Source organism: Thalassophryne amazonica, unplaced genomic scaffold (assembly GCF_902500255.1).
Source record: "Thalassophryne amazonica unplaced genomic scaffold, fThaAma1.1, whole genome shotgun sequence".
NCBI classification, from domain to species: domain Eukaryota; kingdom Metazoa; phylum Chordata; class Actinopteri; order Batrachoidiformes; family Batrachoididae; genus Thalassophryne; species Thalassophryne amazonica.
Genome location: NW_022986242.1, coordinates 79,087 through 151,175, shown reverse-complemented (window position 1 = coordinate 151,175; position 72,089 = coordinate 79,087). Strand labels below are relative to the sequence as shown.

The 72,089-nt window shown below is 42.5% G+C and overlaps 1 protein-coding gene, 1 long non-coding RNA gene and 1 pseudogene across 2 annotated transcripts; 1 reads left to right on the top strand and 2 right to left on the bottom strand.

Moving 5' to 3' along the window:
* Nucleotides 1–38,367: 38,367 nt before the first annotated feature.
* LOC117505755 lies at nt 38,368–39,633 on the top strand (annotated as a pseudogene).
* Nucleotides 39,634–52,437: 12,804 nt separating this feature from the next.
* LOC117505754 (cysteine/serine-rich nuclear protein 2-like) lies at nt 52,438–55,250 on the bottom strand. The gene is made up of 4 exons (XM_034165298.1): nt 54,872–55,250; nt 53,092–53,351; nt 52,706–52,969; nt 52,438–52,596 (listed from the first exon to the last, which is right to left on the bottom strand). Exons 1-4 carry the CDS (start codon nt 54,963–54,965, stop codon nt 52,438–52,440), a joined length of 777 nt encoding a protein of 258 aa, XP_034021189.1. The 5' UTR covers nt 54,966–55,250.
* An 11,744-nt stretch (nt 55,251–66,994) lies between these two features.
* Nucleotides 66,995–69,674, bottom strand: LOC117505761. Its single transcript, XR_004559250.1, has 3 exons — nt 69,619–69,674; nt 69,449–69,523; nt 66,995–67,252 (listed from the first exon to the last, which is right to left on the bottom strand). It is a non-coding gene; the product is annotated as an uncharacterized LOC117505761 (long non-coding RNA).
* Between the last annotated feature and the right edge of the window lie 2,415 nt (nt 69,675–72,089).

The window sequence follows — 72,089 nt, the reverse complement described above, 5'->3', positions numbered from 1 at the left end:
TTTTTTTCCACCATACTGATTTCACATATGATTTTCTTTTTTCTTTTTTTTTTTTGACCAAACGGGGGCTTACAGTGCTCGTGGACAAACGTGAACGTCCGTAAGCGGGTGATGAACCTTGCTGCACCCAACATCAGCTGGGCGAAACATCCTATTAGGAAAGTATGGCACACAACAGGTGAGCTATCTTTGCTATGCACTATATTGAAAAGATTCAGAATTCTTTCTATGCATGGAAATACAGCTTTGATCTTCTACTTGCTCAAAAATCATCTCCTTACACAGACAACTACGAGCTGGCAGACAAGAAATGTCTGCAATACATGGAGAATTCATGCCCAGAGATTGATGATGGCACAGCCAATAACGGAAAAAGAGTGCGCAGGCCTCCCCGGACATATTCCTCCAGTGAGGGTAAGGCCTCTTCAGTACAGACTGAATTATGTACACAATTCAATATTTGTTTCCCTGTCGGTACAAATTATGGTCTTTCTTTGCAGATGAGTCGCCTCCACAGCCAAAGAAGTAGGCCAGGACTGTGGGTCCATGTGAAAGCAAAGTGGGTAAGTTTGTCAAATCATCTTACGTAGCTTGGTGCCAATATCTTTGCAGAATAACCCAATGCATGTTATCTGACTAATCTAATTGGTTCTTCATTTTCTTTTCAGATCTACACATGCCTCCACCACCATCATCTAAGCTTTTTTCCAGTTGTGTGATGTATTAGCATGGGTTTCTGTTTTGAAATTCCATTCATAAGAATCCCCCCATAAAATAAATGACATTCGTGTCATCTTTCTATTCAGATGTGCCAACGCCTCACAGCCGTGTAGCCGCCAGTCCCTCAACCCATGCACCCAGCCGTCGGACATTGGAAGACTCATATATTGAGGAACAAACATCATCCCAGGCAGTTGAGGGTATATTTGCTTTGAATTTTATATTTACTATCTGATTACAAGTTCCTAACCAAGAAAGCAAACATTAACAATTTTCTTTTCAAAAACTTCAGGAATGACCCATGGCGAAGAGGAGGGGGCTTCAGGCATGGCTGTCCTAATAAAGCGTAAGTACTTCATACAGACTTGATGCTCACACAGGAAAAGTGTATTGGGTATAAAACTACAATGAATTTCATCTCAATTGTACCTTTAGTCATAGAGGAAACGAAGAGGATCCTATTGAGAACAACAGATGATTCAAAAAGTAGTAAGTACTATATACACACATTTTCACATATTACAAGTATATTAAGTTCAAAAACTAATATGAATTCTATCACAAATTCACCTAGCAATGGAAGAGCACATGGGGCGTATGACAAGGAGGATGGAGGCTATGGACAGAAAGATGGAGGCTATTGAAAGGAGGATGGAGGGTATGGAGAAGAAGTCTGAGACATTGGAGGCTGCTGTGGTCTCAAACCAGCCTCAGCCTCCTCTGCAGGAAGAGGTGCTGTTGGGTCAATGCAGCGCAGTGGAGGAGCTAGACAGGAGTCTGGCTCAACCAGACAGAAGGAACCAAATGGTAATTAATTGGTCATAATTATATATGAAAATGTATGTATTGCATGTAATCTATTTGATTTGACTAATGAAAGTAGACCACATAAGCTCTCCACATTCGTTTTCATTTCATCGTTTGTTTTGGTTTTTGTAGAAACGTTTCCCTGAAAGCCTGGGAGGGGCGAATCCAGGGGCCGCCGTTCACCGTATTCTACGCCAGGTGGCAACCAACCACGTCCTGGGGCAGTACAGCCTGAGGGGGAGGAGAGCAAAAAAGGCGTTCCAGAACCTGGCCTTTTGCAAAGTTATAACAGGTAAGTTTAACGGGTATATTTTCCAAATCAGTGTTATGCCAAGTTTGACTGAGATTTAAATGTGTAGCTTTTTTTTAACTTCCATTTGTAGAGGCCTGCATGCAGAACTTCCCTGTCATGAAGGTAGCGGATATTGAGGAGTGCATTGGGCATGCAATGAAGTTTGCACCAAACAGACAGTAAATTAAACTTCAGTCTGTCTTTTATCAATCGCTGAATAGTCACAATAATTAAATGAAACATTGGCACTAAGTTGGTTTAAACTTTTTGTTTCTTATTCTTTTTAGGTCAGCTGGTCCTCAAGATTGAAAACGAACACCAAAATTTGCACCCGCACCCATTTTTGCCATTTTTATAATTATTTTTTATATTTTATTTATATTGTATTTTTTCTGCCTTGATTGCATTTTATTACAAAATAGTATAATGTTGCAGTGTTCTTACCCATGTTGTATTCCTGATATTTTTCTATTAAACATTCTATCATCCTCAAGACTGAAAACGCACACCAAATTATATGCAACTGCACCCGTTTTTGCCATTTTTATTATTTTTTGTATTTTATTTATATACATATATATTTTTTTTTTTTTTTTTTTTGCCTCGATTGCATTTTATTACGAAATAGTATTATAATGTTGCACTGTTACCCTCTTATCCATGTTGTATTCCTGATATTTTTCTATTAAACATTCTCGTCCTGCAACATTTGCCTGGTCATTCATCACTGCTTATGCACTGAAGTAAACAGCTGTCATGCATGCAAAACTTTTACAATGAATTACAAACTACAGAAATATGACAACATTATGGGAAAGAACATCCATCCATCCATCTTCTACCGCTTAGTCCAATTAAGGGTCGTGGGGGGCTGGAGCCTATCCCAGCAGTCATAGAGCGCGAGGCGTGGTACACCAACAAGGTTACTAGAATGTAGTAGGGGAACCAACACATAACAAACAAGGTTGGGGGAACATCAGGAGCACGTCTAGGGAACCAAATATGTAACCAACAAGGTTATGGGAACCATATGGGAACACTGAGGGAACAAACATGACATGAAGAAGAATAAAGGGACGGTGTGAGAACGGTTAGGGAACCAAATGGGAACCACATACGTAACGTTCTGAGAACCAAAATTAAACTTTCCTGCCAACCAAGTGAGAACCAAAACAGAACCAAAAATGACTTTCAGGGAACGTAGCAAGAACCGAACCGGAACCAAGGGCTCGTGTTCCAGGAACGTTCTGGGAACCAAAATTAAACTTTCCTGCCAACCAAGTGAGAACCAAAAATGACTTTCAGGGAACGTAGCAAGAACCGAACCGGAACCAAGGGCTCGTGTTCCAGGAACGTTCTGGGAACCAAAAATTGTTAGTAGGGAGGTTGAACAAAATGCTTAATATCCCTAAAAAAGCTTAATATCTAGCTTGCTGTGTCAACCTGACATATGTTACGATGATTCTATTGAATAAAAATAAATAAATAATAAAATAGGGCTCAGCTCTCTTTATGTTGAACCTGTGACCAAACAAAATCAGTTTTCCTTCAAACAAATAAAAAGTAAATATAAAAGTTGACAGAAGCAGAGTTGTTACAACCAGACTGCACGTGCCCAAAAAACACGTGCACAGAAAATGAGTGCGCGCGCGCGCACACACACAAACACAGGTTTAAAAGTATAAAAAATAACGATGTAGTTGTTCTTGTCATCAATCACATTCAACACGTCATTACTACATTAAATATAACAAAAGTAAAATGTCTGAAAGTGACATGTTAGCAGATGCTAACGACGTGCCGAGGAACTTTGCTCAACCACACCGTGAGAACGAAGTTTACCACAAAAGTCCACATTTAATTGAGGGGAAAAAAAGACGTTCGCATCCTACCGGGCAAAGTGAAGGCATTTCCACAATACTTGCAAATAACAGCGTTGGAAAACGGGCCTGAATCCATCGTCGACGTCCGAGGCGCTTAAAAACGAAGAAGCGTCGCCCTCAAGGTGGAAGATGAAGGGTCACGTGACCAGCACGCGCCGCGTTGACGCCCAGGCTGCAGGCTCCATCTCTCTGACAGGGACGTAACCAGAATTTTTTTTTTACAGGGGTGGGTCTTTTTACATTAAGCGTGGATCTTGTTGTTGGTTGGTAAACTAATCAAAATAAATTCCATAACTTGATACTAATAAATAGGGATCACATATGAGTTGTTTACTGACCTGGATATAATATAAAATCTCTTGTCAAATATTTATTTTATTTAACCTGCTTAGTCCCATTGAGATTGACATCTCTTTTGCAAGGGAGACCTGGGGAATTATGGCATTTCCAATTCACCTATCCTGCATGTCTTTACATGTGGGAGGAAACCCACGCAAACACGGGGAGAACATGCAAACTCCACACAGAAAGGCCACAGGTCGGAATTGAACCCATGGCCTTCTTGCAGTGAAGCAACAGTGCTGACCACTAATCCACCATGCTAAGTCATGTGTATAATAGAAGATATAGCTTACTGAATTTTCATGTAAGCCATATCACCCCCAAGTAATTATGTATTCTGTGATTGGTATCAAAGGAATTAATATTTATGCAACCAAGTGCAAGAGCAGTTACTTGACATATGACCCCAAATCAGAAAAAGTTGGAATAAGGAAAATGCAATTTAACGAGAGTGATCCGTACATTTATTTTGACTTCTGTTTTATTGCAGACAGTATGAACCCAAGATATTTCAAGTTTTGTATGGTCATCTTCACCTCATTTGTTAATAAATATCCTTTCCTGCATTTTAGACCTGCAAAACATAAAAAAAAAAAAAAAAAAAAAAAAAAAAAAAAAAAAAACTGGGGCAGTTTATTCTAAATATCATCAGTCTTTATAGGCAGTTTTGTTGAGCCAGGTCAACAGATGGATACATGAACACTAACTGACTATGTCTTGGACTTCATTTACATCGATCATTAATAAACACAAACAGTATATTCAAGTCAAGTCAAGCAGCATGTCTTGGTGCCAGCATCCATTACACCACAGAGCCGCCTTAGGTCCCTGATGGAAACCGCCCAGGCAGGCAACTGGTTTATCCCCACCTCACTAAAATAACCATCTATCTGCCACAGTCTTGTGAAACGTGTCCGTTCCATTGACCTTCTCCAGTCAGTTACTTTCAGGTTGTTGATCTCAATGTTCACATGCCCACGTATTTTCTGGATCCATACCTCCAGATCCGTCGTGCACAAGCACACGAATACACGCGCAAAACATTTGACGGCAAAACTGAGCAACTGTTTTATGTTTATGCAGTTTCCAGCAAGCCTATTTTGTTAAGAAATATTGCTTAAGACAACTTAGTACTGGATGTTGCTGATCCAAAACCATCTCTCTGACATACAACAGATACAGCTGGTGTGAAACAAAGTAAATTTTTTCATAGATTTGAAGACACAAAATTGATGAGGAGAACTGTTTGGATGATCTTTTTGTGATCAGCAGCATTTTATCTTAAAAAAAAACAACTTGAATACTTAAAGTAACTTTGGGCCTGATCTCAGTGTTTTTCCTCTTAAGATGTTGATAATTAACTGATTTTTTTTTTTATGTTGTTAAGAGTAAATAATTGTAATTAATGCCCCCCCCCCCACCCCATCCTTTTTTTTTTCTTGTTAACTGATACACGCTGGGCAAAGTTTGCCTTTTGTCTCGTAGGCTGTTGCAATGAATTATTTATTTATTGATGTTTCAGACTGGCAAATAATTTGAACAAGTCCTCAGAAGCAAACCAAGTTAACACACTGGTGTACTGCATGATGAAGCTGATGATGTGCTACAGGGACTCAAGGTAATGAGCGAGCAGCGACAGCAGTAGGAAGCAGCGAAAAGGGGGTTTGATCCATATTTTGTCCTACATGATATATGAACGTTTGTTGGGGAAAGTGTAGTGACACAGACCCACAACAGGGGGCGCAAATGAACAGACAATGAAAGTCAAATATGAACACTTTACCGTTGTGAATGAGCACAACACAGAGGAATGTGAAATTTAACAGAGTCAATCACAAGGGTGACGTGTGGGCAGGCTCGAGGATAGAAGACGTCTGTCCTGAGATGAACCGGAACCACACGATTTCCCCCTCCACCGAACCCAGAGAATACTGGAGCCGCCAAGTCCCGAGTCCCCAGGTGGCCACCGTCTTCGAAGGTCGGATCTGGTACTGCTGGCAGGGAGCAGAGACAATAAGATATGGGTGTTTGCACACGCAGTAGCAACAACGGTGGGAATGCCACCTCCACCTCTAACACACACTCGTGCAGCTTCTGTCTATCCACTTATCTGGTAGAGGTGTGCAGCGGAGCCGTTGCTGGACACACCGAACGCCGGTCATGCAGACACGGAACACCACAGGAAAGCGGCTGCAAAAAAGAGTTCAGACTGATACACAGTTCCCTTTCAGGGCTGAGAATACTACCTGAACGGTTTGACGATATCTCGGCGATGAGGTGGAGATGACGTCCGGGTTTTATGGAGTGACATGAAGCATGAATGAGTGAAAGCTGTCAGGAGATAATGAGTGACAGCTGTCATCCCCCGGCTGTGTCCGTGGGGGCAGCGCCCTCTCGTGCCTGAAGCCCGCACTTCAGGCAGGGCGCCCTCTGGTGGTGGACCAGCAGTACCTCCTCTTCTGGCGGCCCACACAACAGGACCCCCCCCCTCAACCGGCACCTCCTGGCGCCCGACCAGGCTTATCGGGGTGTCGACGGTAGAAATCGGCCAGGAGGGCCGGATCCAGGATGAAGCTCCTCTTCACCCAGGAGCGTTCTTCGGGTCCATACCCCTCCCAGTCCACCAGATATTGGAACCCCCGGCCCATTCGACGGCCATCCAGGAGTCGGTGCACTGTCCAAGCCGGCTCCCCGTCAATGATCCGGGCAGGAGGTGGCGCCGGACCGGGAGCACAGAGGGGTGAGGTGCGGTGCGGTTTGATCCTGGAGATGTGGAACACCGAGTGGATCCGCAGTGAAGCTGGGAGCTGGAGCTTCACTGCGGCAGGGCTAAGGACCTTGAGGATGCGGAAGGGTCCGATGAACCTGTCCATTAGTTTCGGTGACTGTACCTGAAGCGGGATGTCCTTTGTCGACAACCACACCTCCTGCCCGGGCTGATATGCAGGGGCCGGGGACCGCCGGCGGTCTGCATGGGTCTTGGCCCTCGTCCGGGCCTTCAACAAGGCAGAACGGGCGGTGCGCCACACCCGACGGCACCTCCGAAGGTGGGCCCAGACTGAGGGCACACCGACCTCTCCCTCAACCACAGGAAATAATGGGGGCTGGTACCCCAAACACACCTCAAACGGGGAGAGGCCGGTGGCAGAAGACACCTGGCTGTTATGCGCATACTCGATCCAGGCCAGGTGGTTGCTCCAGGCCGTCGGGTGCACGGATGTCACACAGCGGAGGGTCTGTTCCAACTCCTGGTTGGCCCATTCTGCCTGTCCATTCGTCTGTGGATGGTACCCGGACGAGAGGCTCACAGTGGCCCCCAGTTCCCTGCAGAAACTCCTCCAGACGTGAGAGGAAAACTGGGGACCACGATCCGAGACTACGTCAGTAGGGATCCCATGCAGACGGACGACGTGGTGGACCAGGAGGTCCGCTGTCTCCTGGGCCGTAGGGAGCTTCGGGAGGGCCACAAAGTGGGCCGCCTTGGAGAATCGGTCCACTATCGTGAGGATGGTGGTGTTGCCCTGGGACGGTGGGAGGCCCGTGACAAAATCCAGGCCGATGTGGGACCAGGGGCGATGAGGCACAGGAAGCGGTTGGAGCAGTCCTTGGGACTTCCTGTGGTCAGCCTTGCCCCTGGCGCAGGTGGTGCAGGCCTGGATGTACTCCCGGACGTCAGCCTCCATAGACGCCCACCAGAAGCGCTGCCGGACAACTGCCACGGTCCTTCGCACCCCCGGACGACAGGAGAGCTTGAAACCGTGACAGAAGTCTAGGACCGCAGCCCTGGCCTCTGGTGGGACGTATAGTTTGTCTTTTGGTCCAGTTCCCGGGTCCGGGCTTCGTGCCAGGGCCTCCCGGACGATCTTCTCCACGTCCCAGGTGAGGGTGGCCACGATAGTGGACTCAGGCAGGATGGGCTCCGGTGGAACCGACAGCACAGTTTTGACCTCCTCTTCGTGTACCCGGGACAAGGCATCCGATTTCTGGTTCTTGGTCCCGGGGCGATAGGTGATCCGGAACTCAAAACGACCGAAGAACAGTGACCAGCGGGCTTGCCTGGGGTTCAGCCGCTTGGCGGTCCCGCTATACTCCAGGTTCCGATTGTCAGTGTAAACCGTGAATGGCACAGACGCTCCCTCCAACAGGTGTCTCCACTCCTCAAGAGCCTCTTTCACCGCAAGGAGTTCTCGATTGCCGACGTCATAGTTCCGTTCAGCCGGGGTCAACCTGCGAGAAAAGTAGGCACACGGGTGAAGAACCTCATCGGTCTCTCCGCTCTGGGATAGCACGGCTCCTATCCCTGAGTCAGAGGCGTCCACTTCAACCACAAACTGGCGGCTAGGGTCGGCTGCACCAAAACTGGCGCAGTAGAGAACAGTCGTTTCAACTCCTTGAACGTGGCTTTGCACCGATCCGACCAGGTGAAGGGGACTTTTGGAGAGGTCAGGGCTGTCAGGGGGCTAACTACCTGACTATAGCCCTTAATGAACCTCCTATAGAAATTAGCGAAGCCAAGAAACTGTTGCAGCTTCCTACGGCTTGTTGGTTGGGGCCAATCTCTCACCGCCGCAACCTTGGCCGGATCAGGGGCGACGGAGTTGGAGGAGATGATGAACCCCAGGAAAGACAAAGAGGTGCGGTGAAACTCACACTTCTCACCCTTCACAAACAGCCGGTTCTCCAACAACCGCTGCAGGACCTGACGTACATGCTGGACATGAGTCTCAGGGTCCGGGGAAAAGATGAGTATGTCATCCAGATATACGAAGACGAATCGGTGCAGGAAGTCCCGCAAGACGTCATTAACCAAGGCTTGGAACGTCGCGGGGGCGTTGGTGAGGACGAACGGCATGACCAGGTACTCAAAGTGACCTAACGGGGTGTTAAATGCCGTCTTCCATTCGTCTCCCTTCCGGATCCGAACCAGGTGATACGCATTCCTAAGATCCAGCTTAGTAAAGATTTTGGCTCCATGCAGGGGGGTGAATACGGAATCCAACTACGGCAACGGGTATCGGTTGCGAACCGTAATCTCATTCAGTCCCCTGTAATCAATGCATGGACGGAGTCCGCCATCCTTCTTGCCCACAAAAAAGAAACCTGCACCCATCGGGGAGGTGGAGTTCCGGATCAGCCCGGCAGTTAATGAGTCCCGGATGTAGGTCTCCATTGATTCGCGCTCAGGTCGTGAGAGGTTGTACAGCCTGCTGCACGGGAACTCAATGCCTGGAATCAGATCAATGGCAATCGTACAGACGGTGCGGGGGAAGGGCGAGTGCCAGATCCTTGCTGAAGACATCAGCAAGATCGTGGTACTCAACCGGCACCGCTGTCAGATTGGGATGGACTTTGACCTCCTCCTTAGCATGTAAACCGGGAGGAAACGAGGATCCTAAACACGCCCGATGGCAGGTTTCGCTCCACTGAACCACCACCCCAGACGGCCAATCAATCCGGGGATTGTGTTTCAACATCCACGGGAAACCCAAAATCACGCGGGAGGTAGAAGGAGTCACAAAAAACTCGATCTCCTCCCGATGATTCCCAGACACCACCAGAGTTACAGGTTGTGTCTTGTGCGTGATTAAAGGGAGAAGGGTGCCATCTAGTGCCCGCACCTGCAATGGCGAAGGAAGCGCCACCAGAGGGAGCCCTACCTCCCTTGCCCATCTGCTATCCAGCAGATTACCTTCTGACCCCATGTCCACCAGTGCTGGGGTTTGAAGGGTTAAATCCCCGCTCAGGATTGTAACTGGGAGTCGTGTGGCAATATGTGTGTGTCCCACGTGAATGTTATGACCCCCCCTTAGCCCAGTCTCTAAGGGTGGGTGTTGTCGTTTTGGCCGTTTGGGGCAGTTTCTCTGTATGTGCCCTTTTGAGCTGCAGAGAAAGCACTCAACATTCTGTCAGCTGTTCTCATTTTGACCCTGTGCGTTTCCCTAGCAACGTCAGCAGGGGGAGCTGTTGCCCCACGGAGCGCTGCGGCTGTGGAGCGTGGGGAGGGCGGAACCTTTTCGAACCCGGAAGGGAGAGGGACGGCGCGTGCCCGGCCACGTCCTTCGTCTCGCTTCCGACGGCGTTCCTCCAACTGATTGTCTAACCGTATAACGAGATTGATAAGCCCATCTAAATCCTGTGGTTCTTCCTTAGCTACCAGGTGCTCCTTCAGGACTGACGACAGTCCGTTTATGAAGGCGGTGCGGAGCGCAACGTTATTCCAGCCGGACCTCGCAGCCGTGATGCGGAAGTCGACTGAATATTCGGCTGCGCGCCGGCGCCCCTGTCGCATTGACAGCAGCACTGTTGAAGCGGTCTCTCCTCTGTTAGGGTGATCAAACACTGTTCTGAACTCCCTCACAAACCCAGAATAAGAGGTAAGGAGCCGTGAGTTGTGCTCCCAAAGCGCTGTAGCCCAAGCGCGTGCCTCACCACGAAGCAAGTTAATAACATAAGCCACCTTGCTGGCATCAGACGCGTACATCACGGATCGTTGTGCAAAGACGAGCGAACATTGCATCAGAAAGTTTGCGCACGTCTCCACACAACCCCCGTATGGCTCTGGGGGACTTATGTATGCTTCAGGGGATGGTGGGGGGGTTCGTTGAATGACCAGTGGAATGTTAATATCGGGCACAGGGTCGGCAGGAGGAGGAGCCGCAGCAGCGCTCTGATCGCACGCTTCCACCTGTGCGGTGAGAGCCTCCATCCTGCGATTAAGGATGACGTTTTGCTCGGTCATCAAATCCAGCCGAGCGGTAAAGGCAGTGAGGATTTGCTGCAACTCACCGAGCACGCCTCCTGCAGACGCCTGTGCACCCTGCTCTTCCATTGGCTGTCCAACAGATGGGTGACGCCCCTCGGGATCCATGACGCTGGCCGAGATATCCTGTTGGTGAAAGTGTAGTGACACGGACCCACAACAGGGGGCGCAAATGAACGGACAATGAAAGTCAAATATGAACACTTCACTGTTGTGAATGAGCACAACACAGAGGAATGTGAAATTTAACAGACAGTCAATCACAAGGGTGACGTGTGGGCAGGCTCGAGGATAGAAGACGTCTGTCCTGAGATGAACCGGAACCACACGATTTCCTCCGCCACCGAACCCGGAGAATACTGGAGCCGCCAAGTCCCGAGTCCCCAGGTGGCCACCGTCTTCGAAGGTCGTATCTGGTACTGCTGGCAGGGAGCAGAGACAATAAGATATGGGTGTGTGCACACCCAGTAGCAACAACGGTGGGAATGCCACCTCCACCTCTAACACACTTTCGTGCAGCTTCTGTCTACCCACTTATCTGGTAGAGGTGTGCAGCGGAGCCGTTGCTGGACACACCGAACGACGGTCACACAGACACGGAACACCACAGGAAAGCGGCTGCAAAAAAGAGTTCAGACTGATACACAGTTCCCTTTCAGGGCTGAGAATACTACCTGAACGGTTTGACGATATCTCGGCGATGAGGTGGAGATGATGTCCGGGTTTTATGAAGTGAGATGATGAAGCATAAATGAGTGACAGCTGTCAGGAGATAATGAGTGACAGCTGTCACCCCCGGCTGTGTCCGTGGGGGCAGCGCCCTCTCATGCCTGAAACCCACACTTCAGGCAGGGCGCCCTCTGGTGGTGGGCCAGCAGTACCTCCTCTTCTGGCGGCGCACACAACAATGTTGAGTTCAACAAGAGGATGCAGCAGCCTCCAGAAACAGTGGATTCATTTATGACAGCACTATATGCTCTGGCAGAAAAGTATTTGCATGTACAGCTCTGATCACTTGGGGGCCGGACAGCCAGGTCTGAGCGCACACAGCACGGGGAGGTGCCTGTCAGCTGATCACCTGCACACTGATAGCTGGATGACTGCTCAGTGCACAGATTAAAAACACAGAAAACACCACCAGGAGAGGTATATAAATAATTATGACAATACCTACATATGCAATTACATAACAAATAACGAAAATGAATGACCACATGACAGTGTGACACTTTGGTCTGGGTGCTGAACGGACAGGGGGGCGTGTCCACCCACAGCCGCTGCTGTAGAGAGCTGTGGTCCTGGACGTCCCAGCTGGAGAACACATACCGTGTTTTGAAGGACATGAACTTACAACATTCCTCCGTGAGGGGTGTGTCTCTGCCTGCTGTCCTCACATGGAAATACAAAAAACATCTTTTGCCTTTGCGCCGGGCTGCAGCAGCCGCATGGTCCATGTCCTTGTTGATTTCAGGCATTTTTGGCACCTTTTACAAGCCATTGATGGTAATGTAGTGGTAAAGTTTCTGGCTGGTAATCGGAGCTTTTGTAAATTGCAGATACGAATCCCGTGGGTTGCATGTATTTCTTTTTTTTTTTTTTTCCCCACAGCAGCTGCTTGATGTGGTTACACATGCTCCAGTTGCTTGTTCTATGTTCCCGCTGTGACGGGTTTTTTTTTTCTTTCCTCATTTTTGCAAGGGAATTTTTAATCATTTAGAAAATTTCTCTTTGTTTACATTTTCCATGGCATCAATGCTATAAGGTGTGGTGACACAAAATTCACTGCACACATCAGTGCTGTCCTGCTAATACTACAGAACTCAGTATGGAAAAAGTCATTTTAAACTATTTGGAGAATTTTTTTTTTTTGTTTAAATTTTCAATAGCATCAATGTCATAAGGTGGAGTGACACAATTTACTGCACACAACAGTGGTGTCCTGCTGATTATACTATAGACCTCAGTTTGGGAAAAAAGTAACAATCAACAGTATCACACAATCTGGACTGTGTGATACTGTGCCTTCATGTCTGCAGAATTTGGAAGCTGGAACATGTCGGATCTGTTTAAACTTTCAACACTAAAAAAAAAATATACTTTTTTGTAGCTGATGACACATTTGCTTTCAGATTGGCTGATGAAACCATTCGCTCATAGAATCAGAAATCGTTTACAGTTCCAGGTGTCTCGTCCACGTCGTGCAGTGAAAAACTTTTTTGGAATCTTGTCAAAGCTAATTTATTTTATATGTGTATATAGTAATGGATTGAGTCGTGCACAGCAACAGCAGGACGTCTCAGCTAAGCTGCTGCTTTATTGCAGCTGGAACAGAACAGATCCGTTTAACTTTCAACACCAATATTTGGGAACGTGTGTGTGTCAGAGTAAGTATAATACTTTCCTTCCATAAGTTCGGACCCGGCGCCACGAGGGGGCGTTTGGGGGCAACGCCCCCTCACGTCATCAACCTCGCCCCCTCGGATGTGAGAGTTATCAAAAATAAAAAAGAAAGAAAAAGAAATACTGGAAAATATAACCCCTCGCAGTTTCGCAGATTTTTTTAGTCCAATTTTGCATGCTTTTTTTTTTTTTTTTTTTTTTTTTTTTACAGCTCATTGTGCTCTACATCCTCATCAAGCAGGTCGGTGTTCTGTCCAGATGACGGGACACCTGTTGTGGCACCGCAAAGGGAGAGTACGCACATTGTGTTCTGCGTGTCTGTTTATAAGAATCTTCTCACCCAGAAGAAAAAAAAAAAAGAGCACAAACAACTACCCATTGTTGTGTGGGCCGCCAGAAGAGGAGGTACTGCTGGCCCACCACCAAAGGGCGCCCTGCAGGCACGAGAGGGCGCTGCCGCCACGGACACAGCCGGGAGTGACAGCTGTCACTCATTAATTCCTGACAGCTGTCACACATTCTACATCATCGCACTCCATAAAACCCAGACGTCATCTCCACCTCATCGCCGAGATATCGTACTTCATTAGAGGTAATATCCTCAGCCTTTGTGGCATTTTCTGAATCTGTCTATTGTGAGTGTTTGCAGGAGTACCGGTCCTTTGTTTGTGGAGGCTGTGCAGGACGGCACTCTTTTTCCTCTGAGGGACCGCTGCAACACATATTGAGTGAGGTGGAGGTGGCATTCCCACCGTTGTTGTTACTGGGTGTACACACACCCACACTTGACTGTCTTTGTTCTCGCCAGCAGTACCAGATCCGACAGTCGGGGACGGTGATCACCTGGGAATTTGGGACTTGGCGGCTCCAGTATTCACCGGGTTCTGTGGCGGCGGAAATCGTGTGGTTCCGGCTCTTCTCAGGACAGACGTCTTCTATCCTCGAGCCTGTCCACACGTCACCTTTTGTGGATTGACTGTAATTATATGCTGAGATTGTCTGTATGTTCGTTGTGCACATTTCACAACATTAAATTGTTACTTTTTGGCTAATCTATTGGCCGTTCATTTGCGCCCCCTGTTGTGGGTCTGTGTCACTACACTTTCACAACACCCATAACTGTGTTCTTCACTCCGTAAAAGACACCTGCAGCGAGGTGTGACTCAGTGGAAAAAGACGCCGCGCCACGACGAAGAGGCGCGATCAGAGGAACTGTGAAATACAGTTCAGTCACTATTAATAATTTCTTATGTGTCCAACCTCGTAGGTTGATCGTTAAAATTAAATTCATTAGTTCTAAAAGCCATCATAATTATTTATAGGAAAACGTTTTATTTTTATTTCTCAAACAAATGTTTGGGCCTGAAAACAGGTTGGTCTTATTTTTCTACTCAGGTTTGAACTTTGAGAGTGTTTACACACGAGAGAAAAGTGAGAAAATGTTAATGTCTGTTTGAGAAAAGTGTATAAAGTGTGTAGTGAGGGGTTTTACAGCCTTAAAACATCTATAATAATTGTAAAAAATAACGCTGACTACTTCGCGGATTTTGCCTATTGTGGGCTATTTTTAGAACGTAACTCCTGCGATAAACGAGGGACCACTGTATATCTACATGAAAGGTTTATCTTTGACCCGTTTTATCTTTGACCCAATTGCGCTGTGTTTGCGCTTGTGATGGAGGGCTGTATGTGGGGTTAATCTACTGTCTTGTGTCGTTTCTCAGATCAGTTGTTGGTTTGGTGGTATGCAGGAGATCACTGGACCGAGGGTCTATACATTCAAATAATAAAATAAATAAATACTGTCACTCTTTACTCTTAGTCTCTTACAACGGTGTAGCCTAAATACACGAGCTTTCTAGGAGCGCACCCAATTCATTACGCACGCTCAGAGGCAGGTAGCCTCCGGTGTGCACTTTTTTTGGGGGGGGGCCGACCCCGCCCCCTGTGATAAACTCATCGCCCCCTTAATATTTTTTTTCTGGTGACGGGCCTGCAGAATTTAATGTAAATAAATTTTACTAGTCAGAACAACATTTTAACATGTATTTTGTGAGCTTTTTTCCATGTGTGTTCACTCGTGTATCTGCATTGAAAATGCATCAACATCTGGGCACTGTGTCAATATTTTGCCCGGTTAGCAGGTGTCATGTCGCTGTCCATGAAGGGACGTTCACGTCTCGTAGGAAGTATTGGGAGTGCAAACTCTAGTACTCATATACGTCTCTGTGGGTGACGCTAGCATTGTGGCCCTGCAGACCACCCATGATGGCTCGGGCCCCCCTGTTTTTAGCGGTGGAGCCGCCGCTGGTCCACACTCACCTGTGTGACGTAAAGGTTGAGCAGACAGAGGCTGAAGAACTGCAGACACACCGGGAAACAGTACAGCAGCCAGAAGGCAAAGGGACCCAAAGTGATGGCCGTGGCAAAGTTGTTGAAGTAGGAGAAGAGAAGTGTTCAGAGGGCCGACCACAGCAGGAACAGGAACACAGTCTGGGAGCTACAGCGCTCGTGTCGGTAGCACAGGACGAGCCACAGCTGGGTGTAGATGAAGAGCAGTGAGTAGAAGACCATGTACACCACCATCAGGCCCTGAGTCATGTAGAGGGGCACGGCCGGGCTGAGCGTAGGGAGAGGCTCGGAATGCTCCTCCATGAGTCCATGGAAAGATGGAGCGGAGCGACGCCAGGGTCCGCCTGCCAGGAACGGTGAGGAAATGCTGCTGTCACTGCAGCAAGGCGGTCACACTGTGATCTTCTGACGAAACGGTCCCCCCTAAAAATCAGTCCACCCTCTGCCTTCACTGCACGTGTCAAACCCTATTAACTCAAACAATAATTTGCATCACGTTTTTCAAAAATTGGAGCAACTTTAACTTTTGACTCCTGTACAAACTGACATTGACCTTTGTCACCATTCTTAATGTTTTTACCTGATAACTCCATAGAATTCAGTCATAGATAGTCCAAACTATACCTTTTTGGAATCTTTGTGATCAGACACATAATGTGGTGTATGTAGTGTTCAATATGATTGCAGCATTTTTAAATTTTGACCCCTGTGTAATTCTTCATTGACCCCTACCTGGCTGCCATATTGGATTTTCAAGTGGCCTGAACCTTTTTTTTTTTTCTTTTTAAATCAAACACTGATTTATGAAGAACATTCATGCCAAATCTGATGCTTGTATCACCATGTGAAGGATTGTTTCGGTTATCTGCTGCACTGTGATTGAATCCATATGCATCACGCTCGTCATCACAGTGCTCCATTTTCATATTCAGGTCTGTGACAATCTTCTGTTCATTGTCATTTTCCTTCAAATACTCAACTTTCAGGAATGGTTCTCTTGTTGTGGGCTTCTGTGGTCGCGCAGTGCCGTCACTCCTCAGGGTCCGCTTGAAGGCTTTGCTATCAGATTGGAATATATGACGACTCGGCTTTCCAGGTCTGAAATTCGTTGAGCAGAGACTGTGGTACGCTGTCTCAACAGCAGCCAAATCATACACAGAAACAACTCGGTGTCCAACAATGTCGACCCATGAACCACCATACTTCTCACATGCCTTGAGGATGCAGTTTTGCTTGTCCGTTGTGTGGACAGGTATGACCTTAGGACTTCTGGTCTGCCTCCAGAGCTGTCTCCACAACCACAGAACAATCATTGTTCAGCATAGATGACCTCTTTGTCTCTCACAATGATATTGGTGTTGATGTCGTCTCTGCAGCATTTAGTATGAACCTTCTGACAGTGGCGGGCACAATTCCGATAACTGATAATTATTATTAATAATAAAATAATTATTTAAATTAACATCATGTCTGAAGGTTTATGAAGTGGAAAATAGCAAATATATGTTTTAGTTTAAAAGTAATGCACTAATTTTTAAGGATTTAGTGTGGACATGCTGTGTCCAGGTGCATTATGGGTATTGATAGGGTAATCTCAGTACTTCACGACATGAGAGATGCATTTCAGTTACTCCGATCAGGCTCCACGGACAACAGCATTAAACTCTTGTGCTTAAAATTCTCGTGAATATATTCTCTGGGTTAATAGACGTTATTGTGTTTGCGTTTATTAAATGCCACGCATCTTGGGGGAGGCGGAGCGAGCGATGAAGGAGTAAGCCGCATCCACGATAGCTCCATACTCAAATCCTTTAAAAATACTTTTAAAAGCCGACAAACTTAATTTATGTGCCAGAAAGGGACACTTCTCACTGAAGAAACCTAATACTATTTTGAAGCAGTAATCTCAACATGACACGGGGTAAAACCAAGAGAATCGAAAACGCTGAACAAGGCCCCGATCAAGCCCCGAACTCGCCTGAAATGGACTCGCCCGAGATGACTGAAGCAGATACGGACAACACAGGCGAGGCGGAATCATCAGCTTTACAAGAAGCCATTAAGGAGCTCAAAGGTGTAGTGGCAATGAATAAAAATGAGATATGTAAGAGCTTGGACTCCCGCATTGAACTTGTGTATAACGAACAGAGCGGAAATCCACATAGCTAAAACTAATCTTGCAGCAGCTATTGCTAAAGTTGAGGCTAATGCTAAAGCTACTAGCAGCACTGTAAGAGACTTGGAATTAGCATCAACTACCCACTCTGATAAGATTGCTTCGCAGGAACAAGAAGTTGTTACGATGAAGTCTGAAGTTAATAGACTGACTCAAAAGTGTGAAAGTTTAGAGTCAGCTTCTCGAAGAAATAACATCAGAATCACTGGTATATTAGAAGGTCGAGAGGGGATGAAACCTAAAGACTATATTGGCAACATGCTAAAGGATGTTCTCGGCTTGGAAGTAGCACCTCTAATTGACAGAGCACATCGCTCTAACAGACCACGGCCAAATATCCTACGTCTACACTACTATCACACAGTCAAGGACATTCTGAAAAAAAAAAGCAGCAAATATAAGCAGCAAAAGCAAATATTCCCGGACTACCCTCCAGCGATAGCCAATTGGAGAGCGCTATTCAACAGAGCCAGAGGTCTTCTACGTGATAAACCCGGGGTGAGATACGGCCTGCTTTACCCAGCAAGACTCATCGTGACCCATGACGGTGTTCAGTCCTCATTCACTGACCCACAACAAGCTGAGGAATACGCTGAATGCCTCCTCTCATCCCCGTCAGCCCCAGGACCAAGCCGAGAGAGATAAGAACATCTGCTGCTAAATCATAAATAATGCAGCTTCTCACAAACAAGACCCTGTTTGTACAGTAACAGCTCCACTGCAGCGTTGAAAACTCTGAACTGAGAGAGTAAAACCTAAAACATTAAGAAATTATACTTTTAGTTTGAGATGTTTATTTTTATACACTAACAACTAATACTTGATTGATTATGTGTGTGTGTATACACACATTCTCTCAAAAAAGTGGACCCTATTTGTTTATTTAAAAAAAAAAAAAAACGGCTTTGAATGAAGAGACGAGACAAGCTATCAGTTAAATGGGTAACAGTCTTAGTAGGTTAAGTTACTCAGACAGGGAAGTCTTTTTTGTTTTGTTTTGTTGTGTGTTGGGGAGGGTTTGGCTGGACAAGGTTGGGTTGTTTTGTGTTTATTTTCCTTCCCAGGTGATTTGGGGCTGTTCTCTGAGGAAAATGTGCTGCAGAAGAGTCTCTCTCCTCTGTTACGATGATTGGCTGCACCTGTTGCATTCTCGTGCGGCTCTCTATCAGGACAATCCACGACACCTGTGATGTTCACGTGCAGATCTGAGGACTTCCAGCTGGTACCAATGTAGTGATGAAGAACTACATTTAAACCAGCAGTGAGTTGGATAAGATTGCCGGAGAATATGACCTTGTGACGACCGTGTGGGGACGCTGAGGGCTGTTTCAGAGTCTGACATCGTGCCTGTGAAGGAGGACGAGGGTGAGAGACAAATGTCAGCACACGGCAGAGGTGATTATTCTGAAAAATTTATCCGTGAATGTAAATTGGCGTCTTATACGCAGCTATAAGTAATTATTGGTGGAAAGTGTTTGGCGTGCTCCTCACGGCAGTGGCGTGCGGATTAATGATCCTCCACTAGCTCTGAGCAGCAGCCTCCTTGAATTAAGTTGGAATTCAGACCTAAACGTGTAGCTGATAAGTTTGCCTCCAAACAATATTTCGTAGTAATAAGTGTTGAATAATCTCATCTCTGTTCCTCCTTCGCAGAGTACAGTTCTGGGAAAAAGTCACCTGGGGGGGTGTCGGCGGAACTCCTGAGTCCTGAACGTTCGGACTCCGACTGTTGAGACGCTGAGAGAGCGCGCCGCCTTTTCATCTCACCAGAACTTTAATTAATTAGTATTTTATGTATAGCACAAAGGGGAGAAAAATAAATGTGTTTTCTTTTTGGAACTGCTTCTGATTATTTCATACTGGGTTCAGTCAGATACTGGACCGCTCCTCACCCCGTGTCTTATCCATAACATGTTTATTTTCTTTACTTCCCGCAAGTTATCTCCTTCCTGCGGCTACATTTATGTTAGCCTGAGATGTTTAAGTTCAATACTTGTGTTATCAGTATTTTTGTTCATGTTAATGCGGAACATATATTCTAAAGAACTACTCTCACATAGACCTCAAGTGCAGTTAGACAACTATATTTTCTCATGCCAATTTACTTACAATATGACGTACAATGACCATACAAGCTGTTAAAAGGGGATTGACATTCACAAGCTGGAATATACGTGGCTGTAACAATCCTGTAAGAAGAGGAAAGGTTATCCAGCATCTAAAATCATTACAATCCGATATTACTTTCTTACGAGAAACCCATCTGAAGAATAATTGTCACAATAAGCTAAGAGTGAAATGGGTGAGAGATATATACCATTCATCGTTCTCTGCCAAAGCACGGGGCATAGCCATATTAATAAAAAAAAAAAAAGGCGTACCCTTTACCCAACGGAATACAATTCTTGATAAAGATGGCAGCTATGTAATTGTTATTGGAGACATTTTCAATGTACCTATAACCTTGATCAATCTATATGCACCAAATTCAGATAACCCTGCATTCTTCAAATAGGTTTTTGGCTTAATCCCTGATTTATCACAAACAAAAATTAATAATAGGCGACAATTTTAATACCCCTTTGGACCCCTATCTCGACAGATCAAACAAGAAAATTCCCAAAAATAATTTTAGTCTTCTCCTGAATTCTTGTCTCAAAACCATTAATATTGTAGATCTATGGCGCTTCACAAATCCATCTGGTAGAGAGTACTCCTTTTTTTCCACCGGTATAAAACTCGTATAGTAGAATTGATTATTTTCTTCTGGATGCACAATTAACACCATTTACGTCAGATATAAAATATGACTTTGCATCAATTTCAGACCACAACGCTCTTTTATTTAATATCCTATTGGATGGAATGGATCCGCCATGTAGATCCTGGAGACTAAATCCTCAGTTGTTAACTGAACGTGAATTCTGTGATTATATCGAAACAAAAATAAATTTGTACTTTGAAATGAACGACACTCCGGATGTTACTCCATGCGTCCTATGGGAAGCCTTTAAGGCATATTTTAGAGGTTGTGTCATCTCCTACGAAGTTGCAAAAAAGAAAAAATGTTACGGTCTGGGACCGGGTTGCGTGTTAGACCCAAGAGCAGGAGCAGTAAGGCAGGGGGAGTTAACCAAAAGTTTATTGAACCAACAAGGGACTGCGCAGTGGAAGAACAAAGGAGGATGGACGAGACAGACAGGAACCAGGGAAGTGAGCCTGTGGCGCTGCTGGGACTGTTGGGGGAAGTGAGATTATGGAGTGCATATGGGCACACATCTGGAAATGAAAATAAATCCAAACTAAGTAGTTCAGAGGTTCAGTTCATTCATGTGGTTAGTTCAGAAGCAAGTCTCAGTTCATGCAAGGTGGGAGTTAGACCAAAGGTGCTGTTCATTCAGGAGTCCAGTTCTTATCACAGTCTTCACACAACTTTATTGATCCCAAAAAAGGGCAAATTATGTTTACACTCCAATTACCTCAGACAAGATAATCCACAATTACTACTTGTTTACCGTAATAATGGCACACATCAAAATTAAAGACAACACATATACATTTGACATTGTTTATGTGCACTAAACTTGAAGCAGTCCGTCATCCGAATTGAGGTAAAGTGGGTGAAGGCCGCTGCAACTGTAAGTCGCGTCACCAAGACCAGCTTGAGAGAGGACGAGGCCTGCCGCAGGGAGGGAGGGGCAGGAGTGGTCCAGTGTCCAGACAGACAGCCTGGAAGGCGCCATCGACAGGCCTTATCTGTCCATCCTGGGGGGATCCCAGTCCTGAATCAGTCCACCAGAGTCTCAAGGTCCCACAGTCAACATCTCTGGACTGTGAAGGGAGGGAGGAAGGCGGGGGGGAGACGAGGAGCGAGGCTATCAGGAGTGTTCCTCAAGGGGAGGATTTTATCCCAGCAGCCTTGAAGGACAGCTGGTGTTTGGAAACCAAATAGATATCCAGATTAACAGACGCCTGGTAGATTCCACAGTCTGAAACTTTAGAGTGGCTCCCAATACATCTGAATAGAGGAGAGATGTGGTCTTACAGACGATCAAAGCAGTTTTCCAGTGCAGCCATTCTCCCCGAGATGGATTCCAACATGCGGTTGACACCTGCCGACTGAGCTGACACTGCCCTTCCAATCGAATCAATCACGTGGGTCAGCCTGGACGGGCCGATTAATGCCGCCTCCACCTTCTTAATTTTCCGGTAGACCAGTGCTGTGGCCGCTCCACACAGCAGAAACCCAGTCACCAAGCTCCAAATAAGTAAACATCTTCAATGTCCTCCACAGACAACATGTACAGGCACATGACTTGCCACCTCCAGCTGTCCATCACGTAACCCGCCACATGTGTCCCGGCAGGACAGGTCGGGTCCTCCGCTCCCGAGTGTCTTGTGGAAAAAAATAGTATCAATTGCGTTCAGAGACCACTAGATCAGATCCATTTTGTCGTTTTCCAGAGGAGCAGGGCTGGCAGCCTCACAGACAAAACACGCTGAGGGAGAGCGGAGGAGATGCGACCGCCCTCGTTGGAGTCCCAAGCACGACTGATGAGTCTTTGTTCATTCAGGATCTTAGTTCGACATGACACACCCTAAAGGTGGGCACATGTAGCAGACTGACAGATGACAGCTCCAAGTTCCAGGCTTAAATGCATGCAGCAATTTGGCAGCTCTCATTCTCTGGGAAACTGCACTCAGAGAACCACAGTTACATTAACTCAGAGTTTAGCGGCTGCGTGTTGATCACTCCCGCCTGTCAGCAGATTACATCATACTGTATGTGAACGGTTCAACACGTGGAACAACAAAATGACTGCACACTGTACCAAAACAGCACCAACCCGAACTACTGATTACACATTGATGTTTACTGAACTCCAGAAAGAGGAACGAATTCTGAGCAGCATATCTGCTGAACACTACGCAGCGCGGAGATGAACGGACTGATTATTAACAGCTGCGTGTGATTCCGCACGTGATAGAATGACAGAATTGTACATGTTAAAGCCAGAAACAAAAGCGTGACATGGAAAAACCATATGAACCGTTTTACATGACTTAAGTATGAATTAAGAGCCGAAGCGCACACTGCAGAAAAAGAAACGATTGATAACGGCCTAATTAGGAACTTGGAATGAAAAACACGACATGTAACAGAGTCTGGAAACTCGAGAGGAAAAAAACTCGGTGGGTTACAGACTGCGCCCGTGAAAAAACACAAAGTTACTGTTGTGGACATGGGAGCCCACAGAGGCGGAGTTGCAACAAGAGCTGAGACTTCAGTCCAAAACCTCCGCAGGTAAACAAAAGTCTAGGAGCTCAGAGGTTTGCATCAGGAAAACAAAAAAGGGATATTAGCTCCAATGTGGCGACGGAACGCCAAACAAAATACACTATGAGAAAAACAAAAGCTTGAGTTACCGGCTGGGTGCGATGGCTTGGCACAGCTGGGAACCCATGGCAACCCAGGTCCGACCAGGAGACACGCAGAGGTTCTTCAGGTGGTCTCAGGAAAGATTCTGGCCCCGAACCCATGACAGGTTCGGGGTTAAATCAGGAGTGCTGATGAGTGTCAGCTGTGAACACCCACTCAGTGTAGATCCAGCTCAGCTGTGATTCGCCGCTCTGTCAATTCCTTGTGCCGTCTTGACAGATGGGGCGGTGCCCACGTGCCCTCTGGCAGTGGGGAGCAGAGCCCTGACGTACAGACAGCGAAAAGCACCCAGCCAAGTCACCAGCAGCTCCACCTCAGCTTCACCTGAAAACATAAAAAGACAGAGGCCAGCAGACCAGGGCAAACGACAACAAAAAAGATACAATTCAAAGTAAGAAACTCGAAGAACAAATTCAGAACTTGGACCGAGAAAATGCATCAAACCCTACCCCTGAGCACCGCGGTGAAGTTAGATTGAAATTCAATATTCAGACATTCAGCCAACGGCAAATTTAGGGACCGTCGAAAAAGTACGTGACTACAAAAAAGTGTAAATCTAACAATCAGCGAGTATTTTTCTTTAATGTGTTTTGGTAACTGTATTTTATTCACTGCCCAATAAATAAGCATGTGCTGTATTTAAAATGTAAAAACAAAGTTGAAAACCCCCACATTTTGATAAAAACAAATTCTTATTGGAATGTAGAAATATTAAGCTTGGCCCAGAAAATATTTTGGAGATAATTTTAATCTTAATTTTACAAAAGCTTTTCCAGTTTTCATGACAGAGGTCTGGCAGGTAAAGTCGAGGTTCTGTTCATATTTCAGACCCTTTGCAAAGCAGAGAAATGTGCAACCTGGGCCTAACTTTTATTGTCTTGTTTTTTTTTTTTTTCTTTTTTCAATAGGTTTTCCAGTTTTCATCAGAACGCCCATGCAATATCTTCATTATCGGTGGCAATATGCTTATATTTCACCATCAAAATAGAGCCAGGGAACAAGCCTATTGTGGTGAAAATAGCAGGCTGTGGCCATAATTACATGTTTTTCATGGTCTAGTGGTTAAGGTGTTGGGCTTGAGTCCAGAAGATCATGGGTTCACGGGTTCATGGGTTGACTGGAAAATTACTAAGGGCCCTTGGGCAAGGCCTTTAATCCCCTATTGCTCCCGGTGTGTAGTGAGCGCCTTGTATGGCAGCACCCTGACATCGGGGTGAATGTGAGGCATAATACTTTGAGCGTCTGATGCAGATGGAAAAGCGCTATATAAATGCAGTCCATTTTAAATAAGGCGCCAGAGGCCGAAATTTCATGTTTTTCCTCAATACATTTTCAAATGTCAACCGATTTCAGGGGAAATTGCTTTAATTTAATCTGGGGCCATATCCTCACCTTGCATGAGCTTTCTTTTTGGCGAAAAATCCCAGCTTTATGGGTAAATAAGGAGCCAAATGCTCAAATTTCATGTTTTTCCTCAATACATTTTCAAATGTCAACCTATTTCAGGGGAAATTGCTTTAATTTAATCTGGGGCCATATCCTCACCTTGCACGAGCTTTCTTTTTGTGGAAACCAAAAAACAAAGCAATTTTCATTGAACTGTATTCTTCCTACTTTGTTTTATTGTACATTACATAATTACACGTCATTCTGCTTCTCAAATTAGTGGCCTGTTTGCAGAGAAAACTTTTCAGGGAGAAGGAGAGAGAAGAGCTTTTATTGTCATTTTGTCATTGGAACAAATCTTGACACCTTACAGACTGCAGTGGACAAGTTAAGGCTGGACATGACCACTTCCTTTGTCAGAGAATGTGGTGTGCTTCCTGTTTTGCTCAGCATTATCAATTATACATGTTACCTAAGAAATATTAAACCATTTAATGAGTACTCTGCAATGCAAACTGTATTAATCTGAACATACTACAACAGTGTGTGTTGAATATATCGATAGTAACAGAAGATCAGAGCAGTCTGTGTTTTTTTTATTGTGTGATGGAGGATCACGATGAAGCACAATGAGTAAGTTCTTCACATTAGGTATATGCAAAATGAGGTTCAAAAGCTCAAAGAAAAGCATCTTTGATTCCTGGTCAAATATTTTTTTGATATATATTTTTCATCCAAAGCCTCCCACAGTGCGTTGTCCTCTACAGGACTCTCATTTACAATTAGAGGTGCTAGATAATTGAGACTGCTGCTGAAAAGGTTATCATCTTATAAAATAAAATTAAGTTGAGGTAAACAGACTCTAATGTGTAGACAGTTGTCTAATAAATTGTAACTCAGCTTTGTTTTTCCTAAAAAAGAAGTAAATATATTGTCCCGGGGCAGCACAGTGGTATAGTGGTTAGCACTGTTGCCTCACAGCGAGAAGGTCATGGGTTCACTTCCCGCCTGTGGCCTTTCTGTGTGGAGTTCATGTTCTCCCCGTGTTTGCGTGGGTTTCCTCCGGGTGCTCCGGTTTCCTCCCACATCCAAGGACATGCAGGTTAGGTGGATTGGGATCTTTAAATTGTCCGTATGTGTGCAAGTGTTTGTTTGTCTGTTTGTGTCCCTGTGACAGACTGGCATCCTGTCCTGAGTGCACCCCGCCTCGCGCTGTATGACTGCTGGGATACAACCTTAAGTGGACTAAGCGGTTGAGGATGACTGAGTATGTGTGATAAATTGGTGAAGAACAAAATGTCTATAGACTCAGGGATTTCATATAATAGATGTATAAAGTAACACTCCATGTTCTTGTTTACCCAGACTGTCTGTGACGTGTGTCGGAGGTGCTACCACCACACCTGTGTGCAGAAACCTCCAATGGATGAGGAATATCTGTGCCCTGGGTGCCAATGATGGTGACCCTTGTCAACACATCTAACAGGGAATGTTTTTTCCTGAATCTCTTTGTGTGGTCTACTAGATTTGGAAACACTTCATCGATTAGTTACTGATTGTTAGTTTGTAACATTGTAACATTGTTTTATTGGGTGTATTACAACTACAATAGTTCTTGTTTATTTTTTTTCATATAATGGATTAAATATTTATTTTAATATTGTATTTCTTATCATGTTTGTAGTGGTGTTATAATTACGACAGTTTATTTATAAATTCTTTTATATTATTCCTTAAATATGTTAAAATCCTCTCACCCTTGTTATTCAATATGAACTATTTCAGAATTTGTGTTACCAGAGTGCCAGCTGGCTGTTGCTGTAGAGATGTAATTCTAAATAACTTAATGTAGGCTGACGATCTTGTTTTTGCTCCTTGTGTGAAGGGCGTTCAAAGGCTAGTGGATATTTGTTCTTAGTATGGTGTTGGTAATGATATTTTGTACAAGTCTCAACATATGCTGTTGTTTGACACAGCTTTTTTATGAGGATATGGCCCCAGATTAAATTAAATCAATTTCCCCAGAAATAGGTTGACATCTGAAAAAGCTATTGAAGAAAAACCTGAAATTTGTGCCTCTGGTGCCTTATTTACTCATGAAGCTGGGATTTTTCCCCAAAAAGAAAGCTTGTGCAAGGTGAGGATAAGGCCCCAGATTAAAATGAAGCAATTTCCCCTGAAATAGGTTGACATTTGAAAAAGCTATTCAGAAAAAACCTGAAATTTGGGCCTCTGGTGCCTTATTTACTCATGAAGCTGGGATTTTTCCCCAAAAAGAAAGCTTGTGCAAGGTGAGGATATGTCCCCAGATTAAAATAAAGCAATTTCCCCTGAAATAGGTTGACATTTGAAAAAGCTATTCAGAAAAAACCTGAAATTTGGGCCTCTTGCTCCTTATTTACTCATGAAGTTGGGATTTTTACCCAAAAAGAAAGCTTGTGCAAGGTGAGGATATGTCCCCAGATTAAAATAAAGCAATTTCCCCAGAAAAAAGATATTTGAAAAACCTATTGAGAAAAAACCTGAAATTTGGTCCTCTGGCTCCTTATTTACCCATAAAGTCGGGATTTTTTCCCAAAAAGAAAGCTCGTGCAAGGTGAGGATATATGGCCCCAGATTAAATTAAAGCAATTTCCCCTGAAATAGGTTGACATTTGAAAAAGCTATTGAGAAAAAACCTGAAATTTCGGCCTCTGGCTCCTTATTTAAACCTGATGTTGGGATTTTTCCCCAAAAAGAAAGCTCGTGCAAGGTGAGGATATGGCCCCAGTTGAGCTTATAGGACTAGGTAGTACAATCCCTTAACTAATCAGCACTAGGTGAGGGGTTAGGGCTAGAGGGTAAACGCTTCACAGGGGTCTTCAGGTGGGCACCCTCCTCCTTTGGTGTTTCGCTGAAAGGCCCACGACACCTCCAGAGGGCTCAACGGCAACATCTGGTGTCCCAGATTTGCCCCCCTCTGCTTTTACCCCTCGGTGGTCATCTTTCAGTCCAGTTGCAGCCACTCCTGATAGTGACTTGACAGCTTGTTGGAAGGCTTGTCCTCTCACTCCCATTACCTTAAGCAGCTTGGTTGCAGATGTGGCAACAAACCCTCTACAGCCAACCTAGACAGGAAGCACCTGGGCACGCCACCCGCGTTGTTCGGCGTCTGCTGTTAAGTCGGAGTACTTCAGTCATTTCCGCTCATATGCTTCACCAACTGCACCTTCCCAGGATACAGTTAGCTCCACAATGAAAACAGAATCCTGCGAGGTTGACCATAAGACCAGATCTGGCCTGAGATTAGTTGTAACAATCTCAGGTGGGAATATGTCTCTGGTCCAAGTCAACCTGCATTCTCCAATCCCGGGCACTGTCTAAGAGGGTTGGTGGTTCCATATTCGCTGCAGGTTTTGCTGGGAGTTGTCCTGCTCTTACAAATGTTGTGATGGATATGCGTCCAGGCACTGACGGAGGGAGGGCGTTGGTGCTGGTTCTCCTTCTTTCCAAAGAGATGGCCAGCTGTCGTAGCACCTGGTTGTGTCTCCAAGTATAGCGGCCCTGGGCTAAGCTGGTTTTACAGCCTGTGAGGATGTGCCTCAGAGTTGCAGGGGTTTGACAGAGCACACAAGAGGGATCTTCACCAAACCACTGGCTGAGGTTTGTGGGTGTTGGAAGAACGTCATAGGTGGCTCTGAAGATGAAGCTGATTTGGCTCCCTTCCATTTCCCAGAGATCCCTCCAGCTGAGCTTTCTTTGTTCCAGGCATTCCCAGCTAGTCCACTGGCCCTGTTTGGACTGCGAAACTGCCTTTGTGCGTCTGTCTGCCTCCTCTTGGTGCCGCACCTCGGCCACGACCAGCTTTCTCTTCTGGGTTGGTGTTGCTTTATGCCACGTGGTTCGGCTTGTCCTGAGCCCAACCCCACCTCTTCCATGCTGCACCTGGCCTTCGATGTCTCCATGCCTGAGAGCAGATTTCGCTTGCTCTATGGCCTCAGATGGGATCCATTTCCTCGCAGTTGCCAGTCTGGGAGCGGCCAATTGAATCCGGTCATCATGGGAGTTGGTCAGGGTCATATTTAGCCTCACTTTGGTGCATTTGAACTCCTCTGTGAGGCTAGAGATGGGCAAATCCAGGGCACCATGTCCAAATAAGTTGATGTTACTGAGGCACCGTGGGAGGTCAAGCCACTTCTTGATGTATGAACTGACTGTCCTCTCAAGCTTCTCAACTTTGGTCATGGGGATCTCATATACCGTCAGGGGCCACATCAGGCGCGGCAGCAGACCAAACTGTAGGCACCACAATTTTAATTTCCCAGGAAGCAAGGTTTTATCTATGCTGGCCAGGCCTTTGATGGTTTCTTTCCTCAGCTGGTCAGCCTGCTCAGAGTCTTTGAGGCTGGCATTATACCAGCATCCCAGGCTCTTCACAGGCAGTTCTGATACCAGCGGAATGGGTGTCTCCTTGATGTGAAACCTCTGGTCCACAAGTTTTCCTTTGATGATGGATATGCTTCTGGATTTACTGGGTTTAAACTTCATCCGTGCCCATTCAATGTTGACCTGAAGTTTTCCCAGCAAGTGTTTTGTACATGCCACGGTCGAGGTCAGAGTGGTCAAATCATCCATGTATGCACGAATGGGGGTAGACGATGTCCAGATTGCAGACGTTCTTCTCCCACAACCCACTTGGAGGCTCGAATGATCACCTCCATTGCCATGGTGAAGGCTAGAGGGGAGATGATACAGCCAGCCATTATTCCCACTTCCAAGGATTGCCACGATGTTATGTATTCTGTTATTTGAATACAGAATTGAAGATCTTGGAAGTAGTTCCTCACCAGGTTTGTGATGGTATTTGGGATGTGGAAAAAGTCAAAGGCTGTCCAGATGAGAGAATGGGGGACAGATCCAAGGACATTGGCAAGGTCTAGGAACAGGACGTGCAGATCTCTTCCTTCCCTTCTGGCTGATTGGATCTGGTGCCATATCATGCTTGTGTGTTCTAAGCATCCTGAAAACCCAGGTATTCCGGCTTTCTGCACAGATGTGTCTATCATGTTGTTTTCCTTCAGGTACATTGTCAATCTTTTAGCAACAATGCTAAAGAAGACTTTCCCTTCCACATTTAGCAGGTTAATCTGCCGGAACTGACCGATGTTTGAGGCATCCTTCTCCTTGGGAATTAGCACTCCTCCTGCTCTTCGCCATGCCTTTGGGATGGTCTGCTTTGTCCACATCATCTTCATTTGTTTCCATAGCAACCACAAAATGGCCGCAAAGCTTGTGCAAGGTGAGGATATGGCTCCAGATTAAAATGAAGCAATTTCCCCTGAAATAGGTTGACATTTGAAAAAGCTATTGAGGAAAAACCTGAAATTTGGGCCTCTGGCTCCTTATTTAACCCTGATGTTGGGATTTTTCCCCAAAAAGAAAGCTCGTGCAAGGTGAGGATATGGCCCCAGATTAAATTAAAGCAATTTCCCCAGAAATAGGTTGACATTTGAAAAAGCTATTAAGAAAAAATCTGAAATTTGGGCCTCTTGCGCCTTATTTACTCATGAAGTTGGGATTTTTCCCCAAAAAGAAAGCTCGTGCAAGGTGAGGATATGGCCCCAGATTAAATTACAGCAATTTCACCAGAAATAGGTTGACATTTGAAAAAGCTATTGAGGAAAAACCTGAAATTTGGGCCTCTGGCTCCTTATTTAACCCTGATGTTGGGATTTTTCCCCAAAAAGAAAGCTCGTGCAAGGTGAGGATATGGCCCCAGATTAAATTAAAGCAATTTCCCCAGAAATAGGTTGACATTTGAAAAAGCTATTAAGAAAAAATCTGAAATTTGGGCCTCTTGCGCCTTATTTACTCATGAAGTTGGGATTTTTCCCCAAAAAGAAAGCTCGTGCAAGGTGAGGATATGGCCCCAGATTAAATTACAGCAATTTCACCAGAAATAGGTTGACATTTGAAAAAGCTATTGAGAAAAAATCTGAAATTTGGGCCTCTGGCTCCTTATTTACTCATGAAATTGGGATTTTTCCCCAAAAAGAAAGCTTGTGCAAGGTGAGGATAAGGCCCCAGATTAAAATAAAGCAATTTCCCCAGAAAAGAGATGATATTTGAAAAACCTATTGAGGCAAAACATTACATTTTGGCCTCTGGCACCTTATTTAATCCTGATGTTGGGATTTTTCCACAAAAACAAAGTTAGTGCAAGGTGAGGATATGTCCCAAGATTAAAATAACGCAATTTGCCTTATGCTTGGATGAAAATTGTAAAAGCTATTGAGAAGTAACTGAAAAAGTGAGGTCCATGATCCATACTTGCCCTTGATTCTTGGAATCTTCCGCTGAATAAAGGTTCTGAAAGGTAGCCACTTTGAAATGGATGACAATAAAGTTTATCAAGTTCTATGGTGTAAATGGTAGTTCGGCCCAGTCTTGACATGATGGGCAAATGCCCATCATGTCAAGATTTTTACCCCCCCCCCAAAAAAAGGTCCTGGACGACTAAAAAAATAATGATAATAATAATAATCATAAATACATACATACATACATATATATGCCCATTTTATGACATGAATAGAATTTCAAAATTTTATCATAGAGATATGTGACGTAAATTAAGCAAGCGTGACATATAAGATCAGACACACTTAAGAAGTCACTTTCAAGTCACATTTAATTTGAATATACATGGGAATACATTTCTCATTTGAAAACATATGGAAATATATTATCAATATCAAGAAAATATATTTTGTCAAGCATTGCAAAGAGCATTTTTTGTTTTTAGTTGTACAAGTGCTCTTTTCTAGGTAAGTGAATAACATTAAGTTTAGTTATGTTAATGCAAGAGATCAGATGTTGTCAAGATTCCACGTTTTTTTAGTTGACACGTAATTGTTCGATGGTCCCTAAATCAGCGACCGCTTGTGTTCGCATTTGTTGGTGTTTTCTGTGCGTCTCCCGATCATTTTTCCAGTGCACTTTGAAACAACATTGAAACTATCTAAAGTAAGAGCTGTGAAACTTAAGTTTACTTATTGCATATCATGTACGAGGTGTTTGGGTTTGACTGACTGCGTGAATGACGATTTATTTAACTGTATCCTCGCCGAATGTCTGAATATCGGAAATCAAACTAACCTAACCGCGGTCCCCTGGCCTACATAGGAAAATCACAAATTTAAAATACGAACTTAATGAAATACAGTCAAAAAAAAAATTAACGACAACCTTTTTATACACCAAGCAAACATACTTCGAATTTGGAGATAAACCGCACAAATTATTAGCATACCAACCAGAGGCGATTTTAGACTTAGCACATTTTTAACATTTTTAAAATCTAGATGTCCAGAAATACAATTTTCCATGATTTCACTGTGAAAACATTGCTTGTAAAAGCTGTATTCATTGTCAAAATGATTTTAAAAAACGCATATTAGCAAAGGCCCACACATAAAATTCCTTCATTCTGGTGCAGTTTATAGAACAAATAATTTAATCTCCTAATGTGGTGAGGGCAAATAGTAATTGCAACTTAGGAGCAGATCTGAAATATTCAGAGGCTGAGTAAAGTATATGATCCTTGTTTTTAGTCTTATGAGCCTGTAGTGTTGTTGAAGTTGAGTAATCTGACATTTGTGTTTTGATTTATTTATTTTTTGTGATATTATCTTACCTGGATGCTGCTGCTCTCCCTCACTCTGCCCCTGGTGAAGCTGCCCCTGGACCCTTATCTCATGTTGTGCATCAAACGTTGTGGTAAAGTTTACTGTCTTAATTCTGCTTAGTTAAGGACCTTAATTAATCATTTAAGGTCAGATCTGTGTACATGGTATTTGATGTAGGAGAGTGATTTGTTCATGGAAGCTACACAGATTGAAGGGAAGCACCATTTAGTAGCTGACAAGAGGATTTAGTTGAAGAAAAAAAAGACAACACTGAATCAATCTTACATTTGACCACGCACAGCGCGCACTAATTTGTACAGCAATATACTGTGTTTAGCGATAGGTAGCTAGGTGAGTAAAATACGCACTTTTCAGAAAATTGTACTTGCTCTTCACATTCAGAGACATAAACTGTGAATAAATACGTGGCAAATGTGACAGTCGCCTGGCAATCACTTGACAGCGCGGCTGGGCGAGATTACCACCAGCACTCACCAGCGCCACCTGCAGAAGCACCACACGACACAAACACATGCCAGAGCAGACGCAGTTACAGACGGAGAGAGAGAGAGATGAATGTCGGCGCGCTTCGTGGATTGAACCATTTGCCCAAGAAGGGGAGATGATCAAATTACTGTGTTCTTGTATTACATATTTTGGCATAATACTTGAAATAGGTAGTTGAAAAAAATAGTAGTATATATATATATATTTAGGGGTGCTTGAGCACCCATATATAAAAGAAAAGAACACCAAAACATCCAGCCACACCCCCCAACACCCAACACCCAACAGCTTGAATACGCACAAATAACAACCTATCCACCTCCTTTCATCTGTACAGAGGAACTAGGCAAGGCTGCCCATTATCCACCCTCATATTTGCATTAGCAATCGAACCACTCGCGCAAAGCATTTGTCTAGATCCTAAAATACATTACTATAAAACCAAAAACACAATAAATAAAATTTCCTTATACGCAGATGATATTCTTTTATTTTGCACAAATCCAAAATGTTCAATTCCAGCGGTCATAGATAAAATAAATTTATTTGGCAAATTTTCTGGTTATCATATCAATTGGGTGAAAAGCCTAATGATGCCTGCCCAACCCATCCCTAAATCAACTCTAAACCAGTTTCCTTTCAAAATTTCAAGGGATGAATTTACATATTTAGGCAGAGAGGTCACAAGACAATTTTCATCCCTCATTCAGGCAAATTTTTAACCTCTATTGGAAGAACTAAAGAACAAGATTGAATTTTGGAAAACACTACCAATCTCACTACTAGGAAGAATAAATGCTATAAAAATGATTTTTCTACCACAAATTTTATATCTCTTTCAAAATATTCCTATATTCTTAACTAAATCTTTTTTTTTTTAAATGACGGTATTATTCAACCCTTCTTATGGAATTGCAAAACTCCTAGAATAACTAAAAAATATCTGACAAAACCTAAATTATTAGGGGGCCTAGCCCTTCCAAATTTTATTATGTATCACTGGGCATGTGCCATTAAGAACATATGCTTTTTTACCAAAGTTCCTGATACTCCTCCTACCTGGCTAATCATAGAACAAGATAACTGCCATCCATTTTCTCCTGCTGCCATAGTTCTATCCCCGACTCCAATAGACCAGTCACAATTCAGTAAAAACCCGATCATAATTAACTTAGTTAGAACATGGAAACAAATTAAATCACACTTTCTTTATAAATTAAATCCCCTATCGCTACCAATTGCAAAGAATCCATCATTCATTCCATCTAATTTGGATTCCTCATTTGTAGATTGGAAAGACCTAGGAATACACTGCCTCCAAGACTTGTACATTGATGGCACATTTGCCTCTTTTGTACAATTACAAAGAAAATATAAACTTTACAGCAATAACTTTTTCAGATATTTGCAGATCAGGGATTACGCATGAAAATACCTAACATCATTTGAAACGGAACAAAAAACTACAATTGATAATTGTTTAAATACATACCCAACTGAAAATAAATTTATTTCCTGTATATACAACAAATTATTAACCATTTCTATCCCATCTTCTAGCAAATTTAAAGAAAGCTGGAAAAAAGATATGGGCATTCAAGTCCCTGTAAATATTTGGGATGACTCAATCAATCAATCAATCAATCAATTTTTTTATATAGCGCCAAATCACAACAAACAGTTGCCCCAAGGCGCTTTATATTGTAAGGCAAGGCCATACAATAATTATGTAAAACCCCAACGGTCAAAACGACCCCCTGTGAGCAAGCACTTGGCTACAGTGGGAAGGAAAAACTCCCTTTTAACAGGAAGAAACCTCCAGCAGAACCAGGCTCAGGGAGGGGCAGTCTTCTGCTGGGACTGGTTGGGGCTGAGGGAGAGAACCAGGAAAAAGACATGCTGTGGAGGGGAGCAGAGATCGATCACTAATGATTAAATGCAGAGTGGTGCATACAGAGCAAAAAGAGAAAGAAACAGTGCATCATGGGAACCCCCCAGCAGTCTACGTCTATAGCAGCATAACTAAGGGATGGTTCAGGGTCACCTGATCCAGCCCTAACTATAAGCTTTAGCAAAAAGGAAAGTTTTAAGCCTAATCTTAAAAGTAGAGAGGGTGTCTGTCTCCCTGATCTGAATTGGGAGCTGGACTCCCTTGAAGCCATGCATTTCTGCTCTAACAATGCAAGACATTGCCTCATTCAATTTAAAATCATACACAGGCTTCACTACTCCAACGTAAAAATTCATAATATTTTCCCTGATGTTTCATCAGCTTGTAAAAAATGTCAATCACCAGATTTGTTTCATGTCTGAAGGTGTCAGCCTACTGGTCCGATGTGTTTAACATTATATCTGTTGTGTGGGCCGCCAGAAGAGGAGGTACTGCTGGCCCACCACCAGAGGGCGCCCTGCCTGGAGTGCGGGCTCCAGGCACCAGAGGGCGCAGCCGCCTCACAGGAGCAGCTAGGGTGACAGCTGTCACGCATCACCTGCAACAGCTGTTACCAATCAGCAGGGGTACATCAGCAGGACCACGTCTCCACCTCTTTGCCGAGATATCGTTCTACCTGGAAGGTAATATTCTCAGCTGACTGCTTGACAGTAACCTTTTGTGATTTTTGTGAGTGATAACAGACCTTTTTTCCAACGAGAGGTGGAGGTAGCTTTCCTGCCGTGCGGATTACTGGGTGCAAACGCGCCCACCTTTAATTGTGTTTTTGTTCCTCGCCAGCAGTACCAGGTCCGACACACGGAGGCAGTGGCCACCTGGGAGTTCGGGACTTGGCGGCTCCAGTATTCCCGGGGTCTGGTGGCGGAGGAAATCGTGTGGTTCCGGTTCTGCTTTGGACAGGTGTCTCCTATCTTCGAGCCTGCCCACACGACACCTTTGTGAATTGATTCTGATCTATTGTTGTAATCTGTTGTATTTGTTGTGCACATTCACAACAGTAAAGTGTTGTTATTTGACCTACTCCATTGTCCGTTCCTTTGCGCCCCCTGTTGTGGGTCCGTGTACCGACACTTTCCCAACAATATCACAGATTCTAAGATCTACCCTATTACCAGACCCGTTGTTGATTATTTTTGGGAAATCAGATACGTACAATAACTTTCAAATAGGTCAAAAACGGCTAATTGATTATTGCCTCATCATCGTAAAAAAGCTACTTTGATGTCATGGAAAGGAACGTGTTGTGTGCTGGGGTGTTTGGCTGGCTTGGTTTTTGTTTTTTCTGTTTCTCCCACCAGGTGGTATGCATTCAGGACTGAGTGGCTGAGCATTAGGACCTCACCCTGAACACCTGAGGCTTGTTTTCATGTGCAGGTCATCAGGACTCACAGCTGTGGTGTATTCTGTCTTGATCAGAGATTGCTGCATTTAAACCTTGAATGCACAGTGTGTGATTGCCAGAGACTCGACCTTGTGAGCAGACGTGTGAGATCGACGTCAGGAGAACAATCTCACCATCACGGATGCAGAGACCGCTCCAGGTTTGACGCCACAGTCTGTGAAGGAGGATTGGGTGAGGTCTCACGCTCTTCAGCACACTTCCTGAGGTCATTTGGTTTTGGTGACTTTTATGAAGTAATGACAGTGGATTTGGTGTCCCTCACACCTTGTGTTAGTGAGCTGTGACGTTATGCTAATTGTCTAATCAGCTTCTGCTGCAGTGGAGATTTGAACTGAGTTGTTCCGTGCCTGCAGGGTGAGACGCTGATATATATATTTAAGCCAGGAAGTGTTTGCTGATTGTGTGCACCTTTGAGCTGTGTCTCTCTGGGTGGAGAGTGTTGGACTCACCTCATGTTTTCTTTCTTCACAGACTCAGTTTGTCGTGGCCACCTGGGGGGTGTCTGTGGGGTCCCTGGGTCTGAACTGCTGTGGCTCCGGACCGTTTGCGCTGCTGAGAGCGCGCCGTGTTTTCACCTCACCAGACCGCGGACATTTTTGGTTGTTTATCACTGCACTCATTATGATTATTAAATTCTGTTATCTTTTGAACCGTGCTCTGCTTATTTTATGCTGGGTCCTGTCAAACGCTGGGTCGGTGCTCCGACCGCGTCTGACACATAACAGTAGTCTCTGGCCATTTAACAATGGACCAGCGGAAGCAGAGACGGTGTTTTTTCCGGGAAGGCTGCAGCAGATGTTGGAGTTGATCCGGGATCAGTTGCGGGTGCTCTCCGCCCGGGTTGTGCGCGTTGGTGCGCGCATGGCGGAGTTCACAGCTTGGGTCGCGTTGCACCCCGCTGTTACGGCTGTAGCCCCGTCTCCTCCCGTGCAGCGTGCTCCGACGCCTGTTGTAGCAGTCCCGGTGGTATTTAGTTTGCACTTTAAGTTGTTTGGTATAACCTGCTGTCGTTTACAGCAGTGTGCATTGGTTTTTACTCTGTTACCACGGGGATTTTCTTATTTGGCACTTTGGCTCCCTCTGTTGGTGACAGAGTCACATTACCGTCCAGGTTCAAAGGATGGAAAACAATGTTTTTTCCATTCTTTGCACTTTACGATGTAGGCCAATGTTAGTTTTTTTTTTTATTGGTCTATTATCTGTTTCTTGTTTTAGTATGAGGTGTTTTTATCAGGGGTTAATTTGTAGTTTTTGTGGGTTTTAAAGCACTGTCTGTGGTCTGGAGTTGAAAATGCAGGCTGTCTGGAGCATAGTTTGACCCAGGTGACTTTATGTTTGTCTGTTGGTCTTTCTTTTTTTATTTCTTTTGGTTTCACCTCCCAGGGTTTGATGGGACGGTCCTCTGGGGGGTGATGGGGGGGTAATTGGGTTGTTTTTTTTTCTTTCTCTTTTTTTTTTTGTTTTTGTTGTTCCCTCTTCTCCTCTGGCTCCAGCCGTGTGGCCCGTACGTTGTCGGCGTTGCTGGAGTGGTGCAGTTTGGTTATGCTGGGCGTTTCCCAGGTAACCTCTGCACCCGGGTGGGGGGGGGTTTAGGCGTGTTTTTTGTTAATTCCCTGTTCCACCTCTGGCTTCAGCGCGCCTTTGAGCCGTACGCCATCGGCGTAGCTGAGGTTTGGGGCAGTGGAATATACCTGCAGCTGGTGGCTGGTTTAAAAGTCGGAGGGGTGGCGCCATCTTGTGCCGTACGCCATTACCACTGCTCCACTCCTCCCGGTTGACATTTGGGGTATAGTCATGGTTGGTGACACTGGACGTACTTCCAGTTTCCACTGCGCTGAGGGGGTGGGGTTGGGGTTGTTTTGTTTGTGTTTTTTTTTTTTTTTCCCTCAGGGTGTGACTGTGGTGTCCTCTGGGGGGGAAATGACTGTGGGACCATCTAGCCGTAGATGGCCGGGGCTGGGTCTGTTAGTCATGGGGGGTGTCTCCTGGGGTTTGATGGAACGGTCCTCTGGGAGGCGCTGGGAGCCCCCGTGGGTGACTTTGGATCCCAGAGGGACCTCGGCTGTGGTTATTACTCATGGAGCTGGCGGGATGTCCTCTGGGGGGTGTTGGTCCCTACATGTCGTTGGGGGGGGGGGGGGGGGGGTTAGATTTTTGTTTTTTGACTAAGCAGACTCTAAAACATAGTCGAAAGATAGCTGAATGCACAGGTTCAAGAACTCCTGGCCAAAATTGAGCAAAGTGAACAACAGAAGCAAGAGTTGACAGAAACGAATGCAAAGATGCAGTCAGAGGTGGAGACCCTAACAGGTCTGCTAACTGAAGCAGAAGGCAAGACCATCAAATTCAACAAAAGATATCTGTGCACTGGACTCTCAGTTGCAGGATACTCAGGAGCTGCTCCAAGAGGAAATCCATGGGACGCCTTCCTTCTCCATCCGCCTATGGCAGATGGAGGATGAGGGGAATATTTTGCGAGAGAGACTGAACGAAGAGGAAGAGAGCAAGAAGACTGTGGAGAAGCCAGTTTCTACTCTCTAGACCCAGCTGGCTGAAAGGAAGACAAAGGCAGGATAGGACGCCTTTTCAGTAGAGGGGGCTGAAGAGGGCCTCAAGTGAGTCCAATGGGAGTTTGGACGGTGTTCAGTGGCAGCTGGAGTAGAAAAGTTCAGCCTATGGACAAACTGGATAAGACAGAAATCCATTTGCAGCAAGAGTCGGATGACCTCATGGTGGACCAGGACCACCTTCGGCAGATCGCCTCCAATCTGAAGAGGAAGCAAAAGAAGTTTGACCAGATGACCAAAGAGAAATGCATTGCTACTCGATATGCAGAGGAGCATTATCATGCCGAAGTGGAGGCCAGGGAGAAGGAGACAAAAGTCTTGACCCTGGCAGGGGAGTTGAGGTCTCTTACAGACCTGAAAGGTGAACTTGACCAGTTTAACAAAGTGCTCAAGATTGAGATGGATGACTTTAGAAAGAGTTCACAGTTTGGAGAGGTCCAAGCGTGCCATGGAGCAGCAACTGGAGGAGATGAAGATTCAGCTGGAGGATGAATGCAGGCAATGTTCCCAGGCCCACTCTGCCAAGAAGACATGGGAGCTGGATCTGGGAGGGCTTGAAGGCCTTCTTGAAGATGCTAATGAAAATCGCGATGTCTTATAGCAGCTGAAGAAACTGCAGGCCCAACTGAAAGATCAGATAAGAGGACTGGAAGAGCTGTAAATGTCCAGGGATGAAGCAGTTAATGATGCTAAAGACAGTGATAAGAAGCTTAAAGCCATGGAGGGAGACATGCTACAGGCTCAGGGTGAGAAAAGATAAGCTCCAAGATGGGATTGATAGTCTCAACACGAAGTTCCCTGTTGGCAGAGGAGAGGAGGCGGCTGGAAGCTTGCATTATCCAGCTGAAGGAAGAACTAGAGAAGCTCAACATTGAGATGATCAATGACCACATGAAGAGCTTAACATTGTAGGTTGAGCAGCTGACGGAGCTGTCTTCAGAGCGCAGTAACTCTTGGCGACAGGCTTTCCCAGCTGGATAGTCAGCACACGGAGCTGAGACTGAAGTTGCAGGAGATGTTTTTTGCTCCCAGCCAACATTCCAGCTATGGTCCCTGGAGGGGGGTGTTTTTTCTGGCCCAGGTTTGTGTGGTCGCCAGGAGGCTTCCCGTGAGGGTGGGGTACTGTTGTGTGCTGGGGTGTTTGGCTGGCTTGGTTTTTGTTTCTCCCACCAGGTGGTATGCATTCAGGACTGAGTGGCTGAGCATTAGGACCTCACCCTGAACACCTGAGGCTTGTTTTCACGTGCAGGTCATCAGGACTCACAGCTGTGGTGTATTCTGTCTTGATCAGAGATTGCTGCATTTAAACCTTGAATGCACAGTGTGTGATTGCCAGAGACTCGACCTTGTGAGCAGACGTGTGAGATCAACGTCAGGAGAACAATCTCACCATTACGGACGCAGAGACCACTCCAGGTTTGACGCCACAGTCTGTGGAGGAGGATTGGGTGAGGTCTCACGCTCTTCAGCACACTTCACAGCACAATTTGGTTTTGGTTACTTTTATGAAGTAATGACAGTGGATTTGGTGTCCCTCACACCTTGTGTTAGTGAGCTGTCACGTTATACTAATTGTCTAATCAGCTTCTGCTGCAGTGGAGATTTGAACTGAGTTGTTCCGTGCCTGCAGGGTGAGAAGCTGATATATATTTAAGCCAGGAAGTGTTTGCTGATTGTGTGCACCCTTTTGAGCTGTGTCTCTCTGGGTGGAGAGTGTTGGACTCCATGTTTTCTTTCTTCCCAGACTTGTTTGCGCTGCTGAGAGCGCGCTGTGTTTTCACCTCACCAGACTGCGGACATTTTTGGTTGTTTATCACTGCACTCATTGTGATTATTAAATTCTGTTATCTTTTGAACTGTGCTCTGCTTATTTTATGCTGGGTCCTGTCAAGCGCTGGGTTGGTGCTCCGACCGCGTCCGACACATAACAGAGCGTCAGTTCCAAATGTTAAAATGTGGCTGAGAGACCTCGTCAATACATTACATTTAGAGAAGATTCATTACTTACTGAAAGATAAACTGCAATGTTTTCGTAAAGTGTGGCAACCTCTTATTGAATATCTGCAAAACGTGCCTATGTGACATATAAAGAATGAACCTGCTCCGCAACTGTTTAAATGTTCAATGTTATGTATTTGTTTGTAATTTCATTTACCCTCTATGTTAAAGTATGAGCATTACTAAAGATATACAATTCAAACTGTGAAATACATTCTGCTCAATAAAAATATTTGACAAATTCCACGCATCTTAAATGTAGCAGACACGGATTATCTGGAATTTTATTTTGGCAAGTTTTTACAGTCTCTACTGCCAACTACTGGCCAGTAGTGTTCATGGCAGTATTCAAATTGAAGCTGGTCTGATATTTTCAATCACTGTACTCTGTTCCAGCGCAAACTGTACCACAGAACCGCACAGTGTAAAAGTTCAGCGCGCCAGATTTATGTTCACACACATTGTACATTCAAAAACCATACATCGGACTCATGTTTCTAGAAGCAAAACGCAAAAAAAAAGCTTTTTTTTTTTCAAATTTAATTTACATTTCTTTTTACAAAAATTCTCAATGGGAGACATCAAAGTTTAAAAAAAAACATTACAAGACAGGTCTGCGGTGTTTGCACAGGCACAGTGCGAGAGGTTGGATGCTTGTAGCTCTTCAGCAGCGGGATACCCTCACGACAGCCAGGTTTGATTTTCATCTGACCATATGATCGGCGATCAGGAGGTGGTCGTGAGATGTTAAACGCAGCTCGTTACTCCATGTATACTAAACGATGCAGGGCGTGCGATTAACCTGAAATTCATTGAGATCCAAAAAATTCTCGCACGAAGGAAAAATCAGCTGAAAAAGGGCCAAAACTCGCACAGTGGAAACCCAGCTTAAGGACTGAACGTCTGGTACCAGTAGATCATGGCAGTGTTCTATTTATTTTTGACACCGGTTATATCAGACGATTATCTCTTTCTTTCTTCAATATTTATTTCATTCATTTAAAAGAAAAAAAAACAGAAAAGCAGAAATAAAGCATCTCAATTACCAGAATGAAAAGGAGCAGAGAGAAGAACAAGTCTTATATTTTCTGCCCCTTTTTACAATACAATCTTTCAATATCCAGCATCAATATTCTACATTATTTAACAGATTGTATTTCTTTAACTTGTCACATACCACTGACTTATTTCGTAATTATGATCATTATTTAATAGATTACATCTCTGACAGGTTACATTTTTAAACTTAAAACATTTTAAACATTATTAACAAATTACCTTTTTGACTTCCTTACAGCCCACTGACTTATTTCATAGTTTCATACTTACATAATACATCTAGTTTAATACATTTTAAAAATAATTTAAGCGACCTTAATTCTTTAATTTCTTTGTTGAGATTGTTCCATAATTTTACACCATTTACTGCAATACTCCGTTCCTTTACTTTGGTTCTAAATCTTGGTTTTCTAAAGACTTCTATTCCTTTCAATTTATAACTACTTACTGTTTTCTCAAACATATTTTGAATGTTTGTTAGTAAAGCATTTTTATTAGCTTGGTACATTGTTTGTAATATTTTCAAATCGACCAAATCACGAAATTTAAGTACCCTGTACTTAATGAACAATGGATTAGATGGATCTCTAAAACCCCTGTTACTAATCACCCTTAAAGCCTTCTTCTGGTTTCTGAAACTTCTGATACATTTTTGGGTGGTTTATCATTTTATCTTTATCAAAGATAACTTTTCATTTATCTGATTATCTGTTATTGAAGTTAATTTTTTGGTTATCTGTGCCCACCACTGCCTTCTGACCAACAGAAACAGACAGCAATTCTTCTCCAGCTGCACTTGCTCTCTGCCATAGTGATTTTGCAGAGTAAAATTTATTCTGCTGGGATAACATTTGGTCCCAGTTCAAACAGAGTTAAATATACTCTATCACAGTGCTAAATCAACTCTATCGCAGTGTAAAATCAACTCTTATTGGAGCAGAAACACTTGATTTGACAAGACAGTAGAGCTGATTTCACTCTGTAAGAGAGTGTATTGTACTCTAGACTGGGACCAAATGTTATCCCAGCAGAGTAAATTTTACTCAGCAAATGATGCCATCACAGCCTCGTCGTGTTCATGTCACTGTCTCATCGTTATCAAGCAGAGGTTTTCCACAGAACACACAGATATTTATTTGGACCGGGTACGTTTCTGACCATCATCAAAATAAACTCTTTAGATCTTGTCAAAACTTGAATTAACCAAACCATTTACAAGAATAAAAAATAAAAATAAAATAAAAAAAAACAGTGAAATATTAAATCATAACATGAGCATTTTCAATGAAAGATCATGTTTAAAACAACTTGTTTTGAATTTGGACAGTCAGAATGTTCACACCTCTTATGAAGAGTGAAATGAAAAATTGAAATCGGACAACAAAATCTATATACTCCTAGTTGGCAGGATTTTAAGAAAGTCCAAGATTAAATAATAGACCCCAGTCTACTGCTGACAAACATAAATTTGAAAAACCAGTGCAATCAATGAAAGCTGGATTTAGGACCATTTGAAGAGGTATGTATATTCTTTGTAGTTGCCATAGCAACCAAAAATATTAACTTTATTACAAGAAAACCAGCCTTAAACATCATGCAACATATTTCAACACTGTAAGATCAAAAACACTAATAATGACCCAAGAAATGTTTTTTTTTTTTTCCTGAAGCAAACATGACTGAGTCAGTTGTATATTGTTATTATGACTTAAAAACATCTTCCCATCCATAGAATTTTCTATACTTTTAGTATGTTATTTCAGTGGTCCCTTAAAATCAAAAAACGCACAGATTAAAACTATTGCATCTTTACTGGACTATTTCAGGTCTTTAAAAAAACCAACACTTCCCCCTCCCACTTGATCCTGTGTCTAAAATACTTCCTCCAGAAACTTCTTTCAGTCTTATTCTTGTAAATTCTGAGAGAAGCTCTTGTCTTTCTCTGGAATATTTATTACAATACATGAGGACGTGCTGCACTGTCTCTGGCCGTGGACGTTCAAAACATAGTCCATCCTGATGATTCTCTTGGAGGAAGAGAGCAGTGTTCAAGAAAGTAGGACCAGTTCTCAGTCTAGCAATAGTAACTTCATCCTTTCTTTTCCACCTGTTTCTTCTACAATTGTTTATTGAATCTGTCTCCACTAGCTGTTGAAAATAAATGTCTACCCTTCATCTCCTGCTCACAGCATTTTTGCCATTGTAAGTTCATTTCCCTCCCGACAGTACATTTGCTGTCTGCTTTGGAAAGATTGATACTGATGTCTATGTTTTCTTTTGTCACAGATTTTTTGGTAAATCTATCCACCTTCTCATTTGTTGGGCGACCCACATGTGCTGGAACCCACACATAAGTGGATAGTGATCACTTCCTACTGTCCCTTTGTCAAACACGACCCACTCACACTGCAGAGCCAGTCTGCTGGACACTAATGTGAGATCGAACACTGACTCTTTGCCAGTTCTTATACAGGCCCGGATCCAGACCGGTTTGGACCGATGCAGTTGCATCAGTCAGGTTTTTTTACGCATCGTACGTCATCGGGGGAAAAAAATTCTCGAATAATCCTGAATAGTGCCGAACGTGTCCCCGCAATGTACCACGCAGGTGTACGCAGGAAAATTCAAACTGGATCAAACAAACATAGCGTCAGTCCAGTCGAGTCGACCATCATGGCATCCAGGAAAAAAGTTGTGCAAGGAAAATTGGGCACTTAATTTTCAAACAACAGTGTGTTTGAAAGGCATTCTATGATGACTGAAATTACATTTTCGGTAGTTATCCGACCATACATGTCAACCTATACGGATTGTCCATAAATTATACGCATTTTTCCGAGTTTCAGAGTCATACGGACGTACAAATAAAGTCGGATATTCAGGGTTTGGTCTGCAGCGGGTTTGCAGTCAACTGTTTCTGCAGCACCACTCCACTTTGAAGCGTGAACCATTGAAGCAGTGCTTCGAGCCACTAGCTCGTCGGTTCTTTGATTCGCTGCTCTTCAGAAACGGCAAGTCCGCTTCTTAACCCCTCTCAAAGCCATTAAAATACTGTGAGTCACTTTTGTGTGGATTAAAGTCACTAACTGGGACTCTTGTCTTGTTGCAGTCAACAAACGAGAATCGTCCTCCGTTCTGTTGGCACAGCTCCAAACGCTGTGCGGCTCTCTGCTGAGACAGAGTCCGGTCGGAATTAATAACTTCAAAAAGAATTCCTGCTTTAAATAAAATGATACCTCTTACAAACATTGTAATACAGACAAAAAACTACAATCGGCTAAAACGTTTTTTTCCTCCCAAAATGAGACGTGCTGTATTTCTTTACAAATTCCTGACGTGCAGCACATCAGCTGCAAGAGCTCAGCTCAGATATATGCCTGAAAGGAAACGCTTTTAACAAAAACTATAGATTTGATTATTCCTATTGATGTCGAGAGATCAAGGATCCACCATGTAGAGTTTATTATGTCCAAAGTTTAAGGATCCAGTGACCAATTTCATACACTCAACAAAAATATAAACGCAACACTTTTGGTTTTGCTCCCATTTTGTATGAGATGAACTCAAAGATCTAAAACTTTTTCCACATACACAATATCACCATTTCCCTCAAATATTGTTCACAAACCAGTCGAAATCTGTGATAGTGAGCACTTCTCCTTTGCTGTGATAATCCATCCCACCTCACAGGTGTACCATATCAAGATGCTGATTAGACACCATGATTAGTGCACAGGTGTGCCTTAGACTGCCCACAATAAAAGGCCACTCTGAAAGGTGCAGTTTTGTTTTATTGTGGGGGGATACCAGTCAGTATCTGGTGTGACCACCATTTGCCTCATGCAGTGCAACACATCTCCTTCACATCATCCGTGAAGAGAACACCTCGCCAACGTGCCAAACGGCAGCGAATGTGAGCATTTGCCCACTCAAGTCGGTTACGACGATGAACTGTAGTCAGGTCGAGACCCCGATGAGGACGACGAGCATGCAGATGAGCTTCCCTGAGACGGTTTCTGACAGTTTGTGCAGAAATTCTTTGGTTATGCAAACCGATTGTTCCAGCAGCTGTCCGAGTGGCTGGTCTCAGACGATCTTGGAGGTGAACATGCTGGATGTGGAGGTCCTGGGCTGGTGTGGTTACACGTGGTCTGTGGTTGTGAGGCTGGTTGGATGTACTGCCAAATTCTCTGAAACGACTTTGGAGACGGCTTATGGTAGAGAAATGAACATTCAATACACGAGCAACGGCTCTGGTTGACATTCCTGCTGTCAGCATGCCAATTGCACGCTCCATCAAATCTTGTGACATCTGTGGCATTGTGCTGTGTGATAAAACTGCACCTTTCAGAGTGGCCTTTTATTGTGGGCAGTCTAATCAATCAATTCAATCAATTTTTTTTTTATATAGCGCCAAATCACAACGAACAGTTGCCCCAAGGCGCTTCATATTGTAAGGCAAAGCCATACAATAATTATGTAAAACCCCAACAGTCAAAACGACCCCCTGTGAGCAAGCACTTGGCTACAGTGGGAAGGAAAAACTCCCTTTTAACAGGAAGAAACCTCCAGCAGAACCAGGCTCAGGGAGGGGCAGTCTTCTGCTGGACTGGTTGGGGCTGAGGGAGAGAACCAGGAAAAAGACATGCTGTGGAGGGGAGCAGAGATCGATCACTAATGATTAAATGCAGAGTGGTGCATACAGAGCAAAAAGAGAAAGAAACAGTGCATCATGGGAACCCCCCAGCAGTCTACGTCTATAGCAGCATAACTAAGGGATGGTTCAGGGTCACCTGATCCAGCCCTAACTATAAGCTTTAGCAAAAAGGAAAGTTTTAAGCCTAATCTTAAAAGTAGAGAGGGTGTCTGTCTCCCTGATCCGAATTGGGAGCTGGTTCCACAGGAGAGGAGCCTGAAAGCTGAAGGCTCTGCCTCCCATTCTACTCTTACAAACCCTAGGAACTACAAGTAAGCCTGCAGTCTGAGAGCGAAGCGCTCTATTGGGGTGATATGGTACTACGAGGTCCCTAAGATAAGATGGGACCCGATTATTCAAAACCTTATAAGTAAGAAGAAGAAATCTAAGGCACACCTGTGCACTAATCATGGTGTCTAATCAGCATCTTGATATGGCACACCTGTGAGGTGGGATGGATTATCTCAGCAAAGGAGAAGTGCTCACTATCACAGATTTAGACTGGTTTGTGAACAATATTTGAGAGAAATGGTGATATTGTGTATGTGGAAAAAGTTTTAGATCTTTGAGTTCATCTCATACAAAATGGGAGCAAAACCAAAAGTGTTGTGTTTATATTTTTGTTGAGTGTATTTATTTACTTTAAGACTCAATAAAATGTTGTTCAGTTTCAATTTAATCAGTTTATAAAGCGCCAAATCACAACAAAATCCATCTCAAGGGGCCTCACATAGAACAGTTCAACATAAAACATTTAAATAAATAAATGAAAATTAAAAAATTAAAATGCATAATTAAAACAGAAGTAAAAGAATAAAACAGATAAAAAATAAAAACTATTCATAAGAAAGAGAATAAAAATAGGCTTTAAGTCTTGACTTAAAAATGTCCACGGACTCCGACTGTCTCACGGTCCACAGAGCGGGTGCACGATAAGAAAAAGCCGAATAAAAGAATGAAGATTATTGAATAACAAGACACGTACGATTTTTATTTTATCATTGGGCAAAAATGCATCCGTCAGATTTTCACTCTGGATGCAGCCCTGTTATATCTATCCTTTTCTTTTTACCATCAGTTAAACTCACTAAGTTTCTTTCATTTAACTTATCCTCTATTATCTGACCATTTTGCTAAAATAACTAATCATAAGACAACCTGTGGACAAACAAATGCTTTTGGAATGAGACCAACAGCCTTCAGAAGTACACATTTCTTTACAACGGTGCAAAAGCTGTCCCAAATTGAAAATAATTTAGTTTTCTTAATAAAACCGTTTGATTCATCAGTAATTAGATTTGCTATGTCAAAGAAGAAGGTGAACTGGTTCCTCTAAACTGACTGTAGGTGGGTGAATATGTTTATCTGTCTGTATGTGTCCTTGCAGTAGACAGGTGTCCTGTCCATTATGTCCCTGACCTCACGTCCTGTGACTGCAGGGATGACCTCCAGCCTCCCCGTGACCCTCAACTGGACTGAGCCAGAATAGAAAATAAATAAATCCCCTGAGATGAACATTATGCAAACCTGGAAAAAAATCACAGCTTCCTCCAAATCCAACATGTGGACATTGATATCTTACGTCCACGTGCAGTCCACCTCCGTCCCATTTTGAACCATTTCAGTTTTGTCTGACTGTCCACAAATTTTCCACATTTTGTCAAACATTCATCGATTCCATCAATGACAATTTCACGGCTTCTTCCAACAACTGATTGTCTGTAAAAGCAGCAGGAGGTTCTGGGGCCAATTCTGAAAGTGAAAATTAATGACTCCAAGAAGCACGTCCAGGGGGACACCATCTGATGGGACGCTGGGCTCAGCAACTGAACCTGAAAACAGCTGTCCATGTGTTAGGACACCTTGAGCGAGTTTGGGCCCAGACATGGAAATCCATGGAAGAATTCCAGGTGTGACTCTGGAGAGAGACTCACATCCATGTTGTCAGCAAATCACAGCGTTAATCAATCAATCAATCAATTTTTTTATATAGCGCCAAATTACAACAAACAGTTGCCCCAAGGCGCTTTATATTGTAAGGCAAGGCCATACAATAATTATGTAAAACCCCAACGGTCAAAACGACTCCCTGTGAGCAAGCACTTGGCTACAGTGGGAAGGAAAAACTCCCTTTTAACAGGAAGAAACCTCCAGCAGAACCAGGCTCAGGGAGGGGCAGTCTTCTGCTGGGACTGGTTGGGGCTGAGGGAGAGAACCAGGAAAAAGACATGCTGTGGAGGGGAGCAGAGATCAATCACTAATGATTAAATGCAGAGTGGTGCATACAGAGCAAAAAGAGAAAGAAACAGTGCATCATGGGAACCCCCCAGCAGTCTACGTCTATAGCACCATAACTAAGGGATGGTTCAGGGTCACCTGATCCAGCCCTAACTATAAGCTTTAGCAAAAAGGAAAGTTTTAAGCCTAATCTTAAAAGTAGAGAGGGTGTCTGTCTCCCTGATCTGAATTGGGAGCTGGTTCCACAGGAGAGGAGCCTGAAAGCTGAAGGCTCTGCCTCCCATTCTACTCTTACAAACCCTAGGAACTACAAGTAAGCCTGCAGTCTGAGAGCGAAGCGCTCTATTGGGGTGATATGGTACTACGAGGTCCCTAAGATAAGATGGGACCTGATTATTCAAAACCTTATAAGTAAGAAGAAGAATTTTAAATTCTATTCTAGAATTAACAGGAAGCCAATGAAGAGAGGCCAATATGGGTGAGATATGCTCTCTCCTTCTAGTCCCCGTCAGTACTCTAGCTGCAGCATTTTGAATTAACTGAAGGCTTTTTAGGGAACTTTTAGGACAACCTGATAATAATGAATTACAATAGTCCAGCCTAGAGGAAATAAATGCATGAATTAGTTTTTCAGCATCACTCTGAGACAAGACCTTTCTGATTTTAGAGATATTGCGTAAATGCAAAAAAGCAGTCCTACATATTTGTTTAATATGCGCTTTGAATGACATATCCTGATCAAAAATGACTCCAAGATTTCTCACAGTATTACTAGAGGTCAGGGTAATGCCATCCAGAGTAAGGAACTGGTTAGACACCATGTTTCTAAGATTTGTGGGGCCAAGTACAATAACTTCAGTTTTATCTGAGTTTAAAAGCAGGAAATTAGAGGTCATCCATGTCTTTATGTCTGTAAGACAATCCTGCAGTTTAGCTAATTGGTGTGTATCCTCTGGCTTCATGGATAGATAAAGCTGGGTATCATCTGCGTAACAATGAAAATTTAAGCAATACCGTCTAATAATACTGCCTAAGGGAAGCATGTATAAAGTGAATAAAATTGGTCCTAGCACAGAACCTTGTGGAACTCCATAATTAACTTTAGTCTGTGAAGAAGATTCCCCATTTACATGAACAAATTGTAATCTATTAGACAAATATGATTCAAACCACCGCAGCGCAGTGCCTTTAATACCTATGGCATGCTCTAATCTCTGTAATAAAATTTTATGGTCAACAGTATCAAAAGCAGCACTGAGGTCTAACAGAACAAGCACAGAGATGAGTCCACTGTCTGAGGCCATAAGATCATTTGTAACCTTCACTAATGCTGTTTCTGTACTATGATGAATTCTAAAACCTGACTGAAACTCTTCAAATAGACCATTCCTCTGCAGATGATCAGTTAGCTGTTTTACAACTACCCTTTCAAGAATTTTTGAGAGAAAAGGAAGGTTGGAGATTGGCCTATAATTAGCTAAGATAGCTGGGTCAAGTGATGGCTTTTTAAGTAATGGTTTAATTACTGCCACCTTAAAAGCCTGTGGTACATAGCCAACTAACAAAGATAGATTGATCATATTTAAGATCGAAGCATTAAATAATGGTAGGGCTTCCTTGAGCAGCCTGGTAGGAATGGGGTCTAATAAACATGTTGATGGTTTGGATGAAGTAACTAATGAAAATAACTCAGACAGAACAATCGGAGAGAAAGAGTCTAACCAAATACCGGCATCACTGAAAGCAGCCAAAGATAACGATACGTCTTTGGGATGGTTATGAGTAATTTTTTCTCTAATAGTTAAAATTTTGTTAGCAAAGAAAGTCATGAAGTCATTACTAGTTAAAGTTAATGGAATACTCAGCTCAATAGAGCTCTGACTCTTTGTCAGCCTGGCTACAGTGCTGAAAAGAAACCTGGGGTTGTTCTTATTTTCTTCAATTAGTGATGAGTAGAAAGATGTCCTAGCTTTACGGAGGGCTTTTTTATAGAGCAACAGACTCTTTTTCCAGGCTAAGTGAAGATCTTCTAAATTAGTGAGACGCCATTTCCTCTCCAACTTACGGGTTATCTGCTTTAAGCTACGAGTTTGTGAGTTATACCACGGAGTCAGGCACTTCTGATTTAAAGCTCTTTTTCAGAGGAGCTACAGCATCCAAAGTTGTCTTCAATGAGGATGTAAAACTATTGACGAGATACTCTATCTCCCTTACAGAGTTTAGGTAGCTACTCTGCACTGTGTTGGTATATGGCATTAGAGAACATAAAGAAGGAATCATATCCTTAAACCTAGTTACAGCGCTTTCTGAAAGACTTCTAGTGTAATGAAACTTATTCCCCACTGCTGGGTAGTCCATCAGAGTAAATGTAAATGTTATTAAGAAATGATCAGACAGAAGGGAGTTTTCAGGGAATACTGTTAAGTCTTCTATTTCCATACCATAAGTCAGAACAAGATCTAAGATATGATTAAAGTGGTGGGTGGACTCATTTACTTTTTGAGCAAAGCCAATAGAGTCTAATAATAGATTAAATGCAGTGTTGAGGCTGTCATTCTCAGCATCTGTGTGGATGTTAAAATCGCCCACTATAATTATCTGAGCTAAGCACTAAGTCAGACAAAAGGTCTGAAAATTCACAGAGAAACTCACAGTAACGACCAGGTGGACGATAGATAATAACAAATAAAACTGGTTTTTGGGACTTCCAATTTGGATGGACAAGACTAAGAGTCAAGCTTTCAAATGAATTAAAGCTCTGTCTGGGTTTTTGATTAATTAATAAGCTGGAATGGAAGATTGCTGCTAATCCTCCACCCCGGCCCGTGCTACGAGCATTCTGACAGTTAGTGTGACTCGGGGGTGTTGACTCATTTAAACTAACATATTCATCCTGCTGTAACCAGGTTTCTGTAAGGCAGAATAAATCAATATGTTGATCAATTATTATATCATTTACTAACAGGGACTTAGAAGAGAGAGACCTAATGTTTAATAGACCACATTTAACTGTTTTAGTCTGTGGTGCAGTTGAAGGTGCTATATTATTTTTTCTTTTTGAATTTTTATGCTTAAATAGATTTTTGCTGGTTATTGGTGGTCTGGGAGCAGGCACCGTCTCTACGGGGATGGGGTAATGAGGGGATGGCAGGGGGAGAGAAGCTGCAGAGAGGTGTGTAAGACTACAACTCCGCTTCCTGGTCCCAACCCTGGATAGTCACGGTTTGGAGGATTTAAGAAAATTGGCCAGATTTCTAGAAATGAGAGCTGCTCCATCCAAAGTGGGATGGATGCCGTCTCTCCTAACAAGACCAGGTTTTCCCCAGAAGCTTTGCCAATTATCTATGAAGCCCACCACCACCACGTTACAGTCAAAGGCATCAGTTCATGGAATAATTAAAATAAGAACCAGAAAATGTCCACCTCAAGAAATGTATTAAAAAAGACGCTAAAGAAACAACATAGTGAAGATTCTGAAATTATGAACAAAATGCTTTTGTTTTGCCTGAATTCTTACTTGTTAGTTGCTGAGATCATTTATGAGTTAATGTGAAAAGCAACAGAAGCAGAAAACCAAAAAAGTTGTTTTTGTAAATAAAAACTTTTAAACATTGATTTTTTTTTAAAGGGTAGAACGCGATAGATTTATTATTACACAACATTTATAAAAAAAGTTGATTGTTATTTACAGTTGAAATTGATTATTGTATTTTTGATTTTAACATGTTTGAATTGACAAAAGAATAATAAAAAACAAAGTTCAAGTCTCCGTTGTTCCAGGGTGGCTGTAGGGATCAGTCTGGTGTCTTCAGTGGCGTCCTCCTCTCTGACTTCAGTCTCATTATGGTGCGCTGGTAATGGGCTCGCACCCTGAGCTTGTTGGATGGGATGCGACCCTGGATGTTCCTACAGCAGTCTTCGGTGCAGTTGCATATCAATGCGGTACGTTTTGCCTGTGAAGAAGTACTTACATTACTACTCAAGTACACATACAACAGGTGGTGCTTGTACTGAATCACTAAATCCAACAGAGCAGAAATTTGACAGGCAAACTGTTCTTACGTGACATTTGACTCCAGCCAGGCTGCAGCTGCAGGTCAGAGGATCGCAGTGGCCCTTGCAGTCACATCCAACGTTCCTCCTGGAGCTCCTCAGGTCCTGCAGCTGTGTCTCCTCCTCCCTGTCGATGAATTCGACACCAGCTGCTTTAAGCAGAGAATAACGTCTCTCTGATTTGTATCTCTGGGGAAAAAAGCGCTTCTCCCAGTATCCAGCCTTCATCTTCAGAGCATGCTCAGCAAACCCGTCCTGTTGGTGTTCTTTCACCTGGTGAGACAAAAAGAGGACATTAGTCATAAAGTAACAATTCACTTATATTAACCAGAAACTAATTTTACTGACAGTCTGAATGCACGATGAAGTAAAACAATGACAAACAGAAGACTCACCTCTGGCAGACGCCCCTGTTCCTCGATTCTCGTGAGTCCCTCCCAGAGTATTTCCCTCCGCCTGTAATCCTGCTTCTTGTCATAATGGTCAACTGTGTATGTTTGTTGGTCATTGTGGTGCGGCATCATGCCCAGGGTGCAGCCTCCCTCAGATGGAACTGCAGTGAAGCCCTGACATCGACTGAAGAGGAAGATCATCACCTGGCCAAAGGTCACCCTGGTTTGATGTGTCTTCTTGGTCCTCTTAAGACTGGGCATTGCTGTGGATGGAGAAATAAAAACAGTCCAATTCTGTAGAGACTTTCAAGTCCAAACTTAAGACACATTTATTCTCCCTTTTGTATGGCTAGCATACCCTTTTAAATTAATTTTCTTAATAAACAGAGCGGGTCTCAGCCTCAACTTTATCTAAAGCAGGGGTGGGCAATCATGTGCCATGAAGGGACGAGATACTGCAGGTTTTCTTTGGTGATTTCAACGACGATCAGGTGTTTATGTTCAGGGGAGAAGCTCATCAGCAACCCACCCACTGAGCTGATTGGTTGCAAGGAAAACCTGCAGTGTCTCAGCCCTCGATGCCCACCCCTGATTTAAAGTCTGGGTCTGTTAGTGAAGCTTAGGGCTAGTGGCTGGTGATCACCTTAGTATTTCTTCTGCTTTCCTGTTGCTTCATGCTGACAAATTATACCATAAGCGTAGTTTTTCTTTCTGTTTTCTTTTTTCTCTGAGATGCAGCTTGAGCCACGTGCTGGATTAGATGATCCAACGAAGGGGTCGACGACCCCTCTCCCCAACCCCTGATTGTGGGCTGGACGCCTGCATGAACTATCATCAATAGTTGTTGTGTTGTGTTCTATATTGTAAACTTTTTTGGTAGAAGCAGTGGGTCACTCCTTTGAGTCTGGTCTGCTTGAGGTTTCTTCCGCAATATCATCAGAGCATAGGCGGCAATAATTATTACACACTTTCTGTAAATACGAGAAACTTCATTTCACTGCTGAAATATCAGCGTGTTCATCTGCTATATGATATATTTAACTGAAATTTCTGATCCAGACAACCAATGATTTATAAAGGAAAATCATGAAAATTATCAGGGGTGCCCAAACGTTTGCATACAACTGTATTATTATTATTATTATTTTGTCTGTATATATGACAACACAAAGAGTTGCCAGCTGCTGGAAAATTATTGTAAAAACACACACTCTTGCAGGCACAGAAAAAGGGTCAGATTCAGTCACTTCAGCTTGTAATGTGAACACAGCATAAGATCTAAGCCGTCTTTGTAAATAGGCAGACTGTCCTTTCTGCAAACTATTTTCCACAGGAGGCAGATTCAAACCTGTTCTTACATCCTGTCTGTCTGTTTTCCAACGTCTTTTATTATATAAACTGGCTGCCTGCCACGTATGCTACAGAGAAATGTGGTGCAGAGTTAAGGTTCTGTGCTGCGTCTTAAGTGGACGGAGCCAAAGTGGAGCAGATCACATGGGAGGGGAGTGCCTGTCCACGGTTTTCTACCACACATGGAGAGATGTTTTTTTTAAGTGCTTGTCGCCATGGTGCCGACCCTTCATTAATGCTGCCCAGGGCGACAGCCCACATTGCCCGTATCAAAAACCGCCACTGATCAGAGCCACGGTGCAGCGGTAAAGATGAGTCAGTCGACCATGTTAAAAATTAACACATATAAATAAGCACATGTAGCCTCAGCTCTTTCAGTGATTTTGTGTTTTTGTCAGATGAGGACACTCATTGAAATTTGTTGCTGGTGTACCTGGGTTGTTGGGACTGGAATCCAAAGTGGTTGGTGAAGAATAACCTTGGTCCTCAGTCAGCTCCTCAAATTTCCTCTTATGTTGGCCAATCATGGTGGCAGTGTGTGGAATCTGCAGAGCACAAAAGAGGAGAAAAGAGGGATTAGAAGCATTATATCACTTTCTTTGACATTACTGACATTTTATTCAACAGCCTTCAGGGGTCAGGTTTGTTATCAGTCGATAAGATGCAGTAGTATTGACGGTAAATCAAACTGCGCTCGCACAGCATGTAAGTGATCGCACATTCAGGCTGTGCACAGACAGACATGGAATGGAACTGACGGGCCCCATGTGCTCGGCTAAGTGAGACCACCTCATTGCTCTCAGCTGAGGGGTCATTCAGCCTCAGCACAGAACACAGTCCATCAGGTCAGTTCTCAGAAGTCACCTATAAAGTCACCTGGAAATGAAGTCTCACTCTCTTCCAAATCTCATCAGGTCAGGAAGTGTATTGATTGGTAACAGATCAAGCAGAGAGGTCAAAACCAAACATCCAGCTGGAGATGTTTTATGACATTGTTCCCATTATGCAGCCACATTTTGGTAACTGGTCACATGTTCTGTTCATTGTCTACACATGGCACATTCATTCATCCAGCCATTTTCTATACTTGCTTACTCCACATTAAGGGTTGGTGGGGGGGTGGAGCCTATCCCAGCAGTCATAGGGCATGAGACGGGTAAACCCTGGACAGGACGCCACTCCATTGCAGGACACACATGGAACAAAATGCATTCTGCATAAATAAAACTCCAAATATGGCCATTATGTTTACCAAAGCAGTAAATCACAGTATTAATAGTCACAGTTTATCTGTATATTATATTTATAAACCCTTAATGGAAGTAACAGTCCACCTTGATGTCGTGTTCACAAGCATTACACAAAACAAATGCATAATTAATGAATAAATAAAATCCCAAACACGGGCCATCAGCATTATCAGAAAGAGTAAATCACAGTATTAATAGTCACAGTTTATCTGTATATATGACAGGAAAACATTCAGGCAGTAAAACTGAAGTCACTACAGAATACAGATCGACACAAAATAAACAATTTTCTAAGTAATTTCCCCCACATCATTTACATTACATATAATACACACTTATGAAAGCTCACTCCACAATTTATTCATATTTATTTATCTAACCTTTATTTAACCAGTTGACAATCTTTTGTCAGCTTGTTGCTGCACAAAACGGCATTTTCGGATCACTTTGACCCAAGTTTAAGTCACCGTATCATCTATTTATATTCAATCTAATGCATGACGATGCATAATCACGCTAAGCAAGATGGCGGCTGTCTGGCAACAGCTCACAGGCTGCGTCCGCCATCTAGTGGATTAAATAGAAATCGATGCGTTTGAGCAAACTGTCAAGAAATTGGACTTTTTAAATTCATGAAACTGAAGACGTCATCAAAGATGTGCGTCGATGTACAGGTTTAAATGAACCTGTACATATGCAGATAATAAACTAAAAATTGAAGTGAATTAACCAGACAATTTTTATTTTGTACAGAAGTGAAGCACCATATCCAGTAACAAATTGAAACTATCTGCACAAATGTTTATGAATAAAAATAAATGGGATTATTATCTTATAGATTTTGTTGCACAAAAACAAATTTCGTGAAGCTAACAAGTGAATTACTCACCTACAAATACTGGTTTATATCAGCACTTAAATATGAATCAAAGCTTGTTTATCGTGTCTTTACCAAGCAACTAAAGAAACTTTGGTTGTTGTCGACAAAGCTAATAAAAAGTTATTTTATTATGAACCAGAATTATTGTAAATTAATGCAGGTTATTATGCTGTTGGCAACCAGAGTACGAAAACAATACAACCATAACAACCAAGGAAATTAAACACAAAACAAACGCAGGAAGTAAATAAAATAATAAAACCCCAAACACGGCCATCATTTTCCCCAAAACAGTAAATGGCAGTATTAATACTCACAGTTTATATTATATTTCTGGCGGAAAATTACTTCAAAGTTGATTTTATGTCAATAAAAGGGTTTTTTTCAGGTGAGTGTTTGCTGGTCTGCCGACACCTGCGAGCTTCTGAACGTCTAACGTTTATTCTGAATGATGACGTTGGAGTGAATTGTTTAAGACCTTCTTAACCAATTCAGTTTAGATGGTTGCCATAACAACCAAGAAAACAAATAAAACACATAACGCAAGAAATAAATAAATTAATAATAATAAAAAAAACAAAACAAACGGCCACCGTTTTTACTAAAGCAGGAAATCGCAGTATTAATTGTCACAGTTTATATTATATTTATAAACCATTAAGGCCAACCTCTGATGTGTTCACAAGCATTACACAAAACAATCACACAATAAATAAAATAAAATAAATAAAGCACCAAACATGGCCATCGGCATTATAAAAAGTAGTAAATCACAGATAATCTTTCCATCATGAAAATTATCAGGTGCACTTCAAGGACTTTACTGAGGTTGGTAGAGGACTTTTATTTTGGTAGGTACCCAAATAAAAAATTATTAGGTGCATCGAGGTACAAAGTGAACTTTTTGTTGCAATCTCTTTGGGATTGCAACAAAAAGTGATTTCAAAATTGATTTTATATCAAGAAAAGGTTTTTTTTCTGGTGATTGGTTACTGGTTTGCGAACATCTGCGAGCTTGTGACTGTAATATTTATTCTGAGTGATGATGTTGGAGCGAATTGGTTAAGAAGGTCAAATTGAACTTACTGTTTTTTTTATATTCATGAAATTGAAGACGTCATCAAAGTTGTGCGTCGATGTACTGGTTTAAATGAACATGCACATATAGATAATAAACTAAATATTGAAGTGAATTAATCTATTTGTATATTGTACTAAAAGTGAAGCAACCACAATCATATCCACTAACAAGTTGAAACTATCTTCACAGGTGTTTATTAATAAAAATAAATGGTATTATTATGTTATAGATTTTGTTGCACCAAAAAAAAACAAAACAAAAAACTAAAAAATAAATAAAAATAAAATTTCTTTAAGCTAACTCATCTAGAAACGCTGAATTTACATCTGTAGGTCAAACAGCAAAAACATTTGAGGTAATGTAACATAACATTGACAACTGTATTGTTTTAAACATCAAAAAATGTAATTTGATAAATGAAAAGTTTTCCATCCCTGTATAATTTCCTATAATGGAAATGTGACAATAACTGTAACAATACAGAATAAATACATTTTTCTTTTTTTGGTCTCTATACTTTGGTATTCCATGAAATTAATTTTTTAAACTTGCAACTACGAATTATCATTTCTATTGCTTGGTTTCTTTTCACACATAACTGGAAAGTAAAAAAAAAAAAAAAAAACTTTATGAATTGAAATATTTTGGTAATAAGGATCTACATTCAAAAATACAGTTGTATGCAAAAGTTTGGGCACCCCTGATGATTTCCTTGATTTTCCTTTATAAATCAATGGTTGTTTAGATCAGCAGTTTCAGTTAAATATATCATATAGCAGACAAGCACAGTGATATTTGAGAAGTGAAATGAACTTTGTAGGATTTACAGAAAGTGTGCAATAATTCCTTAAACAAAATTAGGCAGGTGCATAAATTTGGGCACCCCAACACAAAAAAAAAATCATCAATATTTAGTAGATCCTCCTTATGCATAGCTTCCAATGACAGTCTGGATTCTGGTTGAAGGTATTTTGGACCCTTCCTCTTTACAAAACATCTCCAGTTCAGTCAGGTTTGTTGGTTTCCGAGCATGGACAGCCAGCTTAAAATCACACCACAGATTTTCAATAATATTCAGGTCTGGGGATTGTGATGGCCATTCCAGAACATTGTACTTGTTTCTCTGCATGAATGCCTTAGTAGATTTTGAGTAGTGTTTAGGGTCGTCTTGTTGAAAGATCCAGCCCCAGCGCAACTTCAACTTTGTCACTGATTTATGGACATTGTTCTCAAGAATATGCTGATATTGACTGTAATCCATGTGACCCTCTAGTCTGACAAGATTCCCAGTACCTGCACTGGCCACACAGCTCCACAGTATGATGGAACCACCTCTAAAATTTACTGTAGGTCGCAAGTGTTTTTCAAAGAATGCTGTGTTCTTTTTTCAGCCATGCATACTGCCCCTTATGTCCAAATAACTCAATTTTAGTTTCAACAGGCCACAGCACCTTTTTCCAAAATGAAGCTGGCTTGCCCAAATCTGCTTTAGCATACCTCAAGCGACTCGGTTTGTGGCGTATTCGCAGAAAAGGCTTCCTCTGCATCACAGCATCATACAGCATCTCTTTGTGCAAAGTTTTCTGTACAGTTGAACGAAGCAGAGACACTATCTGCAACAAGATCATGTTGTAGGCCTTTGGAGCAGGTCTGTGGGTTGACTATGACTGTTCCACCATCCTTTGCTTCAGCTTATCTGAGATTTGTCTTGGCCTGCCACTTTGGGCCTTAAGTATTGTTCCTGTGGTCTTTCATTTCCTCACTATGTTCCTCACAGTGGAAATTGACAGCTGAAATCTCTGAGATAGCTTTTTGTATCTTTCCCCTAAACCATGATGTTGAACAATCTTTAATTTCAGGTCATTTGAAAGTTGTTTAGAGGCTCCCATGTTGCCACTCATTACAAAAGATGCAAAGAGGGGAAACATTTGCAAATGGACAACTTATATACCCTTTCTCATGATTGGTTTCACCTGTGTAAGGAGGTCAAGGGTCAGTGAGCTTACAAAACCAATTTTGTGTTCCATTTAGTGATAAATGTATTCAAAACAATAAAATTACAAGAGTGCCCAAATTTATGCACCTGCCTAATTCTGTTTCAATAATTCTTCCACATACAAGACAGTTGTACAGATACAACTGTACAATACCTTTACCTTCATTCTGGTTGTAGTACATAAAACAGAGTCAAACATTTTTTGGTAAGGTTGAGTATCAAATCAAATCAATTTCATTTATATAGCACCAAATCACAACAAACAGTTGCCCCAAGGCGCTTCATATTGTAAGGCAAAGCCATACAATAATTATGGAAAAACCCCAACGGTCAAAACGACCCCCTGTGAGCAAGCACTTGGTGACAGTGGGAAGGAAAAACTCCCTTTTAACAGGAAGAAACCTCCAGCAGAACCAGGCTGAGGGAGGGGCAGTCTTCTGCTGGGACTGGTTGGGGCTGAGGGAGAGAACCAGGAGAAAGACATGCTGTGGGAGAGAGCAGAGATCAATCACTAATGATTAAATGCAGAGTGGTGCATACAGAGCAAAAAGAGAAACACTCAATGCATCATGGGAACCCCCAAGCAGTCTAAGTCTATAGCAGCATAACTAAGGGATGGTTCAGGGTCACCTGATCCAGCCCTAACTATAAGCTTTAGCAAAAAGGAAAGTTTTAAGCCTAATCTTAAAAGTAGAGTATGAGAGAAAGTCTCTTTCAAAACACACACGATGATGAAACAGCTGGTGTGTTAATACAGATCACACGCCAGCTGTCTCTCTGCACTAAAACTGGAAACTATGCCTGGCTGTATTCGACAAATGCATCTTGGACTTCATGTGTGAAACATGGGACTCCAGTCCTGCAGTACACGGTATGTGCCACCAATACCTCACACAGCTGTCTTCAAGTCCATCCAGTTTGCACATGTGCATTGCCAAACCTTCACTGAAGACTATATGATTTGAGAGATTAAGTGATTGGTAAAATATAAACAAACAGATGGGCATTTAAAAGACTTGGCAAACTGAAGAAATATAACAACTGCATTTGCCAGTCATCAGTGAGCATTTTATCGCGCCATAACTACAACCTCTGGCAAAAATTATGGAATCACCGGCCTCGGAGGATGTTCATTCAGTTGTTTAATTTTGTAGAAAAAAAGCAGATCACAGACATGACACAAAACTAACGTCATTTCAAATGGCAACTTTCTGGCTTAAGAAACACTATAAGAAATCAGGAAAAAAAAATTGTGGCAGTCAGTAACGGTTACTTTTTTTAGACCAAGCAGAGGGAAAAAATTATGGAATCACTCAATTCTGAGGAAAAAATGATGGAATCCTGAAAACACATCACTAGTATTTTGTTGCACCACCTCTGGCTTTTATAACAGCTTGCAGTCTCTGAGGCATGGACTTAATGAGTGACAAACAGTACTCTGCATCAATCTGGCTCCAACTTTCTCTGATAGCTGTTGCCAGATCAGCTTTGCAGGTTGGAGCCTTGTCATGGACCATTTTCTTCAACTTCCACCAAAGATTTTCAATTGGATTAAGATCTGGACTATTTGCAGGCCATGACATTGACCCTGTGTGTCTTTTTGCAAGGAATGTTTTCAGTTTTTGCTCTATGGCAAGATGCATTATCATCTTGAAAAATGATTTCATCATCCCCAAAAATCCTTTCATTTGATGGGATAAGTGTCCAAAATATCAACATAAACTTGTGCATTTATTGATGATGTAATGACAGCCATCTCCCCAGTGCCTTTACCTGACATGCAGCCCCATATCATCAATGACTGTGGAAATTTACGTTCTCTTCAGGCAGTCATCTTTATAAATCTCATTGGAACGGCACCAAACAAAAGTTCCAGCATCATCACTTTGCCCAATGCAGATTCGAGATTCATCACTGAATATGACTTTCTTCCAGTCATCCACAGTCCACGATTGCTTTTCCTTAGCCCATTGTATATGTATATACATTGTATTGTATAGGAGGGTGCTAACTAGAGCACATTAGGTGCTAATTAGAGCTATTGTTTAGTCACTAGCCTATAGCAGTCTGCCTCTCGGTAGGAGGGGTCTGGTTAGGTTTAAAACTCCAGCTTTTGTGGCTTCTGTTTATTCTTCTCTACAAGAGTCAAGACAGAAGTCAGACCACCAGAGCAAGAATTTTAGCTGAGGAAGCTTCTGCGATTTGAAGCAAAACGTCCTCGCGTCAAGCAACCCAATCCCGTCAAAGATTCAAGCTCCTCTACTATTGTCAGACACAACTCTTCTTCACCACCTGATTATTCATACATTAGTCTTTTGTAGAGGATGTATTATTCTTTCCATGCCTCTGATTTGAGAGAGGATCAGGGAAAAAAAAGCCTTGTCCTTCATCAAAGTGCTTCATGGAAAATACTAAAAAAGACACTACAGTATCATTCCATTATCACCTGCTGTTACCGCCAGTGGACCTGTGACCACCTGAAACCCGCCTGTGACCTAACGTGAACACGTACATGACTGTGACGCTGCAACTGTCACTGCCAACCACTTGAGGCTTGTTAGCACATGAAGGCCGTTGTAATGGGACGGGACAGAGAAATGTGGTGACGGTCCATTTAGTCCACCCTTAATGCTAAAGTGGCAGCGTTCCTCTGAGTTCCCCACATGAAAATGTTGGATGAGGACAGAGCACAAAGGGCACTTCACTGGAAATCACCTGCAACCAGTAGAGCTTTATCAAAAGGAAACAATTATTGCTTGCAAAAACAATGACTATAAACGGTCAAAAAAAGAGAGTGCAAAAAGCAATTTTGCAGATAGTTTGCTGTTGTTGACAAATTTCATTCCCCAACACAATCAACATAAAAGTGCACTTAAGTCCCAGTAGCTTGCCAAGGAAACCAGTCATCAATAGAAAATAGTGCTTGATTCTTTTCCTTTTTTGTGTCTGGTCTGGTATTTGTGCCCCAGTAGTTCCAGTATGTAGGTTGACTTGTCCATCCCACAGGACAGAAATGGGGGCGGTGACCCAAGGGTGCTGGTTCAGCGCTTAGTGCGGTGGATCCTCACTGTCATGTCCTGTCACGTGCACTCCACAGAAACCCCAGAGTTTTGAGAAGAGGAGGATGAGGATGAAGACACGGGTGGGTCAGCATGACTGCTGCTGTCAGCGAGCTGGAGGACGGTGAGGATGAAGACGAGGATGAAGAGCAAGCGGCTGCCGTACCTGCATGACAGAAAAGTGGAGAGTTGTTAAGATCAGTTGATGTAGTCGGTGCTGCCACCATCACAGTTTGTTCACGTTCCCTTTCATTCTTCGTCGTGCGTGTTTGACGCCTGTCTATAGAGGTAACCTCCGACTTGAGGGAGAGGTGGTGATTCCTGATGTTCTGCAGCTTCTCTTGCAAAAACGAGATCCTCTCCAGACTAGTCATTTTCTCCAGATCAGCTAAATGGAGCACAAAAGAAGGTGTTAGATCACAAAAGCATAGACACAAGTACACTTTTTTCTTTCTTTTTTGAATGAATGATGCATTAACACAAATTAAGTTAATAGAAAATAATAGTAACCTGTAACAGAGTTTTTTTTTATTATTTTTTTATAGTTAATAGTAAATAGAATGCAATATTCATACGTACATATTTCAAAACTAAAGGTTCAGTTCACCCAGTGACACACGCACACATAAGCAAAAACAATTTCAAGACAGAAATAAGATACTTGGCAGTTGTTCACAAAGTGGTGATCCTCGCCCCATCTTTGTGAACGGCTGAGCCTTTTGGGGATGCCCCTTTTATACCCAATCATGACACTCACCTGTTTCCAATTAACCTGTTCACCTGTAGAATGTTCTTTGAGCATTCATCAACTTTCCCAGTCTTTTGTTCCCCCTGTCCTGGCTTTTTTGAAATGTGTTCCAGGCATCCATTTCAAAATGAGCAAATATTTGCACAAATATTTGCTCATTTTGAAACATTAATCCCCTGCCACTTTAAGCATTTTTTTTTTAAAGTAGATGTAAATTAATATTCAGAGTTTTCAGCTAGTTGACAGTAGGGGTGTACAATATGGCCAAATGATCATATCTCAATATTGTCATATAAATTGTCATGTAAATGTCACTTATATACATGCTGTCCATATTCTTGAATCAGAATCAGAATCGCCTTTATTGTCATTGTAATTTGCATTGCAACAAGATTTCAGTGCAACTCCAAAAGGTGCTTTTCCGAGGTGCAAGTAATTGTTAGCCAAGTAGAAGATAAAAAAAATTAACAATAAATTATTCAAAGTATATGTACAACTAAATAAAATAAAATGTGGAGCAAGTAAAATGTAAAACAAGAATTATATATGACTTGAGCCACTAAGGTGGGAGTAGGGAGAGTTCCCATGGGATAAAATCTTTTCAACCTACCATCCCTGGTTCTCAAGACCAGACACCTAAGTGGCTAAACTTTTTTTTTTTTTGTAAAGATATTTAGGTGTACCTTAGTAAACACTAGTCGAGTTCCACCGTCAATTTGGGATGTATAATAGAAGATATACCTTACTGAATTTTCATATCAATACGATATAAGATACGACTATGATTTGACACAAAGAGCAGCAACAATGAAAATTAAACATTCTTTCACAAAACAGTAATAATACCACACTCATTTTGCACTCATCATAAGGTTAGGATACTGTGCCCTCCAGAAGTATTGGACCACTTTGAATTTCACACATTTCAATTTGTTTATGCCATTTTAAATACAAGAAATGCAAAAAATAAAGAATAAAAATTTCTAAAATTATCTTCCTCAAACTCAAACTGAAAGAAAATCCCTAAAACGTGTTAATACCTGTAATTAATAATCAGTTTTTATTGCCAGTTTTATTTAGACAAGTCAGGGGATGGAAACATGAACATTTCCAAGTCACTGAATATGTCTTGGACTTTATTTACATCAGTTATGAAGAAATACAAAATTTATTTCACCAAAACATCAAATCTAGGGTTTCATCTCAAATGTACTTTCTGTCAAATTATAGCTGAACTTTCAGGTCTTCTTTTTAAGAAAATACTGGAGCCGCCAAGTCCCGAATTCCCAGGTGATCACCGTCCCCGACTGTCGGATCTGGTACTGCTGGCGAAGAACAAAGACAGTCAAGTGTGGGTGTGTGAACACCCAGTAACAACAACGGTGGGAATGCCACCTCCACCTCTCACTCAACACGTTGCAGTGGTCTCAGAGGAAAAGGAGCGCCGTCATGCACAGCCTCCACCAAAACGACCGGTTCTCCTGCAAACACTCACACAGATTTATAAATCTCAAAAAAAGGCTGAGAGTAGTACCTCCTATGAAGTATGATATCTCGGCAACGAGGTGGAGATGACGTCTGGTCTTTATGGAGTGAGATGATGTTGAGTAGATGGGTGACAGCTGTCAAGAGGTAATGAGCGACAGCTGTCACCCCCGGCTGTGTCCATGGCTGCAGCGCCCTCTCGTGCCTGAAGCCCGCACTTCAGGCAGGCCGCCCTCTGGTGGTGGGCCAGCAGTACCTCCTCTTCTGGCGGCCCACACAACACTATGCCTTCGTTGTCCGTGTCTGCCGTGTTGGTAAACAGAGCGGCGCTGCGAGACATCTACTCGAATGACGTCACATCCGTCGCAGCGAAAAAGTAGGTCAACTCAGAGGCGGAAAATTCTAATTCTCAGATGGGTAACGAAACGTCTAAATCCTTGTTCAGTGTAATTTTATGGTAAAAAAGGACAATGTGTGGAAAAAGCTTTATTTATTCTTCAAGAATATGTATAAACGTCATAGCGTGGCAGGGACCCTTTAAAGAGTTCGTTATACAAGTAGTCCTGATGGCGTGACTATTTTGAGCTTTTCCTCATGTCTATGGCGATCGTCGGGCTTTAGAGAGAACATCTGATTCTCAGTCACACTCATTTCAAGCAAATAAACATAAATGTCTTCAAACAGCAAAATGTCCTATTCAATAACAAAACTGTGTAAATGATCATCGTTCCTGTGTGCTGTAACGGTGCGCAGGAACAGACATTCATATAATTGTGGCTTTTTTTATTTATTTATAAGGCACACAGTGTTAAGGAGCACATCTAACCAGGAAATTAATGTCACTATATGAGGCACAAAACCTGAGTAAACTGCTTCGTTCAGCCACAGAACAGATGAACATATGTGAGGTGAACATTGAAACATTTGAAAAATAGGTTCACGGTTTATTTATTTACAACACAAACAAGCTAAGAGCTAATGAATGTTTTGCTTTGCACGTGTAACAAAAACCTTCATTAGCTCTTAGAAGCCTGCGTGACAAAGTCTTGAACAGCCGAAATGACCTCCTCGTCTGCGCGTCGCCATGTTGAGAGCCCTGCCCACACTGATTCACGATGAACTCATTAATGGAGTGGAGTGTGGGAGGGCTCAGTGTGTGATGAAAACAGCCTGAACACACCCCTCTCTTCCAGTGCAAAGCACCAGCTAACCCATTAACCCAAGGGTCACCTACCCTGTTCCTGGAGGGCACCTACCCTGCATGTTTTCTAACTCTCCCTGTTCCATTCCCAGGCAATTAATAATATCAGGTGTGCTCAGCCAATCACGAGCTGGAAAACACCACTTTTAAAAGATCAGGTGTGACTTGAGTAGGTAGATGTGGAAAACATGCAGGACAGGTGCCCTCCAGGAACAGGGTTGGTGACCCCTGCACTAACCTAATCTCGGTTCAGGTGCTTATTAAATCATGTTTGGGGACTGCATGGCGGTTCTCCATTAACACACAACATTAAATAAGATGAGAGTTTGACTCAGCGTGAATATTGCAACAGAAATGTCTTAGATCAGTGGTGTCCAAACTATTCCAGAAAGGGCCGAGATGGTGCAGGTTTTCCTTACAGCCACTGACTCCAGCAGGTGATTTGACTGATTAACATCACTTTGGGCAGGTGAGACACTGTCCGTGTTAACACTGGTGATTTTGCTGTGTAGAACTAATGGTAAAGAGAAAAAGAAGTTTTAAAATGCACCTTAAAAGATTAAACTGAAGTGGACTTTCTAATATCAACAGGCAAACTGCTCCATAATGTAGGAACACGGCCAGCAAAGGCTCTAAAACCTGCTGACTTCTTCTAATCCCTGGCACCACAGAGTAAGCTCACATCCCATGACTGCAAACCGTTCAGCAAGAGCTCTTGTACAGGAATCTGTACCTTATCTGTAGTTTTGTATTGGAACTGAAAAAATGTGGATCGGCCCACCTCTAATAAGGACGGAGTCAAAGCCAGTGAAAACAGTACCTTTCCCTTTCTCGTCATGGAGAACCTGATCAACAAGAACATCTGGACTTCCAAGGTTTGAGGCAGCACTTTGGCAGGACAAGAGGTTCTTATGACGAGGTCTTGGACTTGGAAAGGAGCCTAGCAATGACTGCCTATCAGCTCCAGGACTCTTTGTGGCCTGGTATTGTTGTCGTGGAAGCTTGTCATAACCAGCTGAGGTCCTACTGCTGCTGTAGCCCTCTGAAAGCTGGAATGGTGACTTTATGCTGGACCTGCCCTCTGGTTGAGTTTGGGAGGAACATCACAGGTAAACTAAGGGAAAGAGAGAAAAAAAAAAACACTTTCAAAACACAAGCACCTCATCAAAGATGGATAACAGAAGATACACTCAGCATTTCTCAGGAAATGTTTTCAAAGGGAAAACAATCAATAGTGGTGTAACGGTTCATAGCTGATCAATGATCTGTATGGATACACACACTCACCCCCCCCCCCATGGTTCAAACTGCATGTAAACCTTTGATTAATTGTAAGGTTTTCATAAGTCAGATTTCTAACCATGTTGACTTAGTTTTAAAGTGATAACTGCATTAATTTCACTGCAGTCACAGCAAAATCACAGTCTGTGTCGAGGTCAATGCTTCTGACAAAGAACTCTCAAATATTAAAAGGAGCTGAGGATGAAGTGTCCATCATCTCTTCCCTGTGCAGCCGTGAGCCCACTGAACAAAGCGCATGCACAGCCGTGCTGGCAGAAACTCCACAGCCTTGGAAAATAATGAGTATTCCTGATTTTGTCAGGACCACTGACCTGAATGAATTCAGATCAGAGGGTACGACGACTGAATTTATCCTGAAAAGGTTATAAATAAAATTGTTAGGACCCTCTCACCAGACAATGTAGACATCTTCATTTCTTGTAAACCCCCCCCCCCCCCCCCAAAAAAAACCCAACATGAAGGTAGAAACTTAGATCAGCTTTGTTCCTTTTTCCCCCCCAAACTTTTCATTATTTTGACAAAGACTATTGTTATTCAGTAATCCAGCTCATACTGAAATTTAATACAACAACTTAGTATTTTATTTTACAATATTATGTAAAACATTGGACACCTTATCCCCCCCATTCAGGACCACAAGCAAATGTTACTTGTTGTCATTGCTCATAAAGTTCTTGTTTAAGATGGAAAGTAAAGTAGTATTTATCTTTGAAAAAAAAAACCATCCAATCAGAACTGTGGGGTTTGCTATCTGTGACACCCCTAATAATCAGTTTGTCAAAAAATTCAGAAGGACAAAATGTGATCAACTGACATGAGAATTAGAGGAGTGGGTGCAGCTGTATTATCTTGCATGTAGTGTTAAATTGTCAACACTCGTAGTGTCAAAAAAACACTTTTAAATTCAGTCCTAGTCTTTTGTCTAGTTGTCGTCAGATTTAGTCATTCACAATAACTAAATATGCCAAAATATGCCAAACACTATACTGACTGAAAAGTCAATATAGTGTTTGGCACAAAACAAATGTTACCTGACAAAATACACTTTTGTACATGATTGAAGATTTGTGCCGTTTTGCAAGGCTTCCCATCAGATACAATTAGACATCTGGTTTTCGTATAAATCCACAGCACTGTAGGGGTGCAGGTCTTTTGAAACATTTGCTGGATCTAGTTATTCTATTTGCATGTTCAGATTGGCTGGAAATTTGTTAAAGCAAAACAGAACAAAATAAAACCCCAATTCCAATGAAGTTGGGATGTTGTGTGAAATGTAAATAAAAACAGAATACAAAGATTTGCAAATCCTCTTCAACCTATATTCAATTGAATACACCACAAATACAAGATATTTAACGTTCAAACTGGTAAACTTTTTTTGTGCAAATATTTGCTCATTTTCAAATGGAAGCCTGCAACACGTTTCAAAAAAGCTGGGACAGTGGTAGGTTTACCACCCCCAGAACCGTTCATCAAGCAAGTAAAAACCTGGATTCTGGGAATTTCTGTCAAACTTTCACAACTGAACAAGGCTAAAATTAACAGACTTTTAGTCATCTAAAATATGACTCAATAAAAATGGTGTGTGAATGACTAGATATGACAAATTAAAAAGGATACTGACAAAAGAACAAGTCTAATTTAAAAAACAGACAAAATTAACAAGTCCAAGCTCGTCCTTACTTGTTTTTGATTATGTCATTAGACAGTGTAATGTTATCATGCCTTTACATGCACACCTACGGACAATTTTTAAAGTATCCAATCCACCTAACCTGCATGCCTTTGGATGTGGGAGGAAGCTGGAGCACCCAGAGAAAACCCACACAAACTCCACAAAGAAAGGCCAAAGGCGGGAATTGAACCCATGACCTTCTCGCTGCGAGGCAACAGTGCTAACCACCAAGCCACCGTGCTGCCCACCCCTAATATATTAGTACGAAAATCTGAAGGAAAAAACCCCACAAAACACAAAACATTTTTTTACCACAACGTATGACAAACTCACGGCCTGGAGCAGCTATCCTCCATCGTCAAGAAGATAGTCACATTCTGATTCAAACCCTCTGAGGAGAAACTATACCTAGAAAAGACAGTTGCAGACAAACAAAATACAATTATTTTAATCACTTCAATCAATTAGAAATGGCAAATGAAGACCACCTTTAAGATAACAACCTTATTCCAGAGTCCATCTTGATGCAGTCCATATCAAAAGACTGTTCAAATACAGGAGCCTGCAATTGATGTATATCCTTCTGAACTCTTATGACTGCCCTTTCTCATTCATTTATTCAACTAGGTAGCAATGGGTACTGGTGTACCAGACCAGTGTTGTATAGTAACGAAGTAAAAATACTTCACTACTGTACTTAAGTATGTTTTGGGAGACTTTGTACTTTACTTGAGTTTTTTTTTTTAATTCAGCTTACTTTCACTTGTACTTCACTACATTTCCGACCTTAATTGCATACTTCTACTCCGATACATTTTCTATGCACCATGCCTTTACTAGTTACAAAAAACAAACAAACAAAAAAAAAAAACACACACACACACACATGAAAAGTCATGTTTTCACCCACAGACACCACTGATTACTAGTGACTGCAATGAAGTCAGGCTGATTTGTCATGAGTCATGTCCGGTAGGCTTTTTTGCAGTTGTGCACTTGTCAGGAAAATGGTAATTTCTCTACACTGATTACAGACCTGCAGCAGGTTTGTAATCAACTTTTCTGTAGTGCAGCTTTGCTTTGAACCTTGAACCAATCGAAGCAGTGCTTCGATCTACGAATCGTGGATTCATTGATTTATTTCGCTTTATCCGAATTTCCCCCCGCTAAAACCCTGAAGAGCATATGTCTGTGAGTAACATTTAATATTTTTATCTTAAACTGACCTGTTATGGTCTTCTGAAACAGTTGATAGATGTATTTTATAACTTAAACGGGGGCCGATGCTAACGCCTTAGCATTTCTATGGCATTTTCAATGTTAAAGTTAGCATTAAGCTTTTCGCATCAGCACCTTTGTGTTGATTTGTTTTCTGTATAATTAATGGCTCAGCGTTCGTTGTCGTCAGAGTCAAATTGGAATTTGTCAATTAGTAATTTTAAATTTATTTTTATTCATATATTAATAGCAAGAACAATAATAGTCTACATAATAGACAATATTAGTCAATAATAATAGACTAATAATGTCACAATACAATTTTAGAGAAAGAGACAAAAAGAACCTAATGAAATAAACAACAGAAAAGATAAAACCATGTAACAATGAAAATAAATAAATACATATAGAAATAAATGTTTCCTGTGAACACCTAGCGAGTAGCCTACTCTTGTTTAGGTTTTGAAACTTTGTTTCTGAAGTGTTTTTGTGTGATGTGCACAATTTTCAGTATTTTGACTAATAGTACCAGTCATTTACAAGCCTAGATAAACTTTGTAATATAAAAAAAAAAAATTTACTTGTACTTTTACTTTCAATATTTGAGTACATTTAGTTGTACATTACTTGTCATAATTAAGTACAACAAATACTAGATACTTTAAGACTTTTACTTGAGTAGCATTTCAATCAGTGACTTGAACTTCTACCAAAGTAATTTTTTTAATGGGTATCTGTACTTTTACTTAAGTGTGATTTTCCGGTACTTTATACCAGTGATTTTCAACCTTTTTGAGTCGCGGCACCCTTTTTATATTTACAAAATCCTGCGGCACACCACCAACCAAAATAATATTATAATGCTATTACCTCTGCTTTTGCGCAAAACCTAAATATCATTATTATTATTAATAGAAAATCGATACAGAAAACACATTTCGAAAATCCTCAAGCATTTTGCGCTCTTATCTCAAGTAGGGCTGTCACGATTAGGAATTTCTGGAGACGATTGTCAAATAATTGCGATTGACGAATATATTGTCTAATTTTTTTTCTTTTTTTCCCCTTCTTTATATTCTACTATTGTAGTATAAAGTTCAGAGAGAAGTAAAGGCAGCTTCACGTTTCCGTTTTAACGTTCACTTGGGTTAAAATCCTCTCTGCTCCGCGCTCGCTGCGCACTGAACGTGTCGCGCCTGCATTCAGGAATCTCCCTCACCCACCCCCTCCCCTCCCTGACCCACCCCCTCCCTCACAGTCTGCAGCCTGTTAACTCCGCGCGCGCGCACACAGGCACAGACACACACACACACACCTACAGCTCCGCATTTTAGACGGCTTTTGAAGAAGACGGCACTGTTTTAATCGGCCGTCAGCCTCCTTGTTATTATCCCGCCTTAAGATGAGAGCGAGGCTGCAGCACGTTTGACATCAGATTCTGTCGTTTTATGCTTTGTGGATAAAAATAAATAATTCACGGTAATCGCGAATATGAAAAATACCCACGGCACCCCTGACGATCGATCACGGCACCCTAGGGTTGAGAATCATTGCTTTATACAACACTGACAGACAGAGTGACAAATGAAGAAATTACAGTAGAAATTTATTTATGTTGTAATGAATATTTCACCTAGAATTTGCAAACATATTGGACATCATGCAGTAACTGTCTTGTTTGCTGGGCAGAGTGTTCAGTGCAGTAACAAGCACACACCATGGTCCAGTGTTCAGGAAAGAGACATCTGCTGGATAG

What these genes read in the sequence shown, in the direction of transcription:
- LOC117505754 (XM_034165298.1), bottom strand. Translation starts at nt 54,965, where the DNA reads ATGATTGGCCAACATAAGAGGAAATTTGAGGAGCTGACTGAGGACCAA. An exon ending in TTCCAGTCCCAACAACCCAG is followed by an intron (nt 53,352 to 54,871) that starts GTACACCAGCAA and finishes CTCCATCCACAG; the next exon opens with CAATGCCCAGTCTTAAGAGG. An exon ending in TGGCTGGAGTCAAATGTCAC is followed by an intron (nt 52,597 to 52,705) that starts GTAAGAACAGTT and finishes ACTTCTTCACAG; the next exon opens with GCAAAACGTACCGCATTGAT.